Source organism: Amblyomma mixtum, chromosome 8 (assembly GCF_055824585.1).
Source record: "Amblyomma mixtum isolate Tamu chromosome 8, ASM5582458v1, whole genome shotgun sequence".
Classification (NCBI taxonomy): Eukaryota; Metazoa; Arthropoda; class Arachnida; order Ixodida; family Ixodidae; genus Amblyomma; species Amblyomma mixtum.
Genome location: NC_143019.1, coordinates 144,238,850 through 144,310,938, shown reverse-complemented (window position 1 = coordinate 144,310,938; position 72,089 = coordinate 144,238,850). Strand labels below are relative to the sequence as shown.

The window sequence follows — 72,089 nt, the reverse complement described above, 5'->3', positions numbered from 1 at the left end:
GTCTCCATTGTCTTCCTATTGCCAGTAAGCCCTATGACTTCCCATTTAATACCGGCAATCAAGGCGGAAAGCTGGGCTAGTTGGTGTGCCATAGTTAATTAAAAGACTAGCGCATGAAACTAGGACAAAGACAGAGAAGGAAACAGGACGAGCGCTCGTCCTGTCTCCTTCTCTGTCTTTGTCCTAGTTTTTGCGCCCGTCTTTTAATTAACTAATACCTGCTACTTCATCGAACAGCAGTATTAGGCTAGACTAACTGAATAAGGTTCTAGCGTTAAAAGTTGCCAGGTTCAGTTTCCAACGACGGTCTGTTCGGATTCCAGCAAAGTTACTTGAATTTTTTTTCAAAAAGGTGCTTGGTGTTGTTCACATGTTCACAGATGGAAGGTTAGGCACTTTTGCAATGAGCTTGATTATTATTAAAACGAATATTTCAGCCAAGTTTCTGTTTGACCAACATATTGAATTTTGCAGATTGAACATCGAAGATTGTAGATTACGTAGCTGTAACGCCGAGTATTCCCATTAAATTTCGATGCAGTGCTGCAAGCCACTACTGATGTCCTCATCTGCGTGCAAACATTGCAGTGCAATTTATTGCACGTATGAAAGCCGATTGGCACACTTGGGTTTCTTTTAGATGAAATTCAACACGGGAGGCTTGTTGAAAAATGTGCTTCAGTCGATCACTTTGCATGAGAATGACTTGGTGTTTTTGCTCAAAATCATCGCGACGTTCGGAGCAAAAGATGAATTGGTTAGTACCACGTTGATTTGTGATTGATGCACTTGGTGGCTTTCTGTATTTGAGCAGTACCGCGCGCTCATGAAGGCCTGCGCGTTATTCAGTATCGTTTAGTTGCGGTGTGTACTTTTCTCTAATCAGGGCGTTCCGGAGGTTTGTACAGTTTCGTTCGAAGTCGCGCTCGTCAGAACATATTCGTTGAAGGTGGACAGCTTCTCTTCAGGGACGCTAGCCTACCTGTATTTAAGTTGGCTGCTTTCGGAATTTAAGCGTTGAAGCCTGTCACTACGTTTCCGGTATGAATCAGTGCTAAGTTTGCGAATTTTTATTGTTATTCTCACATCTATAAAATTAAATGTGGCTCGCGAGCAAGAATGAGAGTAATGGACTCATCAGCGTTGTTAAAACCAAGAGATTAATGGTTGAAGTTCTGCCTCACCATGTTGCCAGAAGAAAAAAAAAGTCATCAATTAATCTTTTACAGCAGAAGGGTTTAAATGAGTGTCTAGCTAGAAACTGGCCTTCTAATAAACCCATACATATGTTGGCATAGTTGGGAGCAATCTGTGTGCCCATCCCTGTGCCGTTTATATTCCATGTCCCGTTCACTGCCTCCTTAACACGTCTTTGAAATAGAAAAAAAAAACGGCTTTATCGCGCAGCGAAAATCAGCGGTAGTTCTGAGCAATGGGATTCATATCGTTGCCTATCTTCTGATTATCGAAAACCATTAAAAGACGCCAAGCAAGTGTTTTTTCCACGGCACGCTTCTGTCGTAGTTGATTGACAACACGAAAAAGTTTTGGAACATTATCGCTGGCCCCAGGTGCACAGCTAAAGGTTTAAAGGATAGCAGGGGAGCAACCTTCGTTTCATCACATTGTCCTCAGGTGCTCAATGACACCTTTTCTAAAGTTTATTTTTTTACCGCAATCATTTTTTCCCTTCCCTCTTTTCACTCGGTGCAGAATCACTTAATGCAACCAATTGTGGTGGACAGCCTTGGTATACAAAGTGGGATTAATAATCTTAAAGTTTGTTTGTCCTCAGGAAACGGCGACATAAACTGTGTGCACAGTTTTCACAAACTTTTGATTCAAGACAGCTGAACGGGGACTGGAAGGTGGGTAAAGTGGTACCAATATTCATGTCTGGGGATGCTCATTGTGCCGTTAATTACAGACCCATATCGTAACAAGTGTCCTATGCAAAATGTTTGAACACGTCATGTTATCTAACCTTGTTAAATTCCTTGAAATCATTCGTTTCTTTCCTCATCAGCAGGGCTTTCATAAATCATTTTCGTGTGAGACGTAAATCGCTGCCTTCACCCATCATTTTATTTAACGCATTCTGTAAGGTAACAAAACTTCTGTTTGGGCTAGATGGTGCATAGCTTATTTTGAAACGAATTCAAGCGCACAAAAACACGCACACAAGAGAGGAAAGACACAGGACGGGCGCTAACTTCATCTGATTTATTCGCAGGTAAGAGAGCAGATTATATACATAAATGGATACATGCGCAGTAAAGAAACACATCGTCAGTTCACAATGCGTGCTCGAGATACCTGTACTCTGCGTGCAAAAGATTAACAGACGTGTCACTCACACAATCATGCCCCCTCTTCCTGATGTGAAAGGCTTCTAATAGTTCATGTGCCGTCTTATCACCGGCTCTGCCAAGTATCTTTATCTCTTTCAGCCGCGGCTCGCACGCTCTGCAGTTCGCACAATGCTCTGCCAAATGTGTCCCTCCGCCCCTCAACGCCCGCAAATGTTCCCTCGCCCGGTCATTGACACACCGCCCGGTCTGGCCTATGTAAGCCTTCCCGCAGGTCAACGGTATCTCGTAAACGACACCGGTACAGCAGTCGATATACTTTTTTGAGTGCTTCTTCCTGCAGCCACTCTTCTTTTCCGCGCTCTTCTTTTCTTCCTTTCCTGTGGTGTTCTCCGCACCGAAGAAACTTGCCCAACTTTGCTCACGCATTTCGTGCGCGGAAAAGAAGAGTCGCTGCAGGAAGAAGCACTCAAAAAAGTATATCGACTGCTGTACCGGTGTCGTTTACGAGATACCGTTGACCTGCGGGAAGGCTTACATAGGCCAGACCGGGCGGTGTGTCAATGACCGGGCGGGGGAACATTTGCGGGCGTTAAGGGGCGGAGGGACACATTTGGCAGAGCATTCTGCGAACTGCAGAGCGTGCGAGCCGCGGCTGAAAGAGATAAAGATACTTGGCAGAGCCGGTGATAAGACGGCACGTGAACTATTAGAAGCCTTTCACATCAGGAAGAGGGGGCATGATTGTGTGAGTGACACGTCTGTTAATCTTTTGCACGCAGAGTACAGGTATCTCGAGCACGCATTGTGAACTGACGATGTGTTTCTTTACTGCGCATGTATCCATTTATGTATATAATCTGCTCTCTTACCTGCGAATAAATCAGATGAAGTTAGCGCCTGTCCTGTGTCTTTCCTCTCTTGTGTGTGTGTTGTTATGCGCTTGAATTCGTTTCAGAATAAGCTATAAGGGGCTGTTCCTTGACTGCGTATTTTTAGATTTTCAGAAAACATTCGGTCTTGTTAATCACTGTAAGGAAGACGACGGGCATACGCGCGAGCCGCATTGCCAACGCCTGGTGCACGCTCCTGGCTCCTTGCCTGACCTCGGACTGCTGTTAGCCCTGCTCCCGTTGTGAAGCTTCGCTGAACAAATCCCACCTTACATTTGGTGGAGGTGCGGGGTGATATCCTCTCGCCCTGGATCTCCGCAGCCGAACGCTGCCCCCTACCGCGATGCCTTCGGCCCACCAAGCCGTACAAGTGAGCCCGGCCGCCGTCGTCTGTGCTGGTTCTCTCCGCCAGCGGGACCCCGCTATCTTCAGCGGCACGGACGACCGTGATGTTGAAGATTGGCTCACATCGTATGAGCGGGTGAGCGCATACAACAAGTGGGACGCGGCAACCAAGCTGACCAATGTGATATTCTATTTGACGGGCGTGGCAAATCTGTGGTATCGGAACCACGAGGTGGACATTACATCATGGTCCGTCTTCAAAACGAACTTCTACTTCTGCGGCTCGCCAGGTCATGTGGCGCGGCTTTGCCGTCGACGCATGAACGCCTCACGACTACGTCCAGATGTTTCCGGTTACTTGTCCCAGCGACAGTACTCGCCTCCTGCAGAGCCGCCCCTAAGCCGTTCTCTGTCTCCTGAGCGCACCGCCTTCTCTGGACGCCATTCGCCTTCTCCACGTCAGCGCTCCATCTCTCCGAGGCGACGGCGTCCCTCGACCACTCAAGAGGAAAACTAGGTGCCGCAGTTCCTGAGGCGAGAACTGCGCAGTCGTCGAAATTTGAAAGGTCTCGTTTGTCTGCTGCTAATTTAATTGAAGATTTTGTAGAGGGCGTATCTGTCATGGCGCTTGTCGACACCGGTGCTGTGGTTTCTGCCATGGATGCAGCGCTTTGCCGCTCTTTGAGGAAAGTGAAGACGCCCCTTCCTGGCCTGTCGTTACGAACTGCAAGTGCGCACCTCATCCAGCCGTTTGCAGAGTGTACTGCTCGAGTAGTCATAGAAGACATTTTATATTTGGTCGAGTCCATCGTTCTGCCGTCCTGTTCGCATTCGATCATCTTGGGCTGGGACTTCCTATCGCTCCACGACGCGGTCATCGACTGTGCTCGTGCTCAAGTCGAGCTCTCTACGCTGGCGAATCCCATGCAAGAGACTGAAATTTGTGGTGCCCCTGTTTCTACCAAAGCTTTTGTCGCCGACAGTACCGATATTCCTGCGTGTTCTTCCGTGATTGTGCCTCTCTCCTGTGACTGCGTTCGCGATGCCAGTGTCATCTTCACGCCGTCTCCTACTTTTCTACGCCGCCATTGTCTGCCTCTGCCTTATGCCCTGCTCACTTTATCCGCCGGCCTCACCGCACTGTGGGTCTTAAACCCGTTTTCCAGCCCCTTCGCATTGCGCCGCGGGGAGTGCGCCGAAACCGTGCAGCTCTGATTATATTTTCAACCACCCCGACGCTGCCGCAGAATCAGCGCCGGTCGCCATGGACGCCCTCAGCTCACCTACTCCTGCGTCCGCCATGTTGTCGACCGATCTATTTCTTCGCTCTATTGACGCCAGTCTTCCGCCAACTCAGCGTACCCAGCTTCTTGCGCTTCTTGAGGAGTTTCGCTCTTCCTTCGATTGCCACCAACGTGTTTTGGGACGCAGAACGACTGTGGAGCACCGCATTGACACCGGCGCCCATGCCCCCCTGTGCCAGCGCCCATATCGTGTTTCCGCCGCTGAACGACGAGTTATTGAAGAACAGGTAGACACCATGCTTCAGAGCACCGTTATTCAGCCTTCCACGAGCCCCTGGGCCTCACCGGTTGTCCTCGTCAAGAAGGATGGCTCCGTTCGATTTTGCGTCGATTACCGCCGCATTAATAAGATCATACGCAAAGACGTCTACCCTTTGCCCCGTATTGATGACGCTTTGGACTGTCTCCAAGGCGCGGAGCTCTTTTCTTCCCTTGATTTGCGCTCTGGTTATTGGCAGGTCCCAATGGCAGCTGCAGATCGTGCCAAAACTGCGTTTGTGACCCCTGACGGTCTCTACGAGTTTAACGTCATGCCTTTTGGCCTGTGTAACGCTCCTGCTACTTTCGAGCGAATGATGTATACCGCTTTGCGTGGTCTCAAGTGGAAGACATGCTTGTGCTACCTGGACGATATAGTTATCTTTTCGCCCGACTTTGAAACGCATCTATGTCGCCTGAAGCACGTCTTGACATCAATAAAACGAAGAGTTGAGCTAGTTGGTACATGTTTCTTGGAAAAAACAGCGCTAAACGAAAGGACAACGAAAAAGAGTACAACAGGACCGGCGCTGACTATCAACTGAAGGCTTTATTAGGAACAACACGCAATATATACTCCAATGACAACCAAGAATGCATGGCAACACCAAAAGATACAATGATACATCAATCACCTGGATCAAGATACTTCAGTTCAGAGTCATGAACTGTTACAGAGGGGATGCTCACGTCTTGACATGCCTCAGAAACGCAGGCCTGCAGCTGAACTTAAAAAAATGCACCTTTGCTGCCTGCGAACTGACAATTTTAGGTCACGTTGTGTCGAAAGATGGTGTACGCCCTGACCCTGCGAAACTTCGAGCCGTGACTGAGTTTCCCAAACCTTCCACCACTAAGGAACTTCGCAGCTTCCTCGGGCTCTGCTCTTATTTTAGGCGTTTTTTTCGCAACTTTGCCTCATTTGCTGCCCCTTTGACTCAGTTGCTCGGCACCAATGTTGATTTTTCGGCTTGGTCACCCGCATGCGACTACGCCTACAACACCTTGCGTCGTCTCCTCACGGCACCACCCATCTTGCGACATTTCGACCCGGCGGCCCCCACTGAAGTCCACACGGATGCCAGTGGTATTGGTCTTGGTGCAGTGCTCGCCCAACGCAAATCTGGCTTCGGCGAATATGTCGTTGCCTATGCCAGCCGCACACTTACCAAGGCTGAGTCTCACTACTCTGTGACTGAGAAAGAGTGCCTCGCCATTGTGTGGGCCTTAGGCAAGTTTCGCCCTTACTTGTAGGGCCGTCCCTTCGACGTCGTTACGGATCATCACGCCCTTGGTTGGCTTTCCTCACTAAAGGATCCTTCCGGCCGCCTGGCGCGATGGGCGCTGCGTCTTCAAGAATTCAACATCCGAGTCGTGTACCGATCGGGCCGCAAGCATCAGGACGCCGACGCCTTGTCTCGCTCCCCGCTCCCCGCCGAACTTGCCAGCCTCTGCGAAATCGACGTCCCTGTTCCGTCTCCCACCATCAGTGACCTGCCTTCTGAGCAGCGCAAGGATCCCTGGATTCATGCTCTTCTCGACTTTCTCTCCGACCCATCGGCGGTTGTGCCATCCCGCGCCCTGCGCCGTCAAGCTTCACATTTTGAGGTCAGAGATAACCTGCTTTATTGCCGTAATTATCATTATGATGGACGAAAATGGCTCCTCGTCATACCTCGCCACCTCAGGTCCTATATCTGTTCATGTTTTTACGCTGACTTTCAATGCGGTCACGCGGGCCTTTTCAAGACTTACACGCGCCTCCGCCTCCGCTACTACTGGCGTGGCATGTAATGTACAATTTCGTTTTGAAATAAGTACGCTCCTGTCTCGACTGCCAACGCCGCAAGAAACCCACTAACCGTATTGCTGGCGAGTTGCAGCCGCTGTCTTGTCCGCCTCGCCCTTTCGACCGCGTTGGCATCGATTTATATGGGCCCCTCCCGTATACTACTTCTGGCAAGCGATGGGTCATTGTTGCCGTCGATCACCTCACGAGATATGCTGAAGCCGCCGCGCTCTCTGCTGCCACGGCGCAGGATGTGGCATCCTTTCTTCTGCGTCGATTCATCCTTCGACACGGTGCCCCGCGTGAACTCCTCAGCGACAGAGGCCGTGTCTTCTTATCTGACGTCATCAAAGCTCTTCTCCGTGAGTGCAACGTCATCCATCGGACTTGCACCGCTTACCACCCTCAGAAAAACGGCCTCACTGAACTCTTTAACCGACCTCTGGGAGACATGCTGGCGATGTACGTTGGTTCGAACCACACGAACTGGGACCTCATTCTCCCGTATATTACGTTCGCGAACAATACTGCTACGCAGTCTACAACCGGATTTTCTCCTTTCTTTCTTCTTTACGGCCGACATCCCTCCGTTCCCATTGATACTGTTCTCCCCTGCCACCCTGACGCAGCTGAGTGCACCACCGTTTCCGAAGCCGCCAGGCACGCCGAAGACTGCCGCCAGATCGCCCGGTCGCTCACGACAGCTACCCAGACCCTTCAGAAAATCCGCCACGATGAAGATCAACCTCCCCAGCATTTCTCGCCCGGCTCTCTTGTCTGGCTGTGGATACCTCCCCGTACTCCGGGACTCCCCTGGAAACTGCTCGCTAGGTATCACGGGCCCTACCGCATCTTGCAGCAAACATCCCCTGTCAACTACATAGTTGAGCCCCTCACGTCGTCACCCGATCTCCGACGCCGCGGCCGTGAGACCGTCCATATCACCCGCCTCAAGACATACCACGACCCCGCTCTCTTGTCCGCCCTTTAAGTCGCCAGGATGGCTCCTCTTCTGTCCGGGGCCATTGTAAGGAAGACGACGGGTATCCGCGCGAGCCGCATTGCCATCGCCTGGTGCACGCTCCTGGCTCCTTGCCTGACCTCGGACGGCTGTTAGCCCTGCTCCCGTTGTGAAGCTTCGCTGAACAAATCCCACCTTACATCACCAAATTCTTTTTTTTACGCTGAGCAACCTGACCATTGACCCAAGCATTCTTTCATGGATCGAGAGTTATTTGCGTAACAGAACTCAATTCGTCAGTGCAAATGACCATAGTTCATCACCATGCTACTTTACCTCAGGCGTGCCTCAAGGCTCCGCTATTTTTCTAATTTACGTGATTGATCTGCCAAACTCCTTTAACATCACAATCAGGCGTTTCGCATTGATTGCGCCGTTTATTGAGTAATCAACTGCGTTACAGGCCAACCATAATACAATGTGCCTTAAGTAAGGTATCTAGTTGGTGTAACACTTGGCTTATGGAACTGAATACTACCAAATGTAAGGTTATGCTTGTTTCATACCGGTCTACTGACAAGAATTTTGTCTCTACCATATTTCAGGCCCTGTATTTGAGCAAGTAACGCTGTATAAATATTTAGGGGTTCACATAAATGCCAACCTTTGATGGCAGGCGCACGTGGATTATATTGTTAACAATGGTACTTGCGTCGTAACTTTTCTATGGCTTCATCTTCTTTAAAGCTGCTGCTCTACAAAACCTTAGTGCGATCGAAATTAGAATATGCGTGCTCTGTTTTCGACCCGGTACTCGAAACTCATTCTAATCAAGTAGAATCAGTACAGAACTGTAGCGCCCGGTTTATATTGTCTAACTTTCGCCGCACTGGTAGCGTAACTGTAATGAAAAGTACTTTGAAACTTTCTAGCCTGTCCCTTCGTAGGTAACTCTCGCCAATGCTAACTTTTCGCGAAATTTACTGCCACAATCACCAGTTAAAATGAGATCTTCTATTTGCGCGATATTTCATATCACTTCGAAAAAATCATCGCCGTAATGTTTGCACTCCATACTGCCGGACCAATGCATATTTTGAATCATTTATACCGAAGGCGGCCAGTGATTGGAACTACCTGTTCACCTTGTTTGCCGATATTTCTTACATGTATTTTTTTAAAACAGCCGCTGAAAACACAGTGTTTGACTAATCGGCCTTGTTACGTAATTGGATCTTCTATCTTGTGTAAACTTACGGTTTTGTTTGCTGCATTACATTATGACTACCGTTATGACTACTTTTCTTCTACTTATTCCACTCCCTTCTGTGACGCCCCCTTTTGTTTTGAAGGTATTGTAATAAATAATAAATAAATATGAATATAGAGTGTGCCATCAAATTCGAAGTTAAGTTGGAGTAATAATTTCAAAAGTTTACCTAGCGTAGGGCCATGAAATGTACAATATAAGTTTTGTTTCCGAAAAACCTGCCCAACTGACCCGATGACATCGGAGTGAGGAATGTCGGTATAAAGCGACGGAAATTCAAGGGGTATTCCACGGCACCATGGGGGATGGCGATGTCGGCTATATCAGATAGGAAGTGTGTTGTGTCCTTTATGATGGACTGAAATGTAGCAGCGATTCTATTGATGAGGGTATCAACGTAGCTTGACAGATTTTCAGTCCCGGTTCCTGTTCCTTAAACGATAGGTCAGCCAGGCTTGTTAGCTTTGTTAATTTGCAGCAATAAGTAAAATCTGCCTGGTAAGGGCTGAGTGAAATTATTGACTTCACTTTAATCTTTTCAATTTTATTACCCGTAATGAGATTGGATAGGGTTCCTTCGAAAGCAATTTTAAACTTCCTAGAAGCGATGAAACTGAGTGGCATCGCTTCTAGGAAACGGTAAAAGGAGCTATCTGCAAGCTGCTTTTCCGCTTCAGCGATATAATCAGTTTTGTTCAGCACCACGATGGCGCCGTGCTTGTCAGCGGGCTTTATGGCAAAGTCAGTTTGAGAAGCTAGCCTTTCTGTTGCTGCAGTTTTTTTTTCCCGAATTTTGCGACAAAAATTCTTTTTGGTATTTTATGCTTCCGGTAAATCCTTTTAGACTGCCTTAACGTAGATGTCAAGATAGATTTTGTTTGAGTTGGGGAGGAGGGGAGGGACTCCAGTGATTTTGCAAAGGCAAATTTCCATGACGTTTGGTATCTTTTGGTCGGTCATTGAACTACTCCTTATGTCTCATATGACGCACAATAATTTTTAAGTCTTTAAACAGCTGAAACTCATTAAACCCAACAGACGGGGGGCCGAAGTTTAGGCCATGAGACAGACCACTCATGTCATCATGAGTCAAGGTGAAGTTTCAAATACTGACAACCGAGGTTTCCAACTGGGATATAACTCGCAACGGAGGCTGGCATTGCGTGGGCTGAAAAATTTTGCCGCGCGAAAGTTTTTTAGACTTGATGGAGTTTATCTCGAACCAATTTTGTTTTTTTACATATCCTTACGTGGCGGCCAGCCAAAGAATGAGGCGTGAAGAAACATGAACAAGAGATGATTTAATGGCCGCTGGCCTAGCGCGAGCGCTCCGTCCCGCGCCACTGCCAGCTTCATCTTCGTCGCAGTATCCGGGGCCATCGAGTGCTCGTCCCGATCGTTGCAAGAGACCCGCGAAACTGTGATGGTCTTGAGAGGACGGTTGAACAATAAGTAGAAAATGGTGCAGTTCTGGAAAATGACAGAATGAGTCCCGGTCCATGAAGCGTACGGGCCGCAGGTTACCAGGAGCCGACGGCTGAGGCCCGAGGACGCGCCGAACGGCAGGGGCAGGGGAACGGTGTCCACGTGTGTGCAGCGTCTCGGGTCAGGTGCAAGTGTCCGGTGTGTGTGCGTTATCCGCTCCGTGTTCGCTGTGATCTGTGCCCTGTGCTCCGGTCGTCCTTGGGACTGCCTAGACTGCGGGCCACGTAACATCTTTGGTGTGAGGTGTTGGGGGCATCCTCGCCCTAAAGCTTCGCCATCCTGTGTGAGTCGTGGTTGTCGGCCGTGAGTCCTTAGCCTGCGTCGCCCGGCTTGCCCCAGCCGTTCCGACCCAAGCCGACCTCGCCGTTGCTTCTCCTGCCCCGTGTCCCGCCTCCACCACCCGACACGACGAACTGTACCCGACGCTATGACTGACCCGACCTACTGAACCCGCTGACCCGAGACGCTGCACACACATGAAGACTCCGTTCCCCTGCCCCTTTACAGCTGTCACTGACCACCATGCCCTGTGCTAGCTCTCTCCCTTGACAGACCCTACAGGACGGCTTGGTCGTTGGGCATTGAGCCCGGAGCAGTACCATTACTCTGTACTCTACAAGTCTCGTCGCTTGCACGCCGATGCCGACTGCCTCTCCCGTCATCCCGTTGGCCCGTGTGATAATCCTGGCACTGACAGAGAGGACGCTCTGTGTTATATCTCTGCATTCGCTAACATGACCGAAGAACAGCGTCACGATGCCGATCTGCGCTCAATTATCGACCCCCGCAACACCTCCCCATTCGACACTCTGATGTGCCGCTTTGTGCACCGTGATGAAGTTTTATACCGCAGGAGCCTTAACCAAGCTGGCCCAGACCTCCTCCTCGTTGTGCCTAAGCACCTTCGCACTGACGTCCTCCAAGAGCTTCATGATCTCCCCATTGCTGGTCACTTGGGCGTCTCCCGTACTTCCGACCGCGTGCTTCGTCGATTCTTTTGGCTGCGCCTCTACCGCTGTGTACGCCGCTATGTTGCTGCCTGGGACGAGTCCAGCGCCGAAAACGCCCCACCCTCTGTCAACCGATCTGCTTCAGCCCATTGACGTCCCACTTGAACCTTTCCATCGCATCGGCTTAGATATTTTGGGACCGTTTCTGGAATTCACCTCGGGAATCAGATGGGTAGCTGTCGCCACAGACTACGGTACTCGTTACGCGATCACTCGGGCACCCAACACCAGTCCTGCTACTGATGTTGCCGACTTTCTTAAGAACGACCTCATCCTACATCATGGTGCTCCCCGTCAACTACTTACCGACAGAGGCCGATGCTTTCTGTCTAGAGTTGTGGCTGACATTCTTCGGTCGTGCTCTCCAAAACATTAGCTCGCCACCGCCTACAACCCGCAGACAAACAGCCTCACAGAACGCCTCAACCGCACTCGCACCAATATGCTGGCTATGTATGTTTCTCCGGAGCATCGCAACTGGCATATCGCTCTCCCCTATGTGACCTTCGCCTGCAACTCCTCCCTCCATAACACTGCCGGTTACTCCCCTTTTTATCTTTTGTGCGGCCGCCAGCCCCTGCTGTGTCCGGACACGCTGCTTCCCACTTCTACTGCTCCGCCATCTGCATACGCCCAAGACGCCATTACTCGAGCTGACCACGCCCGCCAACTCGCACACTCCCGGCTACTAGCTTCCCAGAACTCTCAGCAGGAATTCTACAACAGCCGTCACCGCATGGTCCTCTTCTCCCTTGGCTTCCTCTTCCTGCTTCGGTCGCTATCTCGCCGCATGGGGCTCTCTAAAAAACGTTTGCCCCGCTATACCGACCCGTACCGTGTCCTGGTCCTAGTCACCGCAGTCACCGGCGAGATCGTTCCGGCCTTCCCGGTGCCACGTCCTCTCAGCATCAGATTGAAGGCGTGCGCCTTTCTCAACTCAAACCTTACGTCTCGCGGGCCCCTTCACTGCCCTGATGTACACCGAGACGCTACCTTTTGGACCGGGACGCCGTGCAACGGACAATCTTCGTAAAGGCGACGTGGAGCAAATGTCTGGTGTGTGCGCACTATCCATTCGGTGTTCGCTGTGATCTGTGCTCAGTGCTCCGGTTGTCCTTGGGCCTGCCGAGACTTCGGTCCACGTAGCAATATCAAGGGCGGCGAGATCTCGGGAAGAGAGAATACAGCTGTTTAGCTATTCTTTTATGGATTAGTTAATGATTTTAGGGCTGATTGGTGGCGATCCTAAACAAGCGCAAATCAAAAGTATCCGTTGCTCATATGCTTTTCCACTTCGCAGTGTTGTTTTGGACGTTGCTGGATTGAAATTACCTGCGCTAACTAATACATATTTTACTGCCGATTCAAATTGAGTGTTTGCCGCTGCAAACTGCCATACACAGCCTGCCAGGCCTGACAGCCCTGCCATAAAACTGACAGGCCTGCCATAATGTACCATCTGAGAACACGAAAAAAACTTGTGCCCATCACTCGGACTAACTACAGGAAATAGAAATTAACTTTCCAGGTACCATTTGGCATCAACCAAACTTCACTAGAACGGGAATTCTCGTCATCAACTAAGGTATTTAAAAAATGTATAAAAAATATTTGGAAGAGAATCCTGTTTAGTTTTGTGGCCTATACTCGCTATTATATATGTTTTTGACTAGTCTTTGTTTCCATGAAAACGTCCTGCGGCATACAATTTGCCATTTCATGCTTGTTTGTGTCATATTGTTGTTATATTATTTGTTGTCATTGATGTATTTAATTAATGCTTGTTTATTCATATTGTTATTTTATTTGGTGTCATTGATGTACTGAATTCATGCTTGTTTGTGTCATATTGTTGTTATCTTATTTAGTTTCTTTGTTTGTCCTGCATAGGCGCTAAAGCTGTGTGCTGCCGCCTGTATCAGGGAGCTAAGGCCTAGTCAGGCCTACCGCCTTTTGCTTTGGCTTCCTCTTTCATTTTTGAAAGAAAATAAACACCAAACCAAACCAAACCATATTCAAGGACAGTTTGTTTTCCGCGGACTGTTTCCGACTGGAACTCTCTTCCCGAGGCGATTTTCCAGTCCTCAAATTTTAGTAAAGCTCTTGAGAAGCATTTTCTCGAGTGAATGAGCGTTGTATTTTTGTTATTCTCCTCATTGTTTGTAACCCCATGTATTTTTCTTTGTATTTGTCATTTTCAATGCCTTGTATAGCCCCTCCTGCATGGGCCAATCTATTGGCCTGCAGTATTATGAAATAAATAAATAAATAAATAAATAAATAAATAAATATCGAATGTTCTCTGAACGCTCACGTGTAAAGGTGCGCAAAAGTAAAATGGAGCGTGTGAGTGGTGGCCAACCCGTGAAAAACTACATGCCGCCGGCGTGCTATATCAGCAGACGCGCAGCACAGAGAGAGGGTGCCTCAGCACATCGGGCTGACCCTCGCCTGATCGCCTGTTCCAGCGAAGTCGTGTTTCTACGATCCCTGCTGGCGCTTTCAATGCTTCATGCAAGGGTTTGTTTGCGCGCATCGTGCAGGAAAGATGGCATTCGTTGGTGTGTACATTCTGCTTCTTCAGAAATGGCACCAAATTCAGTCGGCGTGGCCGTCGTAGTTCGCGCTTCACTTGGCGGCGAGTGCGGATTGCAAACGCGCGCGTTTGGCAAGTGCGGCCAAAATTTTTCTTGGCTAAAGGTAACGCATATAAAACGGAATAGCAACATATATTGGCTGCCTTGTCTTTATGATACTCACAGGTGCGCAACGACTCAACAAGTGAGCCAGTTGAAGACCACTTGGTTCAACACAAGCTGGACCTGTGACACGGGAGGAACAAAGTGAAAGAAATTTTCATGCAAAAAGGCTGTCTCTGGTCGATCCGGCCACGATCAGTTACATATTGCAAACGTGCAGGGAGAAGCAAGGGTCCTATACGGACCCTTGCCGACAGTGACGTATATGTACGTGTCTTTCTGCACATTAAATCAGTTGTGAGTGGCGCTCGGTCTCGTCTTTCTTTCTTCTCCTGTGTGTGTGTGTGTGTTTATGGTTTGGCGCCCTTGAATTTAATTATGAATAACTACCAACAACAATTTCTTCTAAGTCCTATACGGAATCCCGTCTAGTTGGGATGGGGGAGGACGAAAGTAGAAGAGAATAACCAAAAGAGTGGTGATGGAAGGTCGTTTTGGCTCCCGCAGGGGAGCCTTGTTCACAGGGTGAACAAAAACTTCACTAGAAACTGAACTTCCCTAGGTGCCTTTTTACGCGAACGAAAAGCTAATAAGGGTGAAGCGCCCGCTCCCGCTGATGGCATTGGCCATGCGCTATAGAGCAGAGTAGTACAAATCATCGGCTCGCTATCGGAAACTGCTCCACTCCTTCTTGACAACCTCCCAAAGGTCATCGGACTCGTGCTGTTGTTTACACGAGCTAAATTACTTTTCAACGTTCCCCAAACGTTCTGATTAATATTCCGATCGGCGCGTTTTGGCGTCTACTCCAGCAGAGGAACAGCCCGTTCGTCCAGCAAAGCTTTCACTACCAGTGCAGTCTGGACACTGCAGGATGTTAAAGTTATAGCAGAAAGAAAAAAATCATTGTTAAAAGTCCCGTTGAACGCACACGGAATGAGGCAGTGATCAAGCGCGTCACAGTGGATGTCTCTGTTGAAGTTTGATGGCAGTCTAACGAGGCCGAGGCCTTCTGATGGCCGAGGCCTTCTGCGCCGATAGCTTTCCAGATAGCTCCCCAGCACCACTGTTGATACTTGCGTCGGGAAGTCGGGCAGGTACCGGATGTGAGAAAGAAACTTGTAGCAGTAATCAGCTCCCGCGTTAAATAAAATTCAGAAATATATTTAGCTAGAAATTTTGATTGACAAGACAAAAACAGAATGATAACACTTTACGGCTTATACATTTTAAATAACTGCTGCGAGAGAACTAGCCACAAAAGATTGCTGAAGGTATAGGTCGTCTAAACTTGGTTGTACAAAGCGAAAGCGGGCACCCACGCTGTGGTCAGATGTCGCTTGCCGTCGACGTTGCAAGGTCCTCTGCGTAGCTCTCTGAGATGGCCCAACTTCCCTCAGATCCATGGCCAAGCGCACATACACACACTGCTCAGGCGCGCTACTTTTTAAACCGTGGCCAAGCGCGTGACCAGTCACGTGGTCTGGCAGCGGGAGAGCATGTGCGCGGCGGCTCCAGCTGCCGCGGCGGAGAGAGCGCGCGGGCATGCTGGCGGAACCAACCCGGAGAGTGACGTGCCTAGTCACATGGTTGAGACAGCGCAGCTCCGGAGCGGCTGAAGGTCGCTGAAGGTCAAAGCGACGGAGTCGGCCAAACTCGCGGAACATGGCTTTGTAAAGCTCCCGCTTTAAACATGAATTGAATAGACGATATGCGAAATGCGCAGGGCCATCTCTCGACGCTCCGAGAACTAAGTCATCCATGTTGGTACGGTAAAGAAAACGAAACCGCTGCCCAGCGTTCGGTTAAAACAGCTGCGCTTCGTTTGAAAAGTGAAATGCCGATGCAGTGTTGCGCTACCCTCTCCACCGTGAAAAGACACTACGATGCGTGCCAGAACTAGGTGCGTTCCAGCTTTTCGCTTTTCTATTTTTTTACTCCGTCCCAACGTTTTACTAACACAAAACGCCATGCGAGGTATCATGAGTCAGCACGCGGATCAGTGCGCAGCTTTAGCTTTCTGGGCTGATTTTTGACAAATCTCTCAAGGCGATTTGTGTTTAAATTAAGATAGAGACCACAGGCTTTGTTGTCTCTGAGCAAAATTAGAAGCCTATTTCGTGCATTTATCAACTTTTCGGTCGGGCGTGAATATATATAGACACATACTTGAACAACGTAATAGAGAACGCAATTTTTTTGAGCGGGCCAATCGCTCGTGCCGTGGCGAAATAAGTTCACTCGAAGAACCATATGCCGATTACTGCTTACTTTGCTACGTGTTCAGTTAAGTTTTTCCCGTGTTCAATTAGTTTTAGAAGGGCGAGCAAACTCTCTGGACCATACGCATATGTTACGCGCGTTAAGGAGTCTTTGTGAAGCAATACACCCTACGTATAAAAATTGAGGTGCGAATGCTTTATTTCTTGAGGATCCCTATACCTTCGATATCCGCGGCGACGAAAATCTAAAAAAAAGGAAGCGAATAATACAGCTACTTTATTATGAAGGAGGGACGCATTTCTAAGCTATAGAGTGTACGTGCAACAGTGTTCTGAAAACGCTTCAGGCCATCAGATTTTATTATCGTTGTGATAAGCTCCAACAGCTTGCTTCGCAACAGAGCCATTTTTCTAAGTGGGAGTAAGCTAATTAAGTTTCGTAAGCAACCGAACATGCTAATTTCGCCCCTGCACACACGGCTTGACCAGCGTATCGAGTCCGTGCATGCACCTACAGCTGTAGCATCTCTCTCTAATCATTAGTGACTGCGACATTGCAACTAGCGTGGAAAGCACAAGGACAGCGAAAAAACGAACCGACGGGACAGCACGCTAGACTTCAACTGACGTTTTAATGCACACATAACAGATTTATACACTTGTATTCAGCGCCTGCTCAGGAGACTGTACCCCCGCCCCCTTTTCTTTATCATGAAGCAGGTTGTCATAACAAAGAGCAAAACATTTAAACCAAATTGACACGCAAGTTTTTTGACAGATAGATTATCTCTTTTTTCGTGAGGGCTACTGAGGGTGTTCTCACGCACTTGTCCCCTGCCTTATCAATGCAAAATGCTTCAAATATCTCCCTATCACCCTGCCTATGAAGCCGCCTCAGCACTCTCGTGTGGCTAAAGAGTGGAACGCATTTTTCTTCATTACCGCCTGTTGTTTTTACTATGCATTCGCGGCAATGTGCGGCCAAATGGCCCCCCGCCATCAGAGCTGCGACTGTAGTCCGGTGTTTTCGTAGCCTTTCGTTCAGGCACTGGCCTGTTTGGCCAATATAACATTTACCACAGGTCAGTGGGATAAGATACACCACACCGCTGGTGCAGTTCACAAACCGCGTGGCGTGTTTTGTTGCGCAGGTTTTTGCCTGGTAAGAATTGTTGACCATTCGGCACATCCTAGACAGCTTTTGTGAGGCTGTGAAAACGACAGGGATGCCGCACTTTACCGCGGCCTTTTTTACGCGATGGGACAAGTTGTGCATGTAGGGCACAGGCACCGGACGTCCCCCCGGGCCGTCATTGCAGCAGCCTGCTGTCTTGCGTCCCTGTCGGAGCTCTTTAATAAGGCTGTCAGCGACAGACGCGAGTATGCTGTCAGGGAAGCCAGCGCTACGCAGACGGAGGACCTGCTGCTCAACACTCACGTTCACTTTGTGTTCACAAGTCTTCTGAAGAGCGGCTCTTAGGCTGTTCAGTGCTATCCCTCTTTTTACGGTTCTCGAATGGGCCGAATTATAGCTAAGAACAGGCTTTTTTGAACGAGGGAAATATGTCCAGCATAGTGAGCTACTACTAAAGCTAATGCTGAGGTCAAGGTAACGTAAGCAACCCTCATCAGGAACCTCACGAGTAAACCTCAGACCCTTACCACGTTCTTGGAAAACACTAAAAACACTCTGCACAATGTCATCTCTTCCATCAGGCGTCGCACTTTTTAAAACAAGATAATCATCAACATATCTAAAAATTTTGGCAACAAAAGTCTTGTCCAGACGCGAAAAAATTTCTTCGTCAATAGACGCTAAAAACAAGTCGCTTAAAACCGGTGCAATACGCGAACCAATACATATGCCTTGCTTCTGCAAGTAAGAAGCATTGTCAAATTCAACAAGTGTAGAAGAAAGGTAAAAGGTAAGCAATTCTAAAAAGTTATCTACTGAAATCCCAGATGAATTTTGGAAGACAGTCACACCCAGCGCTTCAATTCGCTCTCTGACAGCTGTGCAGAGTTGTGTCTGTGGTATAGAGTAAAAAAGATCTACTACGTCAACGGAAAAGGCATAAAAAGCATCACAGGATTTTTCCTGTCTCGAAAGGAAGTCTATTACCTTCTAGGTATTGTAAGGAACATAGCGAACCGTGCTAGCAGTGAAGAAAAGTGTACGTGTTTGTCAGATGCCGTCGACTGCCTTCCTTCAGGTCCCTTAAAATCTGCAAAAAAATTAGCGGTCAAAGATACGGTAGAGTTCTTAAAGAGTAATTCACTGACTTTGCTTGTTTCTGATAAAGAGGGCGGTTTTGCTGTTATGCCTAGGTCAGTTTTTGGTGAGAAAGCAGCCGCAGCTATAAGCAAGAATTTCGTCCGCGTTATGAGCCATCCTTCTAAGTGAAGAAAAGAGCGTCAGCCCTATGCCAAATATGAACCTTGAAAAACTCGGAAAAAGTATTGGCGGCTCGGAAAGGGATAGGTTGAGCTTGTTTTTTTCTGCTAAGACCCATAAGGAAGGGTCTTAGGGCAATAGTTACTGAAAAACACTGCTGGCAGGGAGAGCTTTCCAAGTTTCTACAAAAACACCTTAACTTGTTGACTCCGGATGACCCGTTTTTAATTCGGAACTCCAATCAGGTAATAGACTTCCTTTCGAGACAGGAAAAAACATGTGATGCTTTTTATGCCTTTTCCGTTGACGTAGTAGATATTTTTTACTCTATACCACACTTGCATTCGTAACGCCAGACTTCTACCAGATGAGCTGCCTATCATCCGTCTAGGAGAATTGGAGCATTCAACTTTTTGATCTGATATTTCTGGGTAGTCGCACTTGCAAGCTTATAAATATATCCATAGACGAGCGATAAATTTTCCACACGTTTTTTGCAACGGCAGCGCTTGATGGTTCCAAGAGCCTGCAAATGTTGCTCCCATAAATAAAGTAAGAATTCAGATACAAGCTTCAGACGCTTAGTGCAGGTGTCGCCAAGTTATTTGCAGCGATTGTCGTTGTGATTTTTCACGTGCTACCTCACCGTTCCCGTGCTCTTGGGACAGAAGGCACGATAGGACGCCACGTACTTCATCGAAGTTCTCCTGTTCGCCTGTTAATACTTGCCCTTTATCATCTGCCAGCCTTGTATATTTGCCTCGATCAATGTACACATTGTACGCTCGCTCAGATTTGACCGTTCCATGTTGTTCTCCAGGTAACCTCAAGAATTTCCATACTTCCTAAACTTTGCGATGCACAGGCAAATCTTGGTCCACAAACATCTTACGGAAAAAACCTCTAAGGCATTTTTTCATTAAATCAATGTGCTTCGGAGATTATCACGGTCGCAGGCATCAATACAGGGGAACGTATTCACACGTTGACGACATATGCACTGCTTGTGAAGATGTAGCTCTTCATTTAGAACTCGTATATGGGCTAGCTGGTACATTAGAAGTACAAAAAAAGACGGCAGGACAGACGAATACAAAGGAGACACTCAATTCTATTTTCTACGAAGCGCTCTTTTTTTATACCAACCAAGCCGTATTTGCTTGTTTCTTTATGCACTACCCGAGCCCCTTTTCTTATTTTATGTTGAAGACGATGTCGTTAAATCTAGCTGGTTGTTTCATCCCAGTTAATTCGTCATGCGGTTAATTCGTCAAAAGAACAAAATATACGGTGCATTTTTGGAAAGCAATTATCCGTTAAGATTATTCAAAAAACTTCGCAATAAGATTACAGCCATTCTGAGAAAAGTAAGAGCGCACTATACCAACAATTGTTCAGTGACGTGTCCTGGTTCGACCACACCTAACTTGGCGAAACATCAATGACGTTCTTGGAAAGTGCCCTAACCACCCTTGCATGCTCGAGATGGTCGTTGATGATGAACCATTTTCAGGATCTGCATTATCTGACCGTTTAACGCCCGCTTTGCTGCCACACCAAAAAAATTCTCGTCGCCAGGTGAGGTCTCAAGCTGTCCACAGAAAGACTTTCTTGAGACCAAGTTTTTAAACTCAACAGATGGATCTGAAGTTTTTTACTTCTTTCTAAGCCTGAAGAATAGCAAAGCCCTTGACACTGACAGCATTCATATTAAACCTATAACACATGTTCTAGATCTCGTATGTGCGTACTTTGTGCATATATTCACTCTTTCGCTAGCATCTGGAACTTTTCCTAACGACATGAAAGGTGCAAAGGTTTCTGTTATATATAAGAGAGGAAACAGTAATGATGTAAGCAACTACAGGCCAATATCTATAATTCCAGTCTTCTCAAAGGGCCTTGAGAAGCTTCGTTAAAACATTAAGTTGGGCTAGTTGGTAACGGGTTGAAGGAATCTTATTCTTAGCGGTAAGAAACAGACACAACACCAAGAGATACACACACAGGACACCCGCTAGACTAAAACTATCTTTACTGGACACTTGTACGACATAAATATGTATCACTGAGCACACGCAGGTGCCTCGTCATCCGCATCAGGTCTAACTACGCCCTCCCCTCTCCTGCAAGGCATACGGTTGCGCAGATAAACAATCTCTTTTTCTGCCAACGCCAGGGAGAGAGTGCTTACACACATGTCGCCCGCCTCATGAATACGAAAGGCTTCGATAATTTCTCTTTCTTTTTTTCGGCTCCCACATGATCACAGACGTAGCGTCATATACAGGGATACAGCCTTTACAACTTCTGCAATGCTTCACCAATTCAGCTCCACCGGCCTGTGATGCAACATCCCTTCTGTGCTCTCTTATCCTATCGTTGTCCTGTTGTCCTCTTATCTTATCCTATCAGGTGTCCTGTGTGTGTGTGTCTTGGTGTTGTGTCTGTTTCTTACCGCTAAGAATATTATTCCTTCAAGCCTTGAGAAGATTATGCTTACCCGACTAGATGGCTTTTTCACTAAACACAATATCTTATCAGATAGTCAGCATGGTTGTCGTAAGGGTAGGTCAACGCAACCTGCCCTTCTGTTACAAAAGGAAATCATAATAAAAACTTTGAAGCTAATAAATATACACTGGGAATATATATAGACTTCAGTAAAGCCTATGATTCAATATGTCACACAACCCTCCTTAATAAGGTAAGCGATTATGGTGTCCGTGGGCTAACAAATACTCTCTTGTAGTCGTACCTAACCGGCCGATCCGAGTGTGTTGACATTAATGATTACTGTTCCACTTTCCAGCAGATTTCATCCGGTGTTCCACAGGGTAGTATTCTTGGGCCGTTTTTATTTAATGTCTACTGATGATAATGCCGTGTTTGTATTATGTGCGGATGATTCAAGCTTGTTCTTTACCTCAAATAATGAAGTTAATTTGTTTAACATGGCAAAAAATGTGCGGTGAAAACTACTGAAATGGTCTTAAACAAACAGCTTAAGAATAAATGGGAAAAAACAAAAGCAATTTTATTTGCGCCTAAATATAAACGGTTGGCCACTAGTCATGAGCTAAAATTAGGACCTGATGAAATAGATATCGTGAAAGAACAGAAAATACTAGGTGTCGTATTCTACAGTCAGATGACGTGGGACAGTCATGTTGAGCAAATAGCTAGAAAACTCTCATCTGCTGTAGGTTCCTTATTTCGAACGCGTGGTCTCTTTCCGATATCCATTAGACTACAAGTTTACCACGCCATCTGCAGTTCACACCTCAACTATTGCACACTAGTATGGGGAACGACTACAAAAAAAAAATTCGGTACACTTGTGCGTCTAGAAAAAAGAAAGCCATGCGTTCCATAAACAATGTACCGTATTTACATTCTTCAGCCGAGCTATTTCGTCAACATCATGTCATCAATGTTGAGTCTCTTAACGGTTACCGCATCCTCCAGCACTTTTATTTTCTAATGAAATGTATAGAGAATCCCAATGACACTCTCAGGGGCAACGTTACGCTGCAGTACTTGTAAAACGCGTGCCCCTGAAAAATGGTTGATTCCACATCACCGTACTAATTAACTTCTGCAGTCATTAAGCTCTACAGTGCCAGTGGTAATAATAATATCTGTCTATCTAGTTTTAATAATGCTCGAATAGCACTTTAAAATTTTTCGTTCAATGTTTCTGGAGTGACCCGGTTTGCTGCTTCTGTTGTAAAATGGTAATGCAAAAAATAAAAGCATACACAGGATAGATTTACCTCTCATATGTGCAATTATCGGTTTTTTGCTCTATCTAGCTTTATATACGCTCGAATAACAAGTAAAACTTTGCATTCAATGTCTCTGGAGTGACCCGTGCTTGCTGTTTCTGGTGTAAAATGGTAACGCGTACAATAAAAACAGACACATAGTTTAACCTCCCACACGTGCAATTATCGGTTTTTTGCAGTATCATGTGCATGCTAACCCCATTCTTTATATAACATCTCGATATCGTTTTTTGATTCATTTACTTCACCCCTTATTTTTGTCATTTATGATAAAATGTGACTGTTTCTTAAAGTATAGCAATTGATATCTTGTATAGAATTTTTTTTTTGTGCTGCTGTCACTGTTGCCTGCCGCCGGCTTTCCGGCCTTGTCAAGCTGTTGCTACAGCTTTTTGCCTAGGAGACCATCAACATTGTGAACTGTTGAAAATAAAGGTGAATTGAATTCATTAGTTCCTCAGGTCATATCTATTAAAATGCCAAGAGGGCAGAGAATCACAATGTGAACACATGCAATGCTTCCAGGCAGTTCTGACTACCCGAGGGCAACCGCTGCGATGGTGTTCCCAATTGAAGGAGTCACTCACCGTGATCAAGTCTCTGAATATCATCATACTCTGGTCTGCTGCGTAGACAGGTGGTGATGCCCAACTTTATTCCGTGATATATTAAGGCGGAAGCTTTTAATGCCTCATCGTTGTAAGCAGGAGTTGTCGACAGAAATGTCACGTTTTTCAATTGGTCGAAACGGTCGTGACGTCACAGTGCGCGATTTTCAAACGGGGCCAATTGTACTTTGGCTAGTAACCGTCCGTGAATGAAATACCTTACCTGATGACGTGGTCAAGTGCCCGTCCCTAGAAGGTTTTCTTTCCCAGCTATCAACTGTACCCTGACGGCAGAATGTTCTCGTTATGTTATTTTTGCCCTCCTGCAAACTTTTGGGTGATATGATCTCTGACTTTAGTTTTGTTTCCTTCGTTCCACTGTGCCAACTAGAACTGTATAACAATTAGTAAAGTGTACTTTGTCTTACTGTCGTTTTTCTGCTTGAATAATATGCCCCAATCCTGCAACAGCCTCGGCATGAGGCTAGCGGTATGTACTAAATAAAAATAAAAAAATAAAAAATGACAGTTTTTTTGTACGTCTGACGTGACGTTATGCTGACTTATTGCAATGAATCCTCCACTGCAGATCAGTGTTGCTTGTTTTGGCAGCTATGGCTATGAATACAAAACCTAAGGCGTCCTACCGCAGCGGCACCGCTTGCACTCCGATGTTTCGCATACTTATAAGTTTTGTACATATACTCGCACAAGTAGCTCACATGCGTAAAAAAAAAATTATTGATATTGCCACGTATCATTGTAGTGTTTGTTCGTTCACGCTCAAGGCTGCAGGAAAGGGCTGTTATCATTTTTGTTCGTGACGCGAGAAGCGACCAGTCTAATCTCGATTGATCGCAGCCATGAAAGGCTGCATCTAGGTTTTTCCAGATTACTGTAGATGATCTTGTCCTGCTATCTGGAAGTTTCCTTGCCGGCTTTAAATTGAGCGATGCCGCGAGCAGAGGACATTCGTAGTTCGACGACCGACGAGCACGCTTGTTGCTGCCCGAGCTCGTCCAGACCCAGGGAAGGTTTTTTTCGGCGCTGGCTTCCTGAGAAGTTTCATCGACAAGTGCAGGCGGGCCCCGGATCCACTGCGACCCGGAGGTTCCGCAACCAGCCTCCCCCGCCCAGGCGCCGTGCCTTTGCCGGTGCTCGGGCAAACTGCGTGAAGTTCGTGCAAGCAGCAGCCCAGCCGGCCACCCGTGACGTCATGGGAGGCCCGGGACCTGCTGCCCCTCCCGTGTTCCGTGCGCCGCCCCCAAAGGCGCACTGTTTTCATTTACAGTTACTTCCGACGCGACAGCTGACGACATCGTCGACGGCATCGAGTTGGTTGTCGGCCCGAAAGGGCTAGAGAGCCTCCAGCACCATGGAGGCATGAAGTTCTGCGTCGCCATGGCCTCGGCTGCGGCGGCGGAGAAGATGCTCGTGGAAGGCGCCTTCAACGTGAACGGCACTTCCGTCCCAGTAGCCTGCGTGGGTCCTGCCGTGGTCCACGTGACGGCTTTTCGTGTGCCGCTGTTCGTGGGAGACGCGGCGCTGGCAGCGGCACTGAGCTCCTACGGCAAGGTGCTTGACATCACCCATCCCGTCCTCAAGGGCCGTCGTCACGTCGGCAACGGGACGCGCGTGGTCCGGATCGAGATGAAGCAGGCGGTGCCGAACTTCTTGACCGTCCAGGGCCACCGCGTCATGTTTGACTACCGAGGCGTCCGGAAGATGTGTTCCCGCTGCGGGCAGGACGGCCACATCGGCGCGGCGTGTCGAACGCCGCGGTGCGCTCGCTGCGAGGTGTTCGGCCACGACACGGCCGGGTGCGGAGCGGCTTGCAGGCGCTGCGGTGGAAGCCACGCCACAGCGGACTGCCTGCGACCACGGTCCTATGCGGCGGCCGCCGCCTCGAGAAAGGAACCGAGCAAGGACAACGTGGTCGCAGAAACGCGGAGCACACCAACTGTCCGGACGCCTGTTGCCGACGCGGACCCTACGACCAGCAGCCCGAGGGAGCCCGAGCCCACCCCCGCGACGGAGGTGCCCGTGAAGGAGCAGCTCGAGGGGACGCCTTCAAACGAGGTGGAGCCGTTCGGTGCTGTTTTCGCGGAACCCTTGCCGCCGCTACCCCGCACAGCTTCCTTCAACACCGAGAGCAGCAGCGGCGATGAGTCGAGCGTGGCGTCGGGCGACCTGGTGGACGTACCGGACAAAGTCACGCCGCTTCGCCTGACAGGCGACTTGACGAGCGGCCAGGTGTCAGGAACGACGACTCCTGGAGGTGCGGACGACGCGCGCTTCCCGTCACCAGCCAGCCACACCCTCCCATCGGCGACCCTGGCGTCGGCATCGGCTTCAGCTGCGAGAGTCGCCAAGACCACGCAACAACCGGTGAGCGAGGCCACAAGCGCCGACGGCCCCGAAAACATGGACTTTTCCCGACCAGACTTCAAACGTGCCCACCCCCAATCATCGGAATCCGAAGGGACTGTTAACGAACGTTCTAGCAAAAAAGTGCCGCGCGCGCCAAACGCCGCCCATGGCAGCGCTCTTTAGGTTGTATGCTATGCCGTCGGTGCTCTTGGCAGTCATAGCGGTTGTGCATCTCCTCTCCCTGAATGTTCGGGGATTTCAATCCGTAGACAGACAGAGAGAGGTGATGCACTTTGCCAGGGCTAGGGGCGTCGACATCCTGTTTTTACAGGAATGCAACTTCCGTACTTCACTTGATGTGCTGAATTTCACCACCCGGTTTTCTGTTTTTGCTTATTTTTCGTTGACTGATTTTCATATGTGCGGTGTTGGTGTCGTTTTTGTAAACCCCTGCCTGCGCGCGGGTGCTCATTGCACTTTCGGGCTGGACGGCCGCACTCTTGCGGTTGATTTCACACTAAACCAGCGGCGGGTACGTGCGTTGGTTGTATATGCGCCAGCACGGCGGACTAGTAGTTCTGATTTTTTTGAGCGCCTCGACTCATTCCTCCTTGATCCCTACCCCACTTTCATCGTCGGTGACTTCAATTGTGTACTTAACATCGACCGTGACGTCCGCGGACAGGGTCACGGTCGCCGTTATTGCGGTGCCCCCGCGCTCCGCGATCTCGTGACTCAGTTCCGCTTGTCTGACGCGTGGGTGCAGCTTCACGGGGATGCCTTTGGAGCGACGTTTGAGAGAGCACAGTCAGCGAGTCGGATAGACAAATTCTATTTTCCACCAGAGCTCGCTTCTTTTGTCGTTAGCTGCGAAGTTCTCGCGTTCCCTGCAGGCACGCCGGTGATTTCCGATCACCACCCCTTGTCAGTCAGGCTCGACTTTGGTGAGGACACCCCACGTACTGTTACGTGGCGCATGGACACGAGCCTACTGGAGGACCCGGAAAGCGTGGCGTCGCTGCGTACGGCGTTGGCAGCATCGTGCAAGAGCTTCGTTGCGACTGATTCATGGGACACACTCAATGCTCGTTGGCAGGCAACTCTGGTGGCGGCCGGTCAAGACCGCAGACGCCGGGTAACTCATGCACTGAATGACACCCTCAAGCGCATCCGTATAGTGCAAAGGGGAGCACCCTTAACCTTTGCCATGAGCGATTACCTGAGTCTACTTAAAGCACGTTACCACGTGTTGCTCTGCCAGTCATCACGGGCAGCTAGTCGTGCACACCAGCTCGGGCGGCCGATATCAGACCCGGCTGTGCTACGACACGTACGCGCAGGCACGGCAGAGGAATTCGCTCCCGCTACTGTGCCTTTCGTGACACTCCCAGACGGCACCCAAAGCAAAACCACGTCCGATATCTGCACGATCTTCGCAAGCCACTTTTCGAACCTGTTCTCTACGGACAGTTGGCTACATCTTCAAGATGGTTATGACGGGCTTCTACAAAGCTTTTTTGGAAACTTGCCACGGGTAGCTGAAGAGCTGCATGAAAACCTTTGCGCACCAGCCACAAGCCAAGAGCTGCACGCCATCCTGCAGAGTATGAATGCAGCCTCTGCCCCCAGTCCAGACGGCATTCCAACAAGTTTTTATTCAAACTTTTTTTACGAGATCCAAGGAGCGCTCCTGAAGATGGTCAACGGCTTCCTCGTGGATGGGTTACGTCCAAACTCTTTCCGCGAATGTCGCATCATACTCATTCCGAAAGCGGGCGGTGACCCCTCCGACCCGCAAGCATGGCGGCCCATAAGCCTCTTAAACGCAGATTACAAAATAGTCACATCTTTACTGAACACAAGAATGCGGACGATCCTACCTCACCTAATCCACCGGGCTCAAACCAGCAGCGTCCCTGACCGCTCTGTGTTTGATGCATTGGCACTCACTAGAGACCTGTTCACATTTGCCAGCAGGACGGGCTTCAGCGGGTGCTTTGTTTCACTAGACCAGGCGAAAGCATTCGATCGGGTGGAACACTCGTATCTGTTCGGAGTCCTTGAAGCCTTCGGATTCCCTCCGCAAATTGTCAGCAGGCTGCGCTTACTTTACGCAGACCTGAATGCTCGTCTCTCTGTAAACGGCCACCAGAGCGCTCCCTTCTCAGTCACCAGGGGCATAAGGCAAGGATGCCCTCTCTCCCCAACATTCTTCGTGTTGTGCCTGGATCCACTCATCCGGCGCATTAACGACAGCCCATCCATACGCTGCTTCCCTCTACCTGGCCAGGGCCAAATCAAGGTATCGGCCTACGCCGATGACGTGTCGCTTTTCCTCAAGGACGAGGATAGCTACGCCGCTTTTTCGCGGCTGTTTCTCGAGTACAGCGAGATATCGGGGGCCCTATTGAACAGGGAAAAAAGCAAGGCACTAAGGTTTGGCACCTTCACACCGAACCTTGCGGGCGAGGTGGAGTGGGTGCAGGGAGTGAAAGTCCTGGGAGTAGTATTCCTCGCCAGCGGAGAAGTAGCCCGCGAAACCTGGACTAACCTCCGCACGAACGCTGAGAAACGCCTCTCGGTGGCGTCAACTTTCCGCCTTTCAATGGCAGAGCGCTGCTATATAGTTAAGTCCACAATCCTAGCCGCATGTTTTTTTGTCGCCCGCGTTGCAAACCCACCGCGCACGTTTGCGCGCAGGCTAACCTCAGCCTGTGGCTCTTTCGTTTGGGCGGGCAAAACCGAACTTGTGTCACGAATGTTCATGCGCATTCCATCGTACATGGGTGGGTTTGGTATACCTTGTATCCGCACCATGTGCAATGTGCTCGCCTTGCGAGGAGTACGAGATCTTGTACGCAACCCAGACTATCCCGGGAGAACACTCCTCACATATTTTCTGGGTACAGCGCGTAACGTGTTTTTTTCACAACACGTGGTTGGCCCTACAGCCGAGCAGCCGCCGGCATTTTTCGTTAATGTGCGTCGCACACTGACGTCGTTGACTGCCAGCGTGCCCGATCTGGATGTTGATGAAACCCCACCCTCCAGAATGTGTGAAGCACTAACGGTCGCTGCGCTGACCCGCGAACAACTCCAGAAAACGAGACGGGCACGCTGGCGCCAACTGACCTCAGCTACGCTTCCTGCAGATGTCAGGGACTTCGGCTGGCTGCGAGGCTGGCGGGTCCTGCCCACAAGAGACCGCCTTGCGGCGTGGGGCGTGGCGCCCTCCGCCCGATGCCCGCAGTGCGGTCTGCTTGAAACTTTGCAGCACGCAATGTTTGAGTGTGTAGTTGCGCGCACTTTTTGGACATTAGTGTCACGCATGTTTTTAACCCGCCTGGAAGCGCGCACTAGTTCTCCCGAAGTGTTTCAAAATATGCTCTTGTGTGTCGGCATGTTCGTTTTGTGGCGGCAGCGTGGAGTGGCATCCTTAAATGGGCGTCCGCAAAGAACAATGTTCCCAATGTTGCAGCGCCTGCGCACGCGCCTCTTTGAACAAGCATGCATGGACGCTCTGTCAATGAGCGAGGCTGAGTTCTTGCGCAAATGGTCGACATACTTTATCGTCCTGCGCGGCGGTCGAGTATCGGCATTTTTACTGCATTACTGACATGCTCAGTGCTGCGTCACTGCGCATGTGCTTGAATGATCAGAGAATTAAGTTCATCTGTTTTGTTGTATTTTCTATGCTATGACAGATAAAATAAACTTCTCTTTATACGCCGCCACCGAGTTATCCAGTTCTTTTGCGGGCGCAAGTCAGCCCAAATAAAGACCTTCGTTTTCAAGTCTTTCTGGTGTCTTCCTGACCACTGGACTGCCGTCACTACAACGTGACATCTGGTGGAGGTGCGGGGTGGCCTTCCATGTACCGGACACCCCCAGCAAGTCGCGACGCCAGCCCTTCGAGTCATTCACCGCAGGACCTGAGTGCAGTCCACCGCGCAAGCCGACGTCTGCTAGGAGACGCACCTGAGTTCGGGATTCTGCCTGACCCTACCCGGAAACGAAAGCCAGCAGGAACGTCCACCATGAGCTTGCCCCAGCCGACGGCTCCAATCATTCTTCACCAGCCCCGGGTGCCACCAACCTTCGACGCCTCGCCTGGCGCCGACCCCGAAGAATGGCTGGAACAGTTCGACCGTGTGGCTGCCTTCAACAACTGGGATGATGCTACGAAACTTAGGTACGTCTTCTTCGCCTTGGAGGGACCAGCAAAAGTCTGGTTTGAGAATGAAGAAGCTAACCTCACGAACTGGGAAACCTTCAAGGAGCAGCTTCTAAAGACCTTCACGAACGTTGTGCGAAAGGAGAGAGCCCAGCAGCTGCTACAGTCTCGCATACAACACCCAAACGAGACCGTTGCTGTGTACACTGAGGAAATGAAGCGTCTCTTCCGGCGTGCCGACGCAAACATGAAGGAAGAAGAAAAAGTAAGGTTGCTCATGCGAGGAGTTAAAGAGCAACTCTTTGCCGGCCTCGTCCGCAACCCACCGAAAACTGTCGCGGAATTTGTAGAAGAGGCATCCACGATGGAAAAAACTCTGGATGCCCGAGCCCGCCAGTATGACCGCCAGCAGCGCATTTTCTCAGCAAGCTGCCTGGACACCGCTAACAGCAATGACCTGCGGGATGTTATACGTCAAGTTGTGCGAGAGGAGCTCCGACGATTGCTGCCAGCGGGAACGCAGCCGCAAATTTCATCGCTCACTGACGTCATCCGGGACGAGGTTCAACAGGCCTTGGGTGTGACGCCGACACCCACGCAGCCTCTGCAGCCCCCAGCCATGACTTACGCCGCAGCTGTGCGCCGTCCTGACCCTCGACGACGGGACCCAAGCCCCTATCGCACTCAGCCAGCTGCGTTGGACCGCCGCCCACTCGCCCCAACCCGCCCGTCCTACGAGCGACGCGCGCAGCCGAGGAAATGCGACGAGTGGAGAACTCCCGACCAGCGCCGCCCACTATGCTTCCACTGTGGCGAAGCCGGTCACGTCCTCCGGCACTGCCCATACAGAAGACTGGGCATCCGAGGGTTCTCTTACAACGCTCCACGACCCCGACCCGGCCAGCGACCAGCCGAAATTGAGGAATTTTTGCGCCGGGAAGAATACTCATCGCCGAGCCGCCTATCACGTTCCCCGTCGCCATCGTCCCCGCGCTTTGTATCTCCTAGCCGAGGTTACGCCGTGCGTGGACGCTTGCCCAGCCCCCGAAGGTTAAACTAAATAAAGCAGCCTCTGGAGGTGAGGTTGCTTCTAAGCGCAATGACAAAGATCCTCCATCGACGAGTACTCAAGACCATGCCTCAACTACGAGGACAACACCGACGATGACGACACCGACGATGACGACACCGACGATGACGACACCGACGACGACGACACCGACGACGACGACACCGACGACGACGACACCGACGACGACGACGACGACGATGACGATGACGACGACGACGACGACGACGACGCGGCCAGACTTGAAGCTTTTACCGCTGCCCAGTGAAGTAAAGTCGCAGTACGCCCACCGCAGCCTCACTACTCGACGAAGCCGAGATCGGACACCGAAGACAACGTATAATACGAGAACGCGAACAAGTGACCTGGAAGTTACGGTCGACGGTTACGCGGTTACTGCCTTGGTGGACACGGGAGCTGACTACTCTGTCATGAGTGGCCCACTCGCTGTCCGACTCAGGAAGGTAACAACAACCTGGGATGGCCCGCTGATCCGCACCGCAGGTGGCAACCTGATTACGCCGTCAGGACGCTGCACCGCGAGAGTTACTGTAAATGGGAGAACCTATGCGACAGCCTTCCTGATCCTACAGCAATGCTCGAGAGACGTGATTTTGGGAATGGACTTCCTGAACGAACATCGGGCGATCATCGACCTTCGATCTAAGTCGATCAAGCTTTCCACGGAAAAAGCCATACCTGTTGCGACGGGCGCGACTCATCGCGTTGCCTTAAACGTCCTCGATGAAGCATTGAGCGTGCCGCCCCGATCAAGTGTTCTCGTCGGCATAGGTACTGGAGACATCGAAAATGCCGAAGGCGTTATCGAGGCGAACACCCAGTTACTCCTGGATCGAGGATTGGGCGTCGCGAGGGGAGTTGCCGAAATCCGAAATGGCCAAACCCAGGTGTTGCTAACCAACTTCACGGAAGAATACCGGCATCTAAACAAAGGTACGACGATCGCTTTCCTCGACGAGCTGGCAGACATCAGAGGCGTATTTGCCCTACCCGACCAACCCGCAGAACCATCTGACCAAGGCCATCAACCCACGTTCGACATCAACCCGGCATTACCCCGGAGCAGACAAGACCAAATACGCAGTCTTCTTCAAAGGTACAGCGATTACTTCTCATCCGCATCGAATGTGCGACGAACCCGGCTTGCCAAGCACCGCATTGTCACAGACGAACACGCCCGACCACTGCGGCAGAGCCCCTACCGCGTATCGCCGATAGAACGCCAAGCTATCCGCAAGCAAGTAGAGGAAATGCTACGTGACGACGTCATCCAGCCATCAAGGAGCCCCTGGGCAGCACCAGTTGTCTAGTGAAAAAGAAAGACGGCACCCTTCGCTTCTGCGTCGATTACCGCCGCCTGAACAGCATTACGAAGAAGGATGTCTACCCCCTCCCCCGCATCGACGACACACTGGATCGGCTATGCAACGCTAAGTACTTCTCATCGATGGACCTGAAGAGCGGCTGCTGGCAAATTGAAGTCGACGAAAGAGATCGCGAGAAGACTGCGTTCATCACGCCAGACGGACTCTTCGAGTTCAAGGTGATGCCATTCGGCCTCTGCTCTGCCCCAGCGACGTTCCAGCGAGTAATGGATACAGTGCTCGCAGGCTTGAAGTGGCAAATTTGTCTAGTCTACTTAGATGACGTTGTTGTCTTCTCCGTGTTTATTTTCATTTTAAAGCATCGAGACGATGCTTCTTTGGAAGGGGGGTAATGTCACGTATCATTGTAGTGTTTGTTCGTTCACGCTCAAGGCTGCAGGAAAGGGCTGTTATCATTTTTGTTCGTGACGCGAGAAGCGACCAGTCTAATCTCGATTGATCGCCGCCATGAAAGGCTGCATCTAGGTTTTTCCAGATTACTGTAGATGATCTTGTCCTGCTATCTCGAAGTTTCCTTGCCGGCTTTAAATTGAACGATGCCGCGAGCAGCGGGCATTCGTAGTTCGACGATTGACGAGCACGCTTGTTGCTTACGCCGCCACCGAGTTATCCAGTTCTTTTGCGGGCGCAAGTCAGCCCAAATAAAGAGCTTCGTTTTCAAGTCTTTCTGGTGTCTTCCTGACCACTGGACTGCCGTCACTACAACGTGACAATATGCAATTCGGTTCAATTACTGAGGTTTTGGAAACGTACTACTGCCCCATTCCTAGTAGGCACACTAAACTCTCTAATAAGGGAGTAATTACTCATTGGCATCCACCCAAGCGCAGCCATACGGCTACAAAGGAAAGCTATACAGCTTTCTCTGAAACTTCGTAGTTAAAGAAAAATTTGTCCTGGTCTGGGGTTCGAACCCGGGACCACCGCTACACCGGAGCAGTCGCTCTACCAATTGAGCGAACCGGGACGGCAAGCTTATGGTAGGGCGAGAGCGAATTGATCAGTAACTCGAAGTGGGAAGTGTGTTGGTCAAATGTTTAGGGGAATCCCCCAAGGTGGAGTAGATTTGTAATAAGGGAGTAATTACTCATTGGCATCCACCCAAGCGCAGCCATACGGCTACAAAGGAAAGCTATACAGCTTTCTCTGAAACTTCGTAGTTAAAGAAAGATTCGTCCTGGTCCGGGGTTCGAACCCGGGACCACCGCTACACCGGAGCAGTCGCTCTACCAATTGAGCGAACCGGGACGGCAAGCTTATGGTAGGGCGAGAGCGAATTGATCAGTAACTCGAAGTGGGAAGTGTGTTGGTCAAATGTTTAGGGGAATCCCCCAAGGTGGAGTAGATTTGTAATAAGGGAGTAAGTACTCATTGGCATCCACCCAAGCGCAGCCATACGGCTACAAAGGAAAGCTATACAGCTTTCTCTGAAACTTCGTAGTTAAAGAAAAATTCGTCCTGGTGCGGGGTTCGAACCCGGGACCACCGCTACACCGGAGCAGTCGCTCTACCAATTGAGCGAACCGGGACGGCAAGCTTATGGTAGGGCGAGAGCGAATTGATCAGTAACTCGAAGTGGGAAGTGTGTTGGTCAAATGTTTAGGGGAATCCCCCAAGGTGGAGTAGATTTGTAATAAGGGAGTAATTACTCATTGGCATCCACCCAAGCGCAGCCATACGGCTACAAAGGAAAGCTATACAGCTTTCTCTGAAACTTCGTAGTTAAAGAAAGATTCGTCCTGGTCCGGGGTTCGAACCCGGGACCACCGCTATACCGGAGCAGTCGCTCTACCAATTGAGCTAACCGGGACGGCAAACTTATGGTAGGGCGAGAGCGAATTGATCAATAACTCGAAGTGGGAACAGTGTTGGTCAAATGTTTAGGGGAAACCCCCAAGGTGGAGTAGATTTGTAACAATTGGTAGAGCGACTGCTCCGGTGTAGCGGTGGTCCCGGGTTCGAACCCCGGACGAGGACGAATTTTTCTTTAACTACGAAGTTTCAGAGAAAGCTGCATAGCTTTCCTTTGTAGCCGTATGGCTGCGCTTGGGTGGATGCCAATGAGTACTTACTCCCTTATTACAAATCTACTCCACCTTGGGGGATTCCCCTAAACATTTGACCAACACACTTCCCACTTCGAGTTACTGATCAATTCGCTCTCGCCCTACCATAAGCTTGCCGTCCCGGTTCGCTCAATTGGTAGAGCGACTGCTCCGGTGTAGCGGTGGTCCCGGGTTCGAACCCCGGACCAGGACGAATTTTTCTTTAACTACGAAGTTTCAGAGAAAGCTGTATAGCTTTCCTTTGTAGCCGTATGGCTGCGCTTGCGTGGATGCCAATGAGTAATTACTCCCTTATTACAAATCTACTCCACCTTGGGGGATTCCCCTAAACATTTGACCAACTAAACTCTCTGCACAGCTGCGGTGCTCTGTATTGTTTTTGCGCCAAGCACACCACTGGATTGGCTGCTCACACTCAGGTATTTGAGCCACTTTTTCTTCGCTTCAACCAGATATAACAATGCCTTGTCCACGGCTACAATCTCACTACTGGGTCTAAGGACCTGTGTGGGGTAAATTAATGTAGAATTATTAAATTTTCTTATATGGGTGATCATAGAAAATTCACAGTTGCTTGTGTTCGTCATGGTTCACAGTTATTTATAAAAAGATTTCTTTATGTTCACAGCTTTCTATATTTATGTTTTTTTTTCTAAAGTTTTCGCTAAACCATCTAGTTCACGTAGAGGTCTATATTCATCCGTGTTTCAGGGCCTTCTTTGTCGTTGGCACTGAGGTCTCGACCAGTTCTGCTCACCTGTCGTATTTTTCGTAGACTACGAAAACTGTGTGAAACTTTGAAGGGCAACTGAAACCAAAATTTAGTGGGCGCATCCCGGATTGGACTCCAGAAGCGGTGGTCGAGAACAGCTGGGTCACACTCTTGCGAACTGGACTGATCTTAGCACGGATTGGGCAGACCGTTTCGTATCTAGCGGTGGAATTCTCATTGAGCAGTGAATAAGCTTGTGTTTACAAAGTTATGGCCTCAGTAGTCTCTTTTGCAAACACTAAAATACCACCATCTGCTAATATTACTGTCTCCAGTCCGAGATGTGCAGTCAGCATGGGCGATTTTATTGAAGGCTTTTCTTATCCTATTTTTAAGGTCACAGCGCTGCCAAGGGTGATGAACTGCTTTTATTAACAATTGCGCAGGCTAAAGGGTTACACGTGATGTAAAGAAAAACGAAAACGAAATAATAGCTTCAAGGTCAAAGAACCAACGCGCGTTATTACCTCTGCTTTCAAAAATTGAAAGGACCTCGACGGCGGAGACGTCAGCTCGATACAAATGAAAGCGATTTCGTCGTCGCCGAAACGCGAACATCGAGTGCATGCTACTGTTAGCATTTCTAGCAGAAAATTTTTCACACTTCCAGAGAATCATCCGCAGCATTAAAAAAATAGATTAGAACATAAAAATAAAATAACTGCATTAGAAGAGTAGACGTGCGTTCACTTCAGAGCCGCAGGTTACACAAAGAACTTAATTTGGCGATTGACTTTAGAACATCCCGGAGAATCAAACTGGTACGCTTCTGGAATTGTACGGCGACTTTGTGCCGCCTTTCCAGCGCATGCGTGAAGGCTTTGGAAAGGGACCTAAATTGTGTATCGATCAGCCGAGGCCAGGAATGCAGCAAAAGCGCTTTCGGGTAAGACGAGGCGAAAAAATTGAAACGTCTGCTACAGATGTAAAATATTACTAATTGCCTTACAGTGCCCATAGCTACCATAGCTTCTGGTGGTCGGTGTTTGTTCCAGCTATTAGGCACAACATGCTATGCTATAAGTGCGGTCCAGTAAGTGCACAATATATCATACAGGTCCGGCAGTGCGCGAGACACGATGCGAATGACTGCACTAGATATTGTAATAGTATAGTGCCTAGAATATACTGGTATTCTAGGCACTATAGTAATAGTTAAAAGGGCAACAAATGCTAAGATGAAGAAGACAAAGAAAAGGACCTCTTTACTATCATAATACAGGAAATGAGGATGCAAGGTGCCATTCCGTTCCAAAAAAATAAAGATACTATTGGAGGAGAAATATTGCAGTCATTTAAATAACATATAATATTGACGTAAAGCTTCCATTGGTTATTCAGGCGTGACATCCAGGCTGCGACAGCCAAGACCACCAATACGCGTGCCAAGACCACTAATTCTCAGCAAAAGAAAAAGAAAGCGAAGTGTGGTAGTGAATGAGTGTCGGGCGAACATAAGCGCACTGTGCGTTCCGTGCTCCACTTTCCCGACCAGCTTGGAGGAGTTCTCGAGCAATGGAATCTGCAGAAAAGAACCTCTGTGACTGCACTCCGGCTGACTCAATCATTGCGGCCGGTGTCATTCCAACGAGCAACGTAGGTCACGGCGCACACAAGAGGCGTCACCGGAGGCATACCAAAAAGATCTTGGGCGACATGTCCCCCAACTACGAAAAGTGAGTCGGTTTGCATTCAGAAAAAAAGCATTCACGGGGGTACTCGCTACTAAAGTCGGTGTTCCTATAAGTACAATCGGCACAGTTAAAGCATATAGGGGCCCAGGTCTAGCATGAACCCAGGCCTACTTTGGTCGATGCGGCGCTTCTCCTAGGGCACGGAGGCCGCATCGGGCTACGATGGAGCTTGCAATTTTCAAAGCAGTTTTATGGATTGCAACTTATATTCACGGATGTTTGATGCAATGTGATCACCCTTTATTTCAAAGTGAAGAGCCCGTTTTTACACAAGGATTTGAAGTTCCACCACCGCAGTAGAGCAGTGGCTTTGGCGCTCGGCTACTGTTCAAAATATCGCGGGGCCGCCGCGGTGGCTCAGTGGTTATGGTGCTCGGCTGCTGACCCGAAAGACGTAGGTTCGATCCCGGCCGCGGCGGTTGAATTTCTTTGGAGGAGAAATTCTAGAGACCCGTGTACTGTGCGATGTCAGTGCACGTTAAAGAACCCCAGGTGGACGAAATTTCCGGAGCCCTCCACTACGGCGTCTCTCATAGCCTTAGTCGCTTTGGGACGTTAAACCCCATAAACTAACCAACCAAACATGTCGCGGGGTCGATCCTTGCCTTTGTGACTGCATTTCGACTGAGCTGAAATTCAAAACCGCTCTTGTCCTATGCGATGTCAGCGCACGGCAAGGACCCCGAGGAGGTGCATATCAAAGCGGAGCCCTCCACTATGGAATCCTACGCAGCCCCTGTGTCGCTCCTGAACGTTAAATTCTGCACACCACTGCTACAAGGTGTTTCACAAGCTTCCATTCGACATGCATGTAGTAGACAATGGCCTACAAAACACGTCTGGTCAGCACAATCTAGCGTCATTTACGCGTCCTATGACTGAGGCTTTGGCTCGCCACAGGAGAGCAATAAACTCCAAGTAGTGTGAACAGTATAGTGCAGCGATCGCACGAGAACAACACCCACTCTCTATCGTGTAGATTTCAGCTTTAGCGATCCCACGTCTCACCAACGTGGAAAGACCGACTTTCGTCTGTATTTTCGCCATTGATATGCTTATCCTGCATTGTGAAACCGCAACACTCTGGTACCGAACGACAATCAATATTTTTTTTTAATTTACACGGTTAACAAGGGCAACCCACACACACATAAAAGAAAAGTGGTTGGCATTGCCTTATGAATAAAACAGGTCTCTTTTGTGTACCTACAACGCCAAATAGCGGCCTGCTGCAAAATTCGACTTTGGTTCTGTAGACAGCAACTCCTATACTAGAAGGTAGGTCTCTCAGACCTCTAGCCCACGATTTTTGACTGGCTCTGTCTATTTCAGAACTGAGGGTCTTTAGGTTTGACAGCTGTTACTGACGCAAGCAAACTTCCATTCTCAAAGGTAGCGAGATAGGGCGCACGCAACTAATAGTTTATGCGAAGAGTGTGGCCATGACCCGAGATAAAGTACCTGGCGAGCATAAGCGATAACAAGGACGAATGGCGCAGGTTGCGTGATAGCCGACGAGAACGTATCACAGCAGTTGGTGTGCGATATACCCTGGGGCATGCGTCGTCACATAATTTAGACTACGCATATGCCATAGATGATCGCAAAAAGCGGCTCTTGTCGCGATCTCTTGAATCCCCACACGGGTGTCTGTTCCTTTCACTCACGACTTGTGATAATTTGGGAAGAAAATTTTGAAAATTTCAGATTTTGTAAAGAACATGTCAAGGTACCAAACGACCATAGCAAGCTTCTCTAATAAATAATTATGCAATTTTAGACGGGCCGTGATATCCCCACACCATGGCTCTACACATATCCCCACATCATGGCTCTACACATTGTTTTTGGTTGTCAGTTGTTATTTTGGAGTATTTTGTAACGGGTCCTTCTGAATCAATTTATATTGTCAAAAGACTCTTTAAAAACACCGTATGAAGAGGAAGTAAACGGATTCACATGCGTTCCGCCGCCTCACTGACGCTTACATGATACGCTGATGCGTCCAGCTTCTCGGTTCTCTTCATTGAATTCGCATGCCAAGCTTAAAATACCTTGATTGGGCTGATCGCAGATTATTCAGAATATAATCTACAGCTATTCGCAACACATTATAGCCCAGCAGAATGGAAGGCAGCACAAATAAAATTGCACACACAATTGTGTACGCCGCGCGTAACTGCTATACAAGAGTAACGTTCTGTAAGAAGATCCCAAGCCAAAAAATTCGGGGAGGCGCTTTGTGGACCTAAAGCGCGCAGAGGCGAAAGCCTTAAGCGTGGTGTTGCTGCTAGTGTCACTGATGTGTGGTTACGATATTAAGCTTCGCCTCTGAGTGTGGAACGCGATAGCGTCTTGCAACGCTGCCAGGGAGTCCACAGAACGCCATCGCCCGTTCGGCTCTACGTCTTGCTCGTCGGTAAATTAGTTTTTGAGGAAAGGAAATGTATCTGTCTCGCATACCTCGGTGGACACCTGAACCTCGCCTTAAGGGAAAGGAGGAAGATGGGAGTGAACGAAGACGCCGTATTCACTAGACGCGCCTTTGTTCATTCCAAACCGTCGAGCTGGTATGGCGGAGTGGTTATTGTGCTCGTCTCGCACTCCGGAGACCCTTGTTCGATTCCCGAACTCGACCAAATTCCTTCTCGGTTTTATTTAATTATCTTATCTGACTAGAAAGCTTGATTAGGCTAATTGGTTAATTAAGCAATGAACTAAACTCAGTCTCACTTAGGTGGAGCATCACAATACGATCCGTTTAATTGGCTGGATGGCCACTAGCCAAAGTACAATTGGCCCCGTTTAAAACTCGCACACTGTGACGTCACGACCATTTCAACCAATTGAAAAGCGTGACATTTCTGTCGACAACTCTTACTTACAAAGATGAGGCATTCCACCTTAAAATATTTAGGCGGTTTTCTTGGACGCTTTTTGTTGGAACCGCTTGGCTGTGCGCGGGCGATAATATTTATTAATTAATACCTTATATTGCTGCAAACCCATATGGTGGTAACCACGACTGACTCTTACCCCTTGCACCTACAAGATTTCACACAGAGTCGCCGTGGTGCCGAAGAGGTTCGTTTCCTGCGAGCCAGAAGCTATGTTTCGGACATCGAGATCTACTGTAAGAAAACGACTTTGCCATGCACATGATCCCAACGGCTCGATGCGCAAGGCGTTGACGTCGTACACGACCAGGACTTTCAGTGAACGCCACTCAGATGTTTGCCCTAAATGAAAGCAGCGAAATCGACCCCTTATCATTATGGAATGATAGACTGTATCAAATTTTGCCTCTGCTGATGTCGGTTCATGTAATTCGCTTATTACTGACATGCACAGTGCGAAGCATGAACAATCACATTTTCAATATACCTGTGACTGGTTTTCAGTCATAGTACTACTCGGGAGGCTAAGGAAGAAAAACAATGAACAAGCGCCAGAGAGGAGGCGGTTGAGTGTGCATGCTCCTATTGGCACAGTGCGTCTATTGGGCTTTTTCTTGAACAAAATTAGAGCGAATGCAGATTTCCGTAAAAAAAAAATAGGCAGTGGCTTAGCTCTGGTTAAGCCTGGATACACAAGCGAGTAGCTGCAGTTACGCTTGGTTTGATGTCTTGTAATAAAAACAGCGCAAGGACACAGGACGAGAACGGAGAGTAGACACACACGGCGCTGAACTTGCAACTAAGTTTATTGGAAAAACACGCTGCTTTTCAAGGCAGGGCGTCATGAAAGCGCGCGCATGCGCTTTGTCAAAAATACACTTATCGGGTAATAAAATGTCTCCTAAAGGCACGTGTGATTATCGGTGCTAACCACTGTTTAGCAACTTCATTTCCTTAGAGGACAATGCTACTGAAGGCTGGCTGACACATCTGTTTCCTTTCCTCAAGATATGAAATGCCTCTGCTACTTCCCTCGTGCTACTTCCCTCGTATGTCTCTTGGGAAAACCAAACAGTCCTGCAAAAGTCTGGCGTGTGTATAGGATCTAAAGTAGCCCCGGTGCTCAGCAGCATCTTCCTTAGTCATGTCGACAAGGAAGTGGCGAATGAACTGGCAGGTGGTTTTATACGCATTTTTAGGTATGTTGATGATTACCTTGTGATTGTGAAGTCCCCTCAGGCAGAAACCGTGTCAAGTGTTTTAGATTGTTTTGTAAGGAAAGGGTCCGGACTGAAATTTACGCATGAAATTCCTCAGCATAACACATTACAATTTTTGGACTTACTGCTGGTCTTCGAAAAAGACCACGTGTGCTGGAAATACTCCCCTCGGAGTGAGAAGCCCCTGCTGAACTATAGGTCTTGCCACTCGAAACTAGTAAAAAACGGGATAGTAACAGGGTGCATGAGTATGGCGTTAAAGAAATCCTGTTCTCACAAAATGAAGACTAGCCTCTGCGCCCAGGTACACCGCTGTAAGCAGGCCGGTTTCCCAGACTCAGTTCTTGTGTCGTGTGCGGAAAAGATCCTGAAGAAATTGAAAACCTCCGAACGTGACTCTGAGCAGCGCGCCAGTGTGGACGATAGAACAAAGAATATAGCTGTAATGCCGTACGTACATTCTCTTTCGCACAGATTCAAGAAAGTGGGGGCCAAGTATGGTGTCAACGTTGTGTTCTCGGCACCTAATAAGGTAGGCAAAGTGGGGGCAGCTGTTCAAAGGAAGAGGGATGGAATGGGAAAGAAAACAGGGTGTAAAATTAATCATGCAAACAGGTTCGTCTCGTGTAAGGTTGCTGTGGTCTACCAGATTCCTCTGTCCTGTGGCCGTACTTATATTGGCCAGACAGGTCGCTGCATTAATGTACGGCTTTTGGAGCACCAAAATTCTTTGGGTAAGAGTTCAACAAACTTGGCCAAGCATTGTCTCGAGTGTAAGTGCACCCCGTTTTTCGTTGACACCGAAATCTTGTTCATACATAACGATCGTAGCACGAGGGAAGTAGCAGAGGCATTTCATATCTTGAGGAAAGGAAACAGATGTGTCAGCCAGCCTTCAGTAGCATTGTCCTCTAAGGAAATGAAGTTGCTAAACAGTGGTTAGCACCGATAATCACACGTGCCTTTAGGAGACATTTTATTACCCGATAAGTGTATTTTTGACAAAGCGCATGCGCGCGCTTTCATGACGCCCTGCCTTGAAAAGCAGCGTGTTTTTCCAATAAACTTAGTTGCAAGTTCAGCGCCGTGTGTGTCTACTCTCCGTTCTCGTCCTGTGTCCTTGCGCTGTTTTTATTACAAGATGCTTAACCAACTCGCCCAAACTGCCATTTTACTATGGTTTGATGTCATGGCTGTCACAGTTGGCGCACAATGCACTGGGTGGTGGTGGTGAAAAACTTTAATACTTAAGAGAGTTTGAGGGTCAGAAAATCCTGTTGCATGGTCGGTATCCTTAGTCCGGGACACCATACGACGAGGCCCCGTCTATATAGCTGCCGATGCGAAGATCCAACTCCACGCAACCTGATTTGGGCCCCCGGTCACCAGGGCCTCCAGGCAGGGAAACGAACAGGCCGATCAGGCCGCCCGCGCACTCTCTCCCCGGGCTATCTCTCTGTCCTTGGGCGCCTACTCCCAATCAGACAATCTGGCCCTTACATTCAAACACATCACCGATTACTACAAGGAGAAGCACCGGCGCTACCCGGCCCCTTGTAAGGGACTGGATCGCGCTGACGAGCGGCTCCTCATCAAAATTCTTACTAACACTGTACTGTGCCCGGCGGTACTTACACATTTCAACGCATCCTTTGATGGCACGTGCCAGTGCTGTGGGGAGGTGGCTGACAGCTTTCACATGGTTTGGGCGTGTCAATCGAACCCATCTATCCCCCCCAACCCCAACCCCACCAGAGAGGACTGGCAGGCGGCCCTGCTCGGCTGTCAGGACCTAAAGACCCAAAAGGCCTTAGTTCACCGGACGCGGGCGGCGTTGCTTGCCAATGGGGCCCCGGAATAGGGGCTCCACCTAGTATTGTTAGGGGAAAGGGCCAATAGGGCCTACCCCTATCACCTCTCTGTAAATATTTATTGCATTATAAATGTTTTCCACCACGACCACGTCCGCTTTACTAGAGCCCTTTGGGACTCCAGTGTGGAGCAGATGAGGAGGGCAGTCTCCCATGCCTCTCGGGTGGGGGTGGGGGAAGGGGGAAGGTGAGGATTTTGAGTACATGGCGAAAGTACATATAAACAGCGCTAAACGACAGGACTAGAAGAGGAGTAGACAAACACGGCGCTGAACTTACAACTGAATTTATTGGAAGGAAAAATTTTCAATATATACATACAAAAACGCGCACACGTGCGCACAGTCACTACATCAAAGTGGAGATACAATCAACAAGCCACGTTGGTCACACGTGTTGTAACTGCCTTCAAGCTACCCTTTGTGCAGCAATGTCATTTCTTTCTTTGACATTCATGAACCATGTTCTTGAAGATTAGCCACAAGTCATTAATACTGCAAGGATTCGTTTGGAAATCATGCCCACACCATGTGAGTACATGCCCACACCATGTGAAACCATGCCCACACCATGTGAGTACATGCCCACACCATGTGAAAGATATCGCAGATCTCTCCACAGTGCGGGCAGCGCCCATCTGGGTTCGGATCGAAGCGTTTTGCTATGGCAGGACAGAGAAGAGTTCCTATCTGCAGGCGCCGCAGAGTTCGCTCCTCCGCCTTACTTAGCCCCTTTGGCAGGTACCGGGTAGACGCGGTGGCTGTCGCAGTAATGAATTAGGATTTCGCGGAACCGCAGAAGCGGTTTATGAGCTTCTGAACCAGGAAAGCTAGGATGAGGAGCCCGGTGTGTGAGCGCTCGGGCGGCCGCATCAGCGGCCTCATTGCCTCGTAGACCCTGGTGTCCAGGAGCCCAGATCACTTTTGTGCAAGTTGGATCGGCGGGAGCGCGTCTTAGAATTTGGGAGGCAAGAGGTGATATTTCGCCTGCAAGATAATGTTCTCAGGCCCGGCGAGAGTCTGTGATAACCGTTCTCGATTTTGGATCGGCGGCAGCGAGAGCACTGGGAGCGCCACAATAACGGTGGAGTTTTCGGCCGTCCACACACTACCTGTACAGAGGCGGAAGAGGAGACGCGCGTGTAGTGAATACGGTGCTGTCTTAGAAGGTTGCTTTAGAGACCTGTACTGTGGTGTTCATTCCTTTCGGGTGTAGACCAAGATATGAGACACAGGCATTTCCTTTTCTTAAAACCAATTTTCATTTCATTTTGATTTTCCTTAATGCCCTTACGGCGCGGTTCGGGTATGCACTGAGATATGAGAGAGACAGGTGCCGTTTCGTTTCTTTAAAACCAATGTTCTTTTTATTTTCCTTCCCTTACAGCGCGGTTCGGGTGTCCGCCGATATACGAGATTTTCTGCCGTACTGTTTGTCTTTTGTTTTTTTTTTTTTATTTGTGCCCCGTGTGACGTCACTAGGTTTCGTGCACGCGCAGCTGTGGCAAATCTTGGCTCCGAAGGCTCACGCGAAGCGCGGCTGTGGTGCGGGTAGGGAAGCTTTTGGCTTCAAAAATTGCCACTTAGCGCCGAAGATGGCGATGCCCAGCGCGCGCTTTTTAAAGCCTCCCCTGATATGCGGGAATTGCAAAAAAATAACAGCCGCGGGCTTGATTAGCGTTCTTAGAGCTCTCCTATGAGAAACTACACTTTCCCTTTTCGAGAATAGCCACTACATACAATCCAGGCACATCAAGAGCTCGTCAAACATCCGGTCAACACGCAATTGCATCGTTAAAAGATAAATACGCGGGTTCTTTTTTACCGACTACTAGAAGCACACTGACACCTCGGCAAATCGGCGATTATTTTCCGACTCTTCTCGTTACGGTGCGGCGGAGGGGAGCCGAGGCAACGGGCGGAAAGAAAAGAAAAAAAAGCTCTGCTTTCAAAAAGAGAGCGCAGCTGCAGGAAACAATGCAGCCTTCCTGGTGACTTCTGCCCGATGTTGCGATTTTCGATTCCAGATTCGGGGCCAAGTCGCATCAATGCTGGCTATGTAATTACCGAGAGTTTCAGGAAGTGTCTAACACGGATGTCGCGTTTTAGGTGGGAAAGACAGAACAAATTATTTTATAGCAGGACCTAACACGAAGGTATTCTGGTAGTGGCGCATGAGATAGGAATGCGCATGATGCGGTGAGGAACTGTGCGGTGTGGCGTTTGTGTGACCTGATGGCGTTGGTTTGCTCCAGCAACAGGTCCCCGCCTCCTATTCGCGACAGCAGTAATTCCAGTCGCTCCCTTGGCTTGAAAACATAGACCGTTTCGAAGAACTGTGTGCCTATCAAATTTCGAGCCACTAAAGCCTGCTGAGGAGGGCGAGCATCGCGATGATGAAATCGGCACCCGAAACTCGATGCAAAAGCATAATGCTCACCTGCAGAAGTGTTCATGAGTTGGCCTTGTGTCTCGGGAGGACGTCAGTATACGCCGCAGTCACAAGCTACTTCAGCTACTACGGTCTCTGTCGGTTCAGCTGGAGAGCATCCTATAACGGCGCAACAACCCCCTCCCCCCTCCGCCACCACCATCACAGCCCCTCAGATCAAATTTTCTGCCTTAAATATGACGAGGTATATAGGTATTGAGGTATATAGCTATTGTGCAACGTTTTATGCGTAGCATATTGCAATCACTCAGTTCAGCCCTTGGGCGCGGCCGGGCAGCCACAAAACCACGTCACGTGGTTTGGTGACGTCACTTCACGTGGTGACATGACGTCACCAAACCACGTAAAAAAAAGAAAAAAAGGGAAAAACAAAAAAAAAGAACGGCTGAGCATGGTGGCGGTTGCCACCGCCCCGTTTCAAAGGGGGCGCTCTTATCCATCCATCCATACGTCACGGAGGAAAAGCTGCTGAGAAAATCGAGTGCCGCCAAGCAATACCTCGCGCAAAAAGACCGCGGAATATGCAACGCATTCTTGGCTTAACCAAGCTAAGCCTGGGCATTTTTTTATTCGTCCGTTATCGTTTGCAGTGTAACGTTCAAATGACATGATCGGCTCTCTCACAGGTGTGTAATCGTATTTCAATTGCCAGGAGAAAATCAGGTGACAAAAACTTTATTGTAGACGGGCGTTCCAGTTATGTTCAACCCATTGTGGTTAATAAGTACGCATAAAAAATTTGGAGTCGAGATTGTTTTGCTTTGGGCCGATCGGAATCCAGCCGCCACTGGACCCGGTGATGACACGATCGGGAACTTCCTAACGCAATGTCCACTGAGTCACCGAGGCATCCGACAAAATATGTGACAGTGCGGAGAGGACGTTTGGCTTTGCATTGTCATGATCATCAGAGAAATATGCAGGACAAAGGCTTTCCCATATCTCTCTAATTAACTCTTCTTGTGTCTTCTGCTGTCGCATTATTTATTTATTTATTTATTTATTTATTTATTTATTTATTTATTTATTTATTTATTTATTTATTTATTTATTTATCTATTTATTTATCAATATAGTCTGAAGCCCGAGGGAGTTACAGAGAGCAGGAACTTCTTATGAAATACTTATGAAATAACTTCAGTAACTGCACAGGCTAAGAGCTGGTTTTAAATCGGAGAGGCAATGCTAACAGCATCAATAGCTAGATTCGTTGAAATAGAATCACAGTTGCGAACAACGGGGTTATTGGTAGTGGAAGTGGTTGAAAAGTAGGAATCAATTACACCATTTAAAGCATTGCAGCATTCATGATCCTTTATAAGCTTCATAATGACTAGAATATTACTTATATTATTACTCACCACATTCTAAAATATTTATGGATCATTTTTAGAGAGGAGCAGTAACTTTGGCTGGTAAAATTCATCTTTACTTTGCATGATGGCTGCCTTATATGCTGCATTAGAAGAAAAGTAAGGAAAAGTAAGTAGAACCACGAAATGACGCTTATGTTCTTGTTTTTTAACAAACGTGTTAAGCTTAAATTACACCACTTAGCATTAGGGGCTATTTGGTCACGTATTTTTGGAGTGTGCAGAGTAATCGTTGCGCAAAATATTTGTTTGAAAATAGGCCAACTTTGTCTTGATGACTGCGAAAATAGCCATGAATGAATGTTTTCAGTTCAGTGTTTAAAGCAACCGAAGTAATATTTTTCAATGATTTATAGCAACAAAAATAACATGAATTTCAATAATTTTTTAGCAAAGACGGTAGCTTGAATATAAAAGTGAATATTACATTGGTTGCTGAAACCAGATAGGAAAGTTAATGAAAAAATTATATCAGGCGCAGTCAACAAAATTATACCAGAGATGTTAACTGAATGTTGCGTGAGTCTGGTCGGTTCAAGTAGAAAGTGCTTAGGACAAAACGCAGAAAAAAATTCATTCAAGAAGAAAGCTCAGATGAGCTATCACACGTGGGTTGGAAATAGTTGCATCAGTTGATCGCAATCCCCACTTCCAGTAATTTGGAGTGGTAACTTATTTGTAGGGAGCGAGATCGATCAGAACCACTGCTGTGTATGCGGTTTGATTTCGCTGTTTCTCGCTGTGAAAGATGTAGATTACTAATTAATTCTGGCTTAATAAAGCAAATACTCCATCCTAACATAATATTACAGAAAAGGAACCATTAATGCCTCACATGCATAAAATTTCAGCCCAAACAAGTAAGCTGCGTAGCCAGGAGAAGTAATTTACATGTTGTATTTAGCAATTCAACTCGTATTATTATTAAGAATTGGGGCAACTGCATAAAGGAGAAGATAGAAATTTGTTTTCTTGACGGGCTTTTGAGTTGCTATGGGGAAGACTTGCGCGAACTGTAAGCGCCTTCAGCGGATATCCTGCCTGTGGCAGCGGCGCGATCAAGCGTAGAATCCAACTGGCAGACACGTTCCATGACGGAGCAATACATTTAGCATTTATTGTTAATGTACAGCTTGTTCGATCGAAGAGAACACGAATACTTTTTCCAATACACGAATACACGAGCTTTTTCCCTCGTACCATCGAGGCCTGGAATATGTTCCCTGGCTCATTCAGCCCCCTTCCCTTACATGAATTTATTCACGCAATTGCCAGTTATATTCAGCCGTCTGATTAACTCTTAAAATGTAACTAAATTTCTGCTTTTTTGAATTCTTGTGTTTTCGTGTTTGTTCATTGCACTGTATAACTTAGCTTGAAATTTTTATGTACACCTCCCACTCCTGCTATAGCTCCAAATGGAGCTGCAGTATGTAAAAATAAAATAAAATAAATACATAAATAAATAAATAGTCAGTGACCATGACAAATTCTGAAAAAAAAAACGAATCTTTTCTATTTCTATCGCGGAGGGAAAATGTTGTCTTTCGCTTTCGAGGAAGGGACTTCACAGTTGCGGTTCTCCATATATCTTCCATGTCCGTTCTTAAGCTGTGGGAGTTAATAACTGCTCTCGACAGTTTATCTAAAGCAAGGTCCTTGCACAGCACAGAAGCTTGGGTCTTTACCTTTGACGGTTTCACCTTCTTCCGAACAAAGTTCTTCTCGACTGCTTGAGCAGCTTTTTCACCAAACATCCCCGAAGGCAGGACGACGAAGCCTCCCTCTTTATCAGCTTGCAGAAGGGCCAAGCCGTTGTCTTTGAAGAAAGAGACAACTTCTTTTACTGATGTCTTGAGGCGTGAAGTGCTCCCACTCGCAGACCTCCGAGGCTTAGCAGCAGTCCGTAGAAGGCTGTCAACACCCTCTAGTAGGCACCGCTCCTGGTCCTCATCAGATGCCTTCCGCGCCAGCTGCCGGTTCAATGAAAGAAGCTCGTGCGCAGGCACACTAGGCTCAGTGCTGAACTTCGGTCCTTTCTTCAGCACCTCAACAATTCCACTCGGTAACTCGGCATCGCCCAGTACTGACACGGAACCACCGTTATCCTTGGATCTTGGCCTATCTTTGGGAAGACGTAGTAGGAGACATTTCCACCAGAAATCCACTGCCTGGGCTGTCTGACGTCGTAAGGCCCGTAGCCTTACTTCTCCTACCCATTCTGGGTTTGTCCGGAACGCGAGCAGACGCAACCAGTCGTATAGGAGTCTGATTTGACGCCAAAGTTCAGATCTTAGAATTTTGCACACGCGTTTAACATGTCCCGCAGACGGCACCATGTACCCGAACAGAGCGATGAATTCCGAAGGCACCAGGCCTCTCTTCAGACAGAAACCTAAAAACCTTGTGCGACAGGTCGCAGCTACAATGGCGCTAATCACAGTTTAAACATGACAGTTTGAAGGAGAAACACAAAAGAAAGGGCCCACGGTAGAAGAAACATAGTTTAAGAGCGTACGTTGTTGGGCTAGTCGGTCAATCATGGTGAGCTTCTTTCATTGAACCGGCAGCTGGCGCGGAAGGCATCTGATGAGGACCAGGAGCGGTGCCTACTAGAGGGTGTTGACAGCCTTCTACGGACTGCTGCTAAGCCTCGGAGGTCTGCGAGTGGGAGCACTTCACGCCTCAAGACATCAGTAAAAGAAGTTGTCTCTTTCTTCAAAGACAAGGGCTTGGCCCTTCTGCAAGCTGATAAAGAGGGAGGCTTCGTCGTCCTGCCTTCGGGGATGTTTGGTGAAAAAGCTGCTCAAGCAGTCGAGAAGAACTTTGTTCGGAAGAAGGTGAAACCGTCAAAGGTAAAGACCCAAGCTTCTGTGCTGTGCAAGGACCTTGCTTTAGATAAACTGTCAGTTATTAACTCCAAGCGCGATAGCTTAGAACTGTTTTTCACTGTAAAAACACATAAGGTTGACAAGCCCTTTAGGTGCATAGTAAGTGAAAAAGGTACTTGGCAACGTGAAGTAAGTGTGTTTATTCAAAAGTGTCTGAAATTGGTGGTAGTGGAAGACCCATTCTTGACTAGGAACTCGGATGATATAGTCGCCTACCTACAGGATGCTCCGCCTGTAGGCTACGCCTTTTCAATTGACGTTGAAAACTTGTTCTTTTCAATACCCCACGATGCCCTGTTTAGCGCCGTTAGGTCTTGTATTGAAGATAGGGGTGTAATAGCTTTTCAGAATGCCTGCGGTACAACGCTGAACAATTTTATGTCTTTACTTGAGTTTTATCTTGGTTCTACTTTTGTATCTTTTAACGATCAGGTCCTTGTTCAGCGCAAAGAAATTTGCATTGATTCCTGTGTGGCACCTGCACTGGCTGACATCTTCTTGTCCAGCATTGACTGTGATCTGGTGCGCTATTTTGACGATGAGATTACTCTGAAAATATTTAGGTACGTTGATGACTATTTAGTGTTTCTTAAAGATCGACCTGGCGCGACGCACACTGTGATTGTGGAAGAATTTTTATCGATTTCCAGACGACATGGGAAGGGTCTAACCTTTACTCACGAGTTACCGGAGCATGACAAGCTACAGTTTTTAGATATTAACCTGACTATAACACCAAATCACGTTTGCTGGATGTACTTACCACGTGCACGGAAAGACCTGTTGCCGTTCAGATCAGCACATTCCAAGAATGTTAAACGGGCTATCGGAACCTATTGCCTGCAGGGCGCCTTGTCTAAGTCTCGCGCTCACCTGGTGCACGAGAGCCTCAATAATCAGGTAATTAGGATGACGAAGGCTGGTTTTCCTGCTTCAATCATCGTTGCAGTGGCAGAGAAGCTTCTGCGCAAACTGAAAAATAGGACGTGCCGGGATAGTGGCCGTTCTAAGGAAATGAGGGCAGCGGTTCTACCGTATATTCACAGAATTTTCCACAACTTGAAGAACGTGGCGAAACGGTACGGCGTGCCGGTAGTTTTTACCGCCCCATGCAAGTTGGCTTCATTGGGCCCTCAGGTCATGTCCGGAGGGAAGAGGAAAGCGGACTGCGAGAAGCGTCATGCCACTCGTTTTGTCAGGTGCCAGACGGGTGTCGTTTACCAGATTCCCCTCACCTGTGGCAGGGCATACATCGGTCAGACAGGCCGATGTTTGAATGAGCGATTAAGGGAACACCAGCTTTCCATGAAATCAGGGACAGGGTCGAATTTACCCCTGCATTGTGGCGCATGCCCGGATGCTACGCGCAATAACCCTGGCCTGCCTTTGCTGACAGATACAAAAGTTTTGAGGAGGAGCCGTGACCAGGTGGCGCGTGAGTTGGCGGAGGCGTTTTGCATCAAACAGAAGGATAAAGATTACGTAAGTGACCCTTCTATCAAACTGTATCACAATGAAGACAGGTTTTTGGTTTCATCATGTGTGTGATGTGACAGTTTTGAAACTATAAAAGGAGTGTCGTGTTTTCAAATAAAGTTAGTCACGAGTCTGCGCATGTTGTGTTATCTTCTTGTCCTTGTCTTTTTGTGCGCAGTACCCCCCTTGTATTCACCATGATTGACCGACTAGCCCAACAACGTACGCTCTTAGATCTGTAGACCGTGACATGTCGATGGATTCTCGCATATCTCCTTAACTCATTTGCCTACATAACGTTTTGTTGCCCCTGTTGCGCTTGTCATCTCAAAGTCCACTGTGCTACCCTTTGGAACTTCCCTAATCTTGCAATCGCGTTGCATGCCTTGCCCATTCCAATTATTCTTTTCGATTTCAACTTAAATATCATTAATTAGCATTTGATCGGTCAGCGGCTCTACTGCGTAGCCTATAAATTAAGTTGCTGGTGTTTTCCAGTTGCTGCTCTGACTGGTCATGGTGAAACAATGGGCAGTCGGAGGCAAATTATTGTGAGTGAGCTGCTTCTCCGATTGAAGTGTGTAGCTCGCTTCATGTGGTTTAACCTCTTAAAGTGACTCAAGCTTTGGTTAACATCGTAATGGAGGGCTGCGGAAAATTTCGACAAGCTGGGCTTCCTTAACACGCACTGACATCACACAGTGCACGGGCCTACAGCATTTCGCCTACATCGAAATTCGACCGGCGTGGCCGGGATCGATCCCGCGTGTTTCGGGTCACCAGCAGAACCTCATAAGCACTGAGCCACCGCTGCGGCTAATTCGAGAGTATAAACTGGTGTGCCACTGGAATGTAACAGGTAAAAGCTGCGTCTTCCTTTTTCATTAAATTTGGCTACCATTTTATTCCCCTTTTCTTATCGCGGTTCTGCGGTACTGCACGCAGCTCCTCTGAAGTCGGCGGTTCGCCTTCGCCGCACCGTCACAAGTCCAAGGGGTCACGAAAAGCCAGCAGCGGCCGCGCAGGAGGACCGTCGCCCGATCTGAACGGCTTCCTGCAGGCACCGAATGCTGCTTCCGACTCCGCTTCTGCGCCAACTCTGAGTGGCCTCCCTGAGCCGGCACCAACCTCAGCTCACGAGAAAAGTCCGTACGAGTTTCCTGTACCAGGAGGAGCCGAAAGCCTTGCTCGAGGCTTCGCCAGCCCAAGGATGAGCGCACTTGATATCGCAGCCGTAAGAAACATACCTGTAAATTGTATGGCCAAAAGAAGCTAGCAAGGAAGAGCATAAATACACAGCTAGTTCATAAGAAACACGTGTTACATGAAGCAGCAAGAGATCTTATGAAGCAGCGGTGTGGAGTAGAAAACGCCCGTGCCAGCACTTTAATTCCCGGTCGCTCACGCCAGGTCTCTTGCTGGTTTGGAATGTTGACTGTAGAATTGGTTGTGTGACAGTGCAATGAGCGAATATCATATTCCAACATAACAGTGTGAGCTGTGCTGCCGTCGATCCGGCATTTAGTGTTTTAAAACATGATAGACAAGCTTAAGAGAGCTGCATACTCATCGAAATTAACTATGGAACTCGTATTACGAAGAGATCCTTTTAGAGAGAAAAATACACTTTCATCCGTGTAGGCGATCTTGAAAGTACGACTTTTAGCTTGCGCTATAGCACTGGACATTGGCTTGGCGTAGACGTTTTTATCTTGGATTTTCCACTGACAGCCGCTTAGCCCAGTTTTCTTTGTTCAGCCGCATCACGAAACACAGTCCAGAGACAATGGAAAGTAAACATGTATTCTATCCTGTCAGCTCACAGGAAGAATTGAATACAAATACTTCCGCCACAAACATTTTGCTGGAGTTCCGAGGAATGAACGGGATTGCTTCCATGGGCTAAAGGACTTTGTCCACTTCTTATTCTCTTAACGTTTTGTGCCGAAAACGCAGAAACATATTACTTCCACACCATTTTCCTAATCTCAGTATATTTTGTCTTTCAAAAAAAGAAGACAAAATCTATTATCCTTCATCTCGGAAAGGTACATATTGCGCATTGGATTACACGCAGTATGCAACCTGACTGCACATTGGTACGATGTTTGTAGAACTCATCTTTGACATAAATGCCGCAACCAGCTGCAATTAAAATAGCGTGTTTGTTTAGTGCGCTGTAAACGGTTAGCGACGGCTGCCGTAGAGATTTGTCCATTCGTTAAGGGTCTTCAGGTTTGTATTATCGGTGGTGTAAAATTATGGCATGTATGAAACTCCGCTCTTCTTCACTGAATCAAATCTCTCCTTTAAGTGTACTGAGAGCGTGAACAGCTTATTTTCTTGAAAGTAGTTGGATGCAGATTACTTCAGCGGTGAGTCACCAAATGTAGTGCGAAGCGCTTTTTAGTTAAACTTTTCAATTTCAATTTCAATTTCAATTTATTTTTCCCATGAACACATGGTGAGGGCCGAGGGAAAAAAGCCAGAAATTTTGGCTTGACGTGCCCCTCGGCCCCTACATTGCAGGGCAGCAGGTAACATAAATGTCTTAAACAAATAGCATCTCAAAATGCAAACAATAGTTATCAAAAAATGGTTTTGCGTATTATTAGAAAAAATAACAAGGAATGAAGTGTACAACAAAAAATGGTAACAAAAAAAGGAAACAGAAAAATACACGTCATCGAAACAACAGAAATTCGGTTACTCAAATTAGGTCAACACTATACGGAAACGAAAGAGATAAAGAAGCCGTGAAGGGATAAAGAAGCAATGAATCTATAAAGTGGCACATACATCATGTATAACTTGGCGGCATGCACGTGAAAGATCAACTTGTGCAGTTTGAAACTTATTTAGAAGACGGGGCAACGTGTTTTCTAGACTATCCAGTCACAGATTCAGCGCCTGATATCATATAACGGCTGGTCACGCATTATGAGCATTATAGATAAATGTTATACATGTTGTGGTTGGCGCATGATGGCCTTAGCTGCCTATGTGCCTTTAAACCCAACACAACACAAAAATGTTATACATGTAGCTGATTCTGAGGAAATAGCGGCAGAAGACAAGGTGGACGGATGATAAAAAGTTTGCGACAAGATTGTCGCACTTGACACAGCACAAAAATAATTGAAGAGATATGAAATGGAGAAGCCTTTGTCTTCCAGGGGAGCCATTTAGACATATGGCAATGTCGAGATAAGTAACCACCGCGAGGATATTTGACAGGTATCATAGCTCTTCGTGGAGAGAAAGACTACACTAAGAGAAAGATCGCTCGCGCTTTGACTCCAAGGGGCCAACTCCCTTTCTTCTGCCACTGAAAGGAGTGGCTCTCCCTGGACTTAATTTCCGGAGGCGAAGCGGTAGTTTCTACGCAAGCTTCGCTAAATTGCGCTGTGCCCGCACGTGACGGCTGCGGCTGGCGACGAGACGTCAAAAGGGGCGAGGATTTTACTCATGAAACAATTTATGTTACCATTCTCGTTAAATTCAAACGAATATTGTGCTGAAACCGGAGCGAACCTTAAGTTGAACGTTATACTCAACATGAGGCCGAACTCATTCTGAAGCATTCGAGCTTTCAATCGTAATAGGAATAACGAGAGAACAAACAGTAGTAATATAGCCCCAGGTGGGGTTCCAAACAGCGGCGCCGGAGACAGAGTTGCTTAGATTCCAGATGCTTTAGATTACTGTGGTATGGCTACAGCCGCTCGCGCAACGTGTTACAATTAATACCATCATGCGCGATGTGATGCAAATCATTTCTTAGTAATTGTTCATTTTTTCATTCGTCACTACCAATGTCTCATAACATTGCTGAAGACCCTGCAGGCGCTGCCATGCGTCAAAGAGCGACTGCAGCGAGAGGCGCCAAGCGCACTAGTGCTACAAAGAAAGAGGCCTGACTTGGCTGGATACAACGAGCCAAAGCTGGGAAAAGAAGGGTAGCGCGCTGTGTAGCCAGAAAAACGACGTTGGTGTAGACTGTTCAAGCAGTTAAAGCAGGCAGGGAAACCGTGCATGCTACCCAGGTAAATATTTCAGGTGCCAAACAACAACCCCACATCCTCGCCTTTCTCGAGATCGGATACCACCAGTTGTAAGCTCTTCTCGAAAGCGCTACGGTTTTCCTGCCGAGTTTTTCATGGTTAAATCCACTCTCGCTCACCGGATATCCGCTTCGCCGGAGTTTAGCGGAACCTCGAGTGGTCGTGCGCCCTTTTGCCTCCGTACATAACGTCGCACTCAGAATTTCTTTGAACCTTGTAAAGTGAGGGTGACGTATTTCTGGGATTTAAGGCAGAAAGCTGGGCTAGTTGGTGTTTGGATTGAGAGGACATAGTAGTAGCGCTAAAAAACAAGGACGACAGGGTAGAGAAAGACAACACAGGCGCTACACATCAACTGGCTATATTCTCGAGAACAACAACGAATTTATAGGCGACAATCAGGAGCATACAAAAATCAACAATTGCATCGCATACGTGATGGCACTTCCCGACACAAGAACCTCAAATCTTTAGTGCACAGATAAACATTTGGTTCGCTCACGCACGTTTGCCTTTCCAAGTGAATGATAAAGGCTTCCAATACTTCCCGCTCTTTCTGATCTGCACTGACATAAATCACACGTGTCTGCTCAAACAAAGCGGTACATTTTTTGTCATCATGCTTACAACGTTTGCAATGTGCCGCCAAGTGTCCAGGGCCTGTCCATTTGATGTCTAGCGCCTGTGTTGTCTTTCTCTACCCTGTCGTCCTTGTTTTTTAGCGCTACTACTATGTCCTCTAAATTTTTGGGATGTCTTGTTTCTTCCAGTCTGCAGCAGCGCTCATTATATGCCCCTTCCGCCTCCGAATATAAAGAAGCAAGTGTATTTGCTTCGCTTTGAACCACTTATGGATCTTGGAATCCTTAGCATTTGTGATGTATTTCAGCTTTCTTTATCTGTACGCTTCTGTGAGGAAGCATTCGAGTTCACGGCAAATGTGTTCAATGTGCAAGTATGGCTGCACCTTGAAAGCGATGCCCACTTTTCACCGCGATTTGCGACTGTTGTCTTATCACTATAGCGTGGAGCCATGTCCGGTCCTCTATTGTAAACACCAGCGGCCAGACGAAAGGTGTTGGCTCAATGCAGCGCATAGAAGCGACCCATGGCGCACTATCAGCCGCAAAAGTTTACTGAGTGCGGGTGTGCGGGAAAACATTATTTCGGAGTTTTCACGCAAGCAAATTGCCTGTAGTGCCTGAAACTTTACGCTCTATCAGATTTTAACATTACCAGGTCGCGAGGCAGCGCAACTAGATTTTTTTGCGTGACTACGCATACCGTACACTTATCGCCCCGATTGCACACGCTTTCCAAAGCTTCACCCTTTCCCTGAGAAGATTGGGCAGAGATTTAGCTACCGCCAGCACGTTGACATACGTCCCACAAACCTCGCTGCTGCCAGGATATAGTGGTTGATTAACATCGCCCATGATTACGTGTGGGTGGTGCAGCACCCAGGAGGAAACCTGACCGAGTGCAACATCGTTGATAGTGAGCAGCAGAATTTTGCGAAAGAGACAAGGAAACAAAAAAACGGCGTCCAGCGATAAGGAGCACTACGAACCAGACAGCTGTATCCTACCGGTACTCACCTATGGGGCAGAAACGTGGAGGCTAACAAAGAGGGTTCAGCTTAGGTTAGGGACAACGCAGCGAGCTATGGAAAGAAAAATGATAGGTGTAGCGTTAAGAGATCGGAAGAGGGTGGAGTGGGTGAGGGAACAAACGCGGGTTAATGACATCTTAGTTGAAATCAAGAGGAAGAAATGGGCTTGGGCAGGGCATGTAATGCGAAGGCAAGATAACCGCTGGTCCTTAAGGGTAACGGAGTGGATTCCAAGAGAAAGCAAACGTAGCAGGGGACGGCAGAAAGTTAGGTGGCCGGATGAGATTAAGAAGTTTGCGGCGATACAGTGGCGGCAACTGTCAAAGGACAGGGTTAATTCGAGAGACATGGGAGAGGCATGCAGTGCAGTGGGTGTAGTCAGGCTGATGATGACGATGATGATGAACCAGAAGTTATATACTTACAAACTAGACCGACACGGGCTTAAAATCATATCAAGGGCATGCAGAACAAACAAAGGTCCAAACAGGACAGCACAGAGGAAAAGACGACGTGACGGGCGCTTCGCACCTGTTATTGTTCACCCGACTTCCCTAGTTTAATCGCTATATATTCAGCTGTCTTTGGTTTGAATAAGCAGTAGCAAGTTGCGCCTGTATTGTCGCTTCCTCTGTGCTGTCCTCTTTGGAGCTTTATTTTTTTCTGCAAACCATGCGCCAACTTGATCAAAAACGTGTTTCAATGCAGAATAAGGGCTTACTGATGTTTCCCGTGGGAACCAGGCTTCTTCAAAGCCTTTGAAAAATAACTATTCCCAGTCGAGATGTCATTAAACTCTTGTAAGCGTGTGTGCGTCTACTTTATAAGAAATTATATTTACATATTGACCAAGTCAGCATGGATCTTTCAGTTCAATTCATTTTTATTTTCCCTTACCACAGGCAAGGAGCAGTCACAAAAAGCTACCGTTATCGGTTGCTTGACCCGGTGGCTGCCCCTACAGGTGATGGCAGCAGTCGTCCATACATCGAGACGGAGTTCAAGGAAACATATGTCATACAATTCATATAAGTTGCCTTGTACACGTTGGCTAACAATAATCAAGTGAAGATTTGGTACCCGTCGTATATAGAGAGTTATAATCAGGCAAATTGGAAGCATTATATATAAGATATTTCAGAAAGCAACAGCTCACTATATTGAGCACAAGGCAAAAAAGTAGGAAAAAATTAACATGAAGCCAAAAGAGAAACAAGCACTTGAAACGTAATCATATTCAAACAAAAATATTTCCAGTGTTTTTCTTCGACATGCTGGTAATGTCACTTTTCTTCATTTCAAAATTATTTAGCATTGATGGAAGAGTATGTGTCAAAGACTGCAGAGAGTAGTTGTTGCGAGGTATAGGAACGTGCCAGTGCTCGGGATGGCGGGTATTGTAAAGCGGTGTGTTTAGCGGAAGTTTGGATAGATACGCAAATATTGGGTTATTTGCTTTGTGGATGAACGGTATGAGTTAGCTAAGTGATATTTGTAAAAATTATCTATTTTAATTACATTACAACAATGAAACAACTCAGCAGAGGGAAAGTCGAAAGACACATTTTAAATTATGCTCAAGGCCCTTTTCTGCAAAATGAGCAGTGTTTTTGTACTCGTTTTGGTTGTAGTCCCCCGAACCAAGTGCCCATAGCTTACCTTGAACAAAATTATGGAATTATAGATCAGCAGCTTTACTCGCATTGATATTGCGAATCTGTTTTTGCTAAGTAGGCTAATGATCTTACATAATTTTTTATGTATTTCATTTACATATATGTACCAGCTTAATTTACTGGAGAAATGAACCCCAAGGTTTTTTATGCCCTCGAGAAGATCCCTGGAAGTGGCACCAAGATCTAAACTGAGAAAAAACCAGTCACACAAGACGACGGACAAGAAGAGTGTACACACCACAACGACTGGACTAACAACTGAAGTTACTTCAGTTGTTAGTCCAGTCGTTGTGGTGTGTACACTCTTCTTGTCCGTCGTCTTGTGTGACTGGTTTTTTCTCAGTTTACAATGTACCAACTGGCCCGCATTTCAACCCTTCTGCATACCAAGATCTATTTTTGGCAAATCAACAGTTTTATTCTTTGGCCGGAAGAGTACCGCGTTTGTTTTTTCAGCGTTTACAAGTAAACGATTTTTATCCATTCAGTTCAAAACATCAATAAGGAGGGTATATGCTTAGGCTTGTTGGTTCATATTTGAAAGGTGAAAACCGTTGCGCAAAGAGACGAGGACACAGAAAGACGGACAACACACGGCGCTAGCTTCCAACAATGGTTTATATCAGAAAGAAAGGTGGTTTTATATCGACAACGCGACCAACACGCCGTCAAACCATGTGCTAGCAAAGCGTATCAGACAGATATGCGAGCTCTTTTGCCAGCAATGATACAGAGGGGGTACTAACACAATCATCTTTCAAAAGTGATACCCATTCCGCTTCTATGATTTCTCGTGTCAATCGGTTGTTGTGCACTTTTAAAACCATGCATTGTTCAAGAAGCGGTATGCAGTGACACCCACGGCAGTGGACTGACAACCCTTTTCCACGCATATCATCTATGTCACGCCCGTGCTCTCGAAGCCTATCATTCAGGCATCTGCCGGTTTGCCCTACATACTGCTTGCCACAGGAAAGAGGAATCTGATAAATGACATTTTCAATACAATTGACAAACTTTTTCCTATGTTTTTTCGTACAACCAACACCCTTTTTAGATTTTTTTAAATGTTTCGTACACAAGATGACTCAACTTAGGCGCCGAAAAAACCACTCTGGCTCCCGAACGTTGCGCTATTTTTTTTTAGATTATGAGAAAGCTTATGAAAATAAGGAATGACGGCGACTTTTTCTTTCTTACTCATGGCTTCCTGGTTATCCTGGCCTCTTTTGTTGCAGACTTTCCTCAAAACACCTTCCGCCACAGACACTAGGACATGGGAAGGGTATCCAGCATTCTCAAGCCTCTTACACTGCTGAGAAAAACTTTCATGCATGAGTTAAACAATTAAAAAATGAAAGGCTAGCAATAGATCTTTTTACGAGCTTAGAATGGGCTGAATGAAAAGGTAACAATGGTTTTTCGCCACGAGGTTTGAACATCCAGCACGTCCGGTCATGGTGCATTGTGATGCTGATATCAAGGAATTGGATAACGCTGTTTTCAGGTAGTTCAAACGTTAGTTCAAGAGGAATAAAATGGTTACGAAAAAGAGTGAGAACATTAAGAACGGCATCCATAAAGTAACTGTCATTACTGTTAAGAACAATCAGAAAGTCTTCAACGTACCTAAAAATCTTGATTACATTGGTATGTTTTACAATACAAGCAAAAGACCTGTCCAAACGGGCTAAAAACAAATCGCTGAGGATGGGTGCAATGCATGAACCTATACAGATGCCATCTTTCTGAAGATAAGGTTTTTCATCCCATACTATGAACGTTGACTTGAGATATAATTTCAAATCAATAAGGATTTTGCTAGTGGTTTTTTCAATGTCTTTTGTGTTTTTGCCTGTGGTTAGGGGCGTGGTATCATCTGCATAACATATGAGGTTGACCAGGGAATCGCAGATGATATCTTGGGGACCATTAATATACAGACAGAACAACAGGGGTCCCAAAATGATTCCTTACGGTACTCCTGTATTGGTATTTTTAGACTCTGACGAATGTTCACCCAACGCAACATACTGCTTGAGATGGCTTAAATAAGATATGAAGAGATCATGTGCAGTGCCTCGTGCGCCGTAACAAAAAAAGTTTGTTGATTAACATAGTGTGGCAGAGGGAATCAGAGGGTCTTGTCAGAGGGAGTGTGGCAGAGGGTCTTCCGGGGCCATTCCCTCTTCCGTCGGCCGGCAGTAAGTGGATAATTCTCGCTACAGAGTACCTGATACCCTATGCAGAAACCAAGGCGGTGCCGCGTGGCATATCGGTGGGTAGGGTAGGGGAGCTATACTCTCTGATCGTTTTAACTTCCTCGTTTTCTGCAATAAAGCGAGAAATGTACTATTTTTTATTGGGGGGGGGGGGGGGCAGTGACTCATTGAGGTAGTTTCTCCAAGAGAAATGTGGTCGAGGCCTACATCTGCCTCGGAGCACTTCGTGATGAAAAACCACCGATGCCTAGCTACCAAAAATGTAACAAGGTAGCCATGTGGGCTAGTTGGTGTACATCAGACATAACTTCACCAGCGAAAGAACGAGACACGAGGAGAAGAAGAACACAGGACAACGCTGGACTAACAACTGAAGTTTAATCGAGAAACGGCCAACCTAGGTCACCAGAAGACGCATGCGTATCAGACACACCAAACAAAACAAACAGATACATAAGTGGCAGATCACCGAGGAGTGGATACACGCTCCAACACTGGCAAACAACAAAATACAGATAATATGTCTCAATCTTCCACGCGCACACTTCTGCTTAGGAAATTAACTTCCTTGCTAGTGAGATGCAAGCACGGTGCACTGATGCATGTGTCTTGCAGCCTTGCAGCCTAATATGAAAGGCCTCAAGGATTTCCCTCTCCTCCCTGTTTTTCCCTTTTCCGATAACAGAAATGTTGTTAAAACCTGGAACACATTCATTACAACTCCTGCAGTGACGCGGGAGAGTATTTTGATCTGACGAATTTTTCAGAGAATTATTACCAAAAATTACCAAAAAATGGCAGCATTAGTCAAGTGGACCAGATTCATGTCGGCGTGGAAGGCGGTAGTTCTTGAAAGGAAGCCATAAGTCAGTAGTTGACCTCTTCCTACCGCTTCGCTTTAGACGTGCAAGAGGGGGTTACACATTGCTTTTTTGTCACCTTATTGACCTTTTGGTTCCAATTCTGCTTACAGGTTCCGGCCATGTGGTCTCCTACCAAGACGGCTGACGAAGATAAAAACCAGGCGCAGTAAGTCACATCGAGCGATTTAGAGGTTTCAATACACTGAACAGTACAGCCGTAACGCTGTGTCAATAGATTCCGTACCTAAGAAAGCCCTTGTTCTCTAACCGTACTAACAGAGCGTTTTATCCCGCTTCTTGTTTTTGAATTGATTACCGCGGCAATATTTCATTATCTTACATTTTATTACGCAACAACAGCAGGCTCGAAGTCGTATTGCTGTTCAGAATGTGTGGTCGCGCAGTTTCATGCGTAGTTTCATTTACAGCTTCAATTACTGCTATCAGCGTCCTTTTTGATTCAAATAAAATTGACAATCGCATTTACCAGCTTCTTCCCTGAGGCATTTAATTCTGAATTTGTGGTGTTGAATGCAATATAAAGGACACACAGCATAACGAAAAACAACATATATCGGAATCGCTCATTATCCAGACGACAGCGCATACGCTTAATCGGAATGACGGGAACTTGCCCCCAATCTACGCCAGGTCCCTGGGTTCGCTCTTGCGCCGTGTATAAAAATGGACAACGCAGCTACGTTGTGCCTCATTGTGAACAAGGCTCCCGTGGGGGAGCCGAAACGTCATCTCATCTTTTCTTTTGGTCGGCGCCTTCTAATTTCGTCAAAACAACATATAAATTCGAATTAAGTTCCAGCTCATGATCAAATGAGATCGCCGATAAAGGTCCTTAAAGCTTTTAAGGCACAAAGGCCTAAAACAGGAATCAGCGGAGTAGAATAGATCAGGGTGATATATCCTGCATAGGGCTTATGGCAATGAAAAGCACCAATTACCTGGTACTGCCGAATGTGCTCTACATCTTAGCTGCATTTCATCAGCAGTACAGCACCGCTGGGAATATATTGGATTGAGCTGTTGATGGAAGCAGCCGGTGATCGGTTCTCATATTTCCTCTATTCGGAGCGCATGAGACACGCTTCAGCTCAGTCTGTCGCCAGCTTTTCTCCTATCGAGCCACCCATATCAGCATCCTCTGGAGGTTATTAAGGCAGTCAGCGGTCTGGTTTGTTGCCACAAAACCGATTTTCCCTGCCTATTTCTTAAGAGTCTGGACAGGCTCGGAAAGCTGCATTAGTTACCTGAAACTTGTCTCGCTAGGTATTTAGCGCTGTGCATCCCAAACGTGCAGTAATATAGCATTCAAAACTTCAAGAGGACTAGAAAACGTGAAAGCAAATCAGGGGCAGGCAAGTAAAATATCACTATAAATAAGACAGATTAATCTAGTCGTAGTTCGTTGCCTCTCGTGCAAATGATTAACATGTAAAATCCACCGCGTCACAAGTCCCAGTGACCAGAATTGATTTTTAGCTGACAGTACAACATTTAAGCAACTTTCGGCTCTTCTGCCGCTTGATTCAGCAAGGTAGGAACAAAATGTTACTCATGCATAAATACCCGTCGAATCTGGGAATAGCGAACAAAACTTGCGGTCAGAATTACGTAAGCAAATGCGTGTTGCGCACGGCATTTCCAGACAGTGAGCGTCTCTCATACAAAGCCAAACAAACTCAGGGTCGACAAAAACTCTCCTGCATTACGGCGCATATAGAACGCACCGGCGAAAATTTCCTTATGTCTTCTAACAGGCTGTTAGTATCACAGGTAGCTTTAGAAACAAACGACAGCTAACGCAAAGCCGAAAGAAAAATGTTTCATGCGGCGTCCATATCTGGCGCAGTATAGAAAGAAGATTTTCTGTCGACGGAGTGTTCTTTCGATCTAGTACCCGAGCCACCTATGCCCTGTCCTATCCATGCTGCCGTCACTTCTTCTCTCGCAGCCTATATTCATGGCATGCGAATGTCGACTGGGCAAGACTCGGTGACTTAAAGAGAGAGTTGCAGAGGCCGTCTCTGCTTCCAGAAGCCGTTGGCCGACTACAATGGCTTATCTCTCCTAGTTTCGCAATTTCAACCAATGCATGTCTGCAGCTTCGTACGAAAAAAGATCCGCGTCGATTTGTTACTGTCCCAAGAGATTGTACGGTTTGGAGGTTGCAGACAGAGAGATTTAGTTTCTTTAATTTGTTTATAGAGTAGGTCGCTCAAGAAACCGCACAGCCACAATGAACAGACTTAAACACACCAGGCTACTGGGCAGTGGTGCTTGCAAGTTTTGGCCGTTCGGCACATAAAAAGGGCCCCATTCATCTTCATCAAGGTCACATATATTCAATGTTTATCCTCATTAAGGGTCTATTACGAGCATCCTGACACCTGCAAAAGACGCCTAATGCTGACCACCTTACATTCGACTGATGACTAAATCAATACGGCTGTTTTCTTTTTTGAGCGTTGCTATTAGCTTGGTGTAAAACTGCAAAGCTAAGTATGGCTCCATAGCTCACCAAAGCGCCTGCTTTGCTCATATAATGCTGTACTCTCACTGAAGAAGCCTTTGTGTAATGAGCTTCCTTCCCTGCAGGGTCGTCTTGCCGATTATCGTAGCCGCCCTCGTCGTCGGTCTCGTGGGGGCCCTCATCTTTTCTATGGTGGTCTCCGGCCACAGGGTGGCCAGTAGAAATGTACGCGGGCACAATATCCACGCCGCCAACACCACGGGCGCGCCGTCGCTCGACGCCAGTCATCCCGGCAGGACAGTTGCGGGCACGAGCAGCGACAGCGGCGGCGCCGCGGCGTCACGGCGAACTATCCGACGCCTTTAGCTCATTATGAATGCAGTTACGCCCACGCGGTTTTGATCATATGCTCTTGAACATATTGTGTATATTGGGCAAGAACGTGAATTAATCGTTGTGAGAGAGAGAGTGTCGTCTTTTTCCTGACATTGCACATTACCCGAACTATTCCGTCACGAAAATTCCGGCCATCATCAAAGATGGTGCTCCTCACGCTGCATCTTGAAGTGCGGGTTTTCTTCCCGCACAGCTTGTACACATCCATGGCGAATCAGCCGGTAGCAGCTGTAGTGCGCCTACGACACGAATATTTAATGTCTCGCTTCTTTTGTTGGCCCCTTGTTCAGGTCGGCAGTGTACCTTTATTGAGGTTTGATTCGAGAAACTATGGTAAAAACTTACAATACGAGAGAACATGCAGGCAGGACGCCGCTGGATTTACAGCTAACTCCAATTTTGACATAATTCCTTGGATGTAACTACACGCATACTCAGGAACCGCTGCAACCCCAACAAAGCGCGCATCAAATATCTTTCAGTCCTTTGGAGCTTAACTGGCTCAAAAAGAGAATTTTTATGAGAACGACATGAGGCTCACTACCAGAATTGGCGCTGTTTCTCCTGTTATAGCAGTTTTCCAGCAATTCATAGTCCGCCCTAGTTCTTCAATGAAAATAACCGCCTCATCAAACAATGGCTTCTATTGGTCCTGGTCATAGCGTCCACTTGTCCCTGAGGAAGTTTACCATAGAATAAAATCAAAATATTTCTAAGTCCACCCGCACCCTGTCCGTACTTCCTCGTGTTATCACAACGGAGCCGCGAAAGGCAGCGCTGTCAAGTGATCACCAGGCAGATCAACGTTGATTATCGATCGGGCCTGTCACCGAAACGGCCTCAGGTGACCTGGAGTAGTTTATCAGCCCACCAAACTCAGCAATACCTCTATTGAGCAATTAGTTTTACGTTCATTCACTCCTGTTGTGACATCTAGGCCTATTTCACTAACAAATACTATATTGAGTAACTGAGCCCAAAAACGGAAGGCTCGAAATGGTAAATGATTAGCGGCCAAATCAGTATGAAACGCTGCTTATGCAAATGTAGAGCAAAACACTGGTGTTATTCCAGCTGACATCTAATGAAAGATATAGAAATGCTTCGAATGAATGTACCGTGGCAGCTTCTCAGCATTGAAGTTTAGTTGAACACCATTAATGAAAACGTGATGACATACTTTGTACGGTTCATGAATTCATGAATCATGAACTATCAAGAAACAAGCCCCTTTGTCAACCAGCAACAAAGAAGGCTAGCTTATCCATCGTGACTGTTTTCTACGGATAAAATATGCTTCCATTAGGTCTCGGGTTTTCTTTTCCTGGTGTAGAAACAAATTATTTAACTTGAGGTCAACTAGGCAAGGGGGCGAACGCTCGCTTTGGTAGGACTTCACCGCGTGTCAAATGGCTAGCTAAAGAGTCACCACTTGAAAGTTGAAAGTGCTTGTGCAAGTGCTGTCGGCTCTGCAATGCCACAAGACTGATGTGTAACATTCGTGCTCTTTCAAATAAAAACTTTAGTTGGGAGTCAGCGCTTGTCTGTGATGTCTCTTTCTTCTGTTTTTTCGTCTTTTTCGCGCTGTACCATCCGCCATGAACTGCCAAGTGCCAACGCGGTTCAGCTTTTAGACTTTTAACAAAGTTATAACGATTATCGCGCCTGCTGTACGTATTCACCCAGAACTAAGAAAGCACTCTTGTCATATGCCTTGTCGCACTCTACTCTAGTCTAGAGGGGCATAGCCAGTCTTTGCTTGAACAGTCCCATGCCACATGTTGACCTCATGCAGTGAATGACAGATTTCATCAGCACCTCTTTCGCCTAAACGACGCAGGTTATCCGGCTGATGAGCTTGTGCCGTAGCCGAGCATGTTCAACAGAAAACGAGAAAAGAGAACACGGGGGTTTGGAATAAAATCTAGGCTCGATAGAAACTTGACGTTGTGCCGCATTTGGTGTGACATCTCACATAACCTGAAGAAAGAGGGACCTGGCCACGGCGTCACTGTGGTATTTCTGCCCCAAGTAAGTGATCTGGCCTGTTCTCTTTTACTGCGAGAGGCATAGAGAGAAGGCAGATGTCTAGCAGCTGCACTGTCATGCTGCCAGCAAGTTTGTTGGATGTGTCACACGTGGGGTGCACAACATACCCGTCTCCTGTAGCGGGGTGTATAGGTGTGAGTGACAGATCTGCAAATAACCGAGAATACGAACATCAAATTTCCTAAAAACTGTGTGTCTAAACAGATTAAGTTTCCGCGTCACTGTAGACAATGTAGAACAGTGTAGAAAATGTTGATTTACTCATGAACTACCAATTGACATTGTGATTTAGGCTTTAGAATTAAAACTAAAATATAACTAAGGGCACATCTGCTGCAGGTACTCACCCAGAACAGCGAATGCAATTCTTTGCCATATGCCTCACCGCACTTTCATGTAATTAAGAGAGGCATAGCCAATCTTGGCTTGAACGATGCCCTTCAGAAAGGTTGCAGTCATGCAGAGAATCTCAGCTTTCATCATCATCATCATCAGCCTGAATACACCCACTGCAGGGCAAAGGCCTCTCCCGTGTCTCTCCAATTAACCCTGTCCTTTGTCAGTTGCCGCCACTGTATCCCCGCGAACTTCTTAATCTCATCCGCCCACCTAACTTTCTGCCGTCCCCTGCTACTTTTGCTTTCTCTTGGAATCCACTCCGTTACCCTTAAGGACCAGCGGTTATCTTGCCTTCGCATTACATGCCCTGCCCAAGCCCATTTCTTCCTCTTGATTTCAGCTAAGATATCATTAACCCGCGTTTGTTCCCTCACCCACTCCGCCCTCTTACGATCTCTTAGCGTTACACCTACCATTTTCCTTTCCATAGCTTGCTGCGTTGTTCTTAACTTAATCTGAACCCTCTTTGTTAGCCTCCACGTTTCTTCCCCATAGGTGAGTACCGATATGATACAGCTGTTGTATACTTTTCTCTTCAGGGATGTTGGTAAGCTACCATTCATGATCTGAGAGAACCTGCCATAAGTTCTCCACCCCATTCTTATTCTTCTAGTTATTTCCTTCTCATGATCCGGGATCAGCTGCCACTCCCTGCCCTAAGTAGACATATTCAATTATCCCTTCCAGCACCTCACTACCAATTGCGAACTGCTGTTCCCTTGCTAGGCTGTTGAACATTACTTTGGTTTCCTGCATGTTCATTCTTAGCTCCACCGTTCTGCTCTGCCTGTCTAACTGATTGATCATGCTTTGCAATTCTTTTCCTGAATGGCTTACCAAGGCAATGTCATCAGCGCATCGCAAATTACTCAGGTATTCTCCATTAACTCTTACCCCCAACTGTTCCCATTCCAGTCCCCGGAATACCTCCTGTAAGCAGGCAGTGAAGAGCATTGGCGAGATCGTGTCTCCCTGCCTCACGCCTTTCCATATTGGAATTTTATTGCTGACTTTATGGAGAACTATAGTAGCTGTGCAATCGTTATAAATATCTTCCAATATTTTCACATAACACTCCTCCACACCCTGATTCCGCAATGCCTGCGTGACAGCTGAGGTTTCCACTGAGTCAAATGCTTTCTCGCAATCAATGAAGGCTGTATATAGGGGTAGGTTATATTCTGCGCATTTCTCTATCACTTGATTGGTAGTGTGAATGTGGTCTATTGTCGAGTATCCTTTACGAAAACCTGCCTGATAATTTGGTTGACTGAAGTCCAAGTTTGTCCCGACTCTATTAGCGATTACCTTAGTAAATACGTTGTAGGCATTTACTAAGGTAATCGCTAATAGTAAATGCCTACAAGGTATTTACTAAGGTAATCGCTATCAGCTTTCATCAGCAGCACCTTTTCCTACGTGACGCAGATTTTCATGCTGACGTGCTGCATGCAGTGGCCTAGTCCGTGCTAGAGGAAATAAAAAGAGAACTCAGGGGGTATGGTTTGGTTTGGTTTATTGGGGTTTTACGTCCCAAAGCTACTAAGGCTATGAGGGACGCCGTAGTGGAGGGCTCCGGAAATTTCGACCACCTGGGGTTCTTTAACGTGCACTGACATTGCACAGTACACGTTAAACAACCCCAGGCGGTCGAAATTTCCGGAGCCCTTCACTACGGCGTCCCTCATAGCCTTACTTGCTTTGGGACGTTAAATCCCAATAAACCAAACCAAACCATACCCCCTGAATTCTCTTTTTATTTCCTGCAGCACGGAAAAAACTTTCGATGGAAAGGAAGAAAGCTAAATGCGTGCCCTATTTGCATGGCATCTCACAAAACCCGAAGGGGATGGATCAGGGCAAGGCGTGCGTGTGGTATTTTAAGCAGAAAGTAAACTCTCCGGTCCGTGCGCTAGAATGCTCAAGGAAAAAGAAGGCAAGTGCCGAACACCTGCACTGTCAGCCATGCAACAAAGTAGTCGATGTGCCAGACAAGTCGTGTACAACATGTTCTTCTCTGGGAGGGTGTATATAGACCAGAGCGGTAGATGCGTGAATGATCAGGCATGAGAACACAATATTTATTATAAAAACGTGTGTGATTTGGATGGCTTCCATGTCACTGCTGACAATGTGAATCTGCATCTCGGCTTATGACAAATTTTCATACTAGAAGAGGGAAAAAAATGTCGAAAGATACATACTGGAAGCCTTTCACACCCTTTTGCAAGAAAGTGACGCGTATGTCAGTGCGCCATCTCGGCCACTTGCGAAGAATTTCAGCTACTAACAAGCTGTGGCGCGTGTAGAAATGACCGGATAATTTTGTCTATGCATTAGCTGCCTGAAGGTTGAGCAAGTTTTAGGTTACGTTCCTAGTTGTGCGTTGGGTGCCTAATACTCATGTGTTTTTTTTTCACCCCCGAAGTCAATCTTTCAGTACAACTTCTGTTTTACTCCAGCGCTGTCCTGTGTATGTCCTGTTCTTGTGTTCTCAGTTTTATTGCTTGTTTCATTATGTTCATCGAGCAGGAACTAGCCCGCATGGTTACCCAGTTTCTGAGAATTTCGATATGGAGAAGCAGGAAACTGCATTCTGAGTAAATGTGAACGCATTATCATCCCGTTGTGTGCAATACGTTACTGGTGACCGCCTGTCATCTTTCAGCACTCGTGCAAGCCTGGCCTAGTAATTTTACAGCGACACTTATGCTTACGATATCGTATATGATCGAAATATTGCCGAGGCTTAAAAGCACAAGGCCACTGTTTGCGTTACACTCGGCCGCTTCAAAGGAATCCGTGTAGCCAGAGATGAAATTGATTTTGAATACTACGGCCTCCCTCACATGTTATCAAGAATATGAGAGAGATCAAGTGTTCTGCGGCCTATTACGCTATATTGAGTGATGCCCATTTTTGGTTTATATAATTGGCGCATTTCCCGAAGCCCTCTGCGCTTGCACGCGTTTACCGAGAGTAGTCAAGCGTCATCTTGGTCCTGGTATTTCGCGATGTCCTCTGCACAGGACACCACACTGATTGGCATCTTGATTGGTACTAGAACCAGTTGCGGTACGTTTACGCCGTGTCATCTATTATGGGCAACCAAAGGAAACAGAGGCGGCACTGGAGAGTTTCGAGGGGTGCCGCGCTGGGAGTGCGTGCAGTCGCTGTACGGAGTGGAGTGACCGCGGTTGCGGCGCTGCTCAAGCAAATGCTGAAGGCGGGCTAGTTGGGGGGGGGGGGGGGGGGGGGGGGGGTTGACAATGCAGTGCATATTGCAACCGCGCAAAACGACGCTGGACGAAGAGAGGAAAGCATAGGACAAGACGCGGAACTTCAACTAAGCTTTACTACAGGAAAACCACATTTATACAGGATTACAGGAATCGTAATCATACCTGATAAACAGCCGACACCATCAAATAACACAGGCACGTGGGCGCGCGTGGAACAAGTTATCTAGATGCTAACTATCTAGTTGCTAGCTATCTAGATGCTAGCTATCTAGATGCTAGCATCTAGATAGATGGTGTCGGCTTTTTATCAGGTGTGATTACGATTCCTGTATAAATGTGGTTTTCCTGTACTAAACCTTAGTTGAAGTTCCGCGTCTTGTCCTGCGCTTTCTTCTCTTCGTCCCGCGTCGTATTGCGCGGACGCAATATGCACTCCATACTCAAACAAAAATAGAGATAAAGAGGAAAAGGGCAGGTCAATTAACCAAAAATGTGTTCTGGTTGGCTACCCTGGGCTGGGGAAGGCGATTAACGAGATAGACAAGCGCAAAAGAGAAAGAGCGAGGGGCACAAGCACAACTGGTCGCTCAAATCAGTCGTTCCCGAAAGCAAAAAGCGCCTTGTAGGCGTTGCGGGCAGTCAATTGCTGTAGCCACGGCCTTATCTTGTCCTCTGTTAAAACGCGAGGATCTAGGCTATCCAGGGCACAACGAAGCGTGTGCCTCAAGCTCACATGTAGTGCACTCAAACAGGAGATGTGCAATTGTCTCATCGCAACCACATCTTTCACAAGCAGGGCTGTCAGCCATCCCAAACCGGAACGTGCATTTCTTTGTAAATGCAACACGGAGCGACAGACGGCAAAGTAAGCTTGCTTCGCAAGGCGTAGTTTTATGAGGAAGACGATGGCGCAGACCTAGGTTCAGTTTCCTCCGGTGACGGTTGAAAAACTGGCCGGTGTTCCACGCAGAAAGTGTGAGCTCCAGCGCCAACCTTGCGTAGCTCACACGTTACGTACTTACGTGTTTAAATGTTGTAAGTGATGATGAAAACGCGCTGGTCCGTCATTTTTGCCCATTTTGGCCGCAGAAGGTTTCTATGCGTAGCACTGCACGTGTTTATGCGTAATCCTGTTTGATCTGTTAATTTTCGCGGTATCCATCTAGGCACGCACTAGCCATGTCAGGGAATGTTTCTTTTGCTTAATTTTTCGTCATGCTTTTTTCTTATCGAAAAATAAACACCTGGTTCTTTTATCTGTTCAAATAAACCTACAACTAAATTTATGAAGAACTTGGCAGCTCACCAACAAGAAAGTTCAGCATGAACGATCTGCTTTTTTCCTCTTACAACTGTAACAAATGCATATTCTTAGTTGAAAGCAAGTAGACGAGGAGCAAATTGGGGAAGTTTTCATGCACGATATTAAGGCAGAATAGTTCTTAAACTCTACCAGTAAGTTGATTTTGAGTGGAACAGTGTAATACGGATTTCTTTTCAGTTCGGGTAATATAATCTGCGATGCCATGGCGCTTCCGGTGTGACTCTCTCTAGCTATTTTCTCAGTACGTTGCTGAACACGCTAACTGGTGGGCAAACACGTGCATTTTGCTTCATGCGTATAGTCAACTTTGTGGTTTGCTTCTTTATAGTCGCTTAATTTTATACAATCTTCGGATCTGTATTTTAAATTTGTTGTCAGTTATTTTTGTTTTATGAATCTACACGCGATAGCTCCCCCGTTCTGATAATCGGGACAACGACGCGACAGTACAAATGCTTAATAGTGCGAAGAACTATTCCGATGGGTGAACCCCGAGCAAAATCTTGCGATGTTTGTGGATTGGGGGATTGTCGTTGTTTGTTCCAAGTGAAGTAAATAAACAAAAATAAATAAAATAAATATTCGCGCCTGCGATTCGAAGTGTAGCTACGCGAAAAGATTAGCTTCGCTGGCCACTAAGCGAGAACACAAAGCTACCGCCGCCACCGACCGCGCCTGGTGCTAAATT

At 47.5% G+C, this 72,089-nt stretch overlaps 1 protein-coding gene across 1 annotated transcript; it reads left to right on the top strand.

The window, feature by feature from the left end:
- The first annotated feature begins 36,708 nt into the window (after positions 1 to 36,708).
- On the top strand, positions 36,709 to 64,357 carry LOC149334696 (uncharacterized). The gene is made up of 4 exons (XM_089557982.1): positions 36,709 to 36,869; positions 52,012 to 52,300; positions 61,614 to 61,669; positions 64,117 to 64,357. Exons 1-4 carry the CDS (start codon positions 36,709 to 36,711, stop codon positions 64,355 to 64,357), a joined length of 747 nt encoding a protein of 248 aa, XP_089414108.1.
- The last annotated feature ends 7,732 nt before the right edge of the window (positions 64,358 to 72,089 follow it).

Bases quoted from the DNA above. Each gene is read 5' to 3' on its own strand.
- LOC149334696 (XM_089557982.1), top strand. From the start codon at position 36,709: ATGGAATCTGCAGAAAAGAACCTCTGTGACTGCACTCCGGCTGACTCA. The intron at 36,870-52,011 runs GTGAGTCGGTTT...TACTGCACGCAG, and splicing joins ATGTCCCCCAACTACGAAAA to CTCCTCTGAAGTCGGCGGTT. The intron at 52,301-61,613 runs GTAAGAAACATA...TTCTGCTTACAG, and splicing joins GCGCACTTGATATCGCAGCC to GTTCCGGCCATGTGGTCTCC.